The sequence below is a fragment of the Sander vitreus genome, chromosome 18 (assembly GCF_031162955.1).
Source record: "Sander vitreus isolate 19-12246 chromosome 18, sanVit1, whole genome shotgun sequence".
In the NCBI taxonomy this organism is placed as follows: domain Eukaryota; kingdom Metazoa; phylum Chordata; class Actinopteri; order Perciformes; family Percidae; genus Sander; species Sander vitreus.
In genome coordinates, this window is record NC_135872.1 from 23,106,145 (window position 1) to 23,167,092 (window position 60,948).

Consider the following 60,948-nt stretch of genomic DNA (forward strand, 5'->3'; position numbering starts at 1 on the left):
AACAAGAATGCAATGTTCCTCTGTTTGTTGAAAGCACCTATCAAAGGATGCACGGGCTACTTTTTGTTCACATGTTAACAAGACTATGATGTCTGATGAAATATTGAGGAAATATTACATGATATTTTGTTTTCGATGATGTCTTTTTATTCATTAGTTCTGGTTTGGTTTTCCCAGCATGTCGACGTATTACGACTGACAAACTATCCTTGTCATGAATTGCCCTCTGTTTTAGCCCACTTTTATTTTTGTGGCGCAGCACTGTTCTTTCATTGGTTGAATTGAACCTTAATGGGAGGTGCTTACACAAGTCAGCCTGCGGCTGTAAATTCTCTGCTTAGCCACTGCTTTACACATGCGTTTTATGAGCTTTGAATCTGCCTTATTCAGCCCCCCCCCCCCCCTGTCTCTGCATGTGTCTCTCAGACAGACTGAGAAGGATCTTCAGCATCCCCGGGGAGTAACATACGCAGTGAGAAGATGACTCTGGCAGGTAAATATACAGCCACAGCAGAAAGTCCTGCACACCTCAGCTCCCTATTCCTTTACTGTGTATACTGCTCATGATTCCATTGTGGGAATGATAACAAGATAAAAGTACTTTTGTTATCTGAGCCACATATGTTGTCATTATAATGACTGCATTAATAACAATGAAAATGTGACAATGTCACTGAAAAGGAGAATTACATCATCGTTCAGTTCAAGTCAACACTGTCAGCATGACAAAACGTGTGTGTGTGTGTGTGTGTGTGTGTGTGTGTGTGTGTGTGTGTGTGTGTGTGTGTGTGTGTGGGTGTGTGTGCGCGCGTGTGTCCTCAGCCTACAAAGAGAAGGTGAAAGAGCTCCCCCTGGTGTCTCTGTTCTGTGCCTGCCTGAACCCACAGACTGCAGACAAACCTACATATAAGGCAGAAGGTAAAAAACATATGACTTTCACACATTAACAACTGTGGGAGGGGGGGGGGTATGCAGTATTATAGCCAATATAGACACTAGTCATTTTGGGTAAATGTAGGAATTTGTTTTTCTAAAGCAGAGACATGTCGAAGGGCAGGCTGTTCTCATGAACCATTCGTACATATAGTTACGAAAAGTTATGCACTGTAATTCGTAATTTTGTAGGATATCCTACAAATTGGAAGTTTTCATACAATATCATACAAACCTGTTCATGAGAATACATTAAAGAAGGGATGTCGGTTAACCACAAACCACACGATACCTCACAAATCCCATATGGAGCCCCTGTGTTAAAGATTTATAGTGAATGAATAATCTAAACATGGCCACAATCCAACACCACAGATGCGGTGGACCTGGGCTGGTGCGTCATCAAAGACGTGGAGGTCATTGAGCTGAACAAGCGGACATCTGGCCAGGCCTTCGAGGTCATCCTCAAGCCCCCGTCCTTCGACGGAGTGCCAGAGCTCAACACCTCCATGCCGCAGCGCCGCGACCCGTCCCTGGAGGAGATCCAGAAGAAGCTGGAGGCTGCCGAGGAGAGGCGAAAGGTGAGGGGAGGGAAGGGGCGGGGTCGGGTTTCTGTAGCGTCGTAAAGTGGGATCTGGCAGAAAATTCCAGCCTCAAATGTTTCATTTTAAATTTCCTTACAACTTTAAAGTCTCTTGCCACACTGTAAATGTTTGATGTAAATTTACAGCAACAATCTCCCCGTGTCTTACTGTTTTAATGTTATACAGGATCCTACTGTAAATGGCAATGCATTCTGGGAGAAAATAATATTGCAGCACTATCTGCGAATGTTAAATATTACAGGTATTTACTGTTAATACCAATGCATCCTGGGAAAATAAAGGATAGAACACTGCAGCCAGTATATTACTGTAAATTATTTGTCTATTTACAGTAAAATGCCTTTAAAAACAGTATGCGTACTGTAAATAAACAGTAGTTTACAAAACAGTGGAGAACACACAACATTACTGGATAGGAGAAAAACGTGCTCTGGTTATTATTTCTTTAAACCAATCACAATCGTCTTTCGACAGAAAACACAAGAAATATACTAGAAATAATAAATAAGATTTAAAAAAAAATAAGATAGCAAAAGATAAAATGCCAGAACAACTGATGAAAAAAATATACTCAGAGGAATGAAAAGAATGTACATGTATATACAAGTGTAGAATAAAACGTACAACCTACATACATAGTATATATAACAAAATAAAATATGTGTGATATTAAATATGAAGGGACCAGTGTGCAAGTAGCATAACAGTGCAGTATTGTAATGTGTGAGGTAATGAGAGCGTTATCTCACACACAGCTGTAAATTGTTGTGCAGTTTTATGGGATGTGGCAGGAATGTTTTTTAGTAGCGTTACATCGAAGCTGTCGGAGCCTCTTAGAGAAGGTGCTCCGCTGGTGATGATGCAATAAAACTGTCAATACGATTCATTTGTTTATTGATTGAAGGCCCAGTATAACCCCTGATCGTACAAGAAATCCAACTGAACAGGCCCTAACCCTTGAAACCGTAACCCTAAACCTCACTGTTTAGTAGCTCGTTCAGGCGTTGTTATACATCTGACAACGCTCTTTGTGGCTAGCGTGATTTATCAACCCAGGAGAGGAAGAAAAAAAAGCGTGGAAACGGATGAAGGGAAAGAGGGAGGGAATGTTGGAGTTGATGGAAAGGAAAGGGAGGAAACACAAGCAGAGGGAGGGTGGGAAGATGAAACGAAGGACATGAAAGTACAAGGGCAATCATGAAAGGACACACTCACAATGGCTCATATTCATCAAGCAGAGGGGATGGCAGAGAGAGAGAGAGAGAGAGAGAGAGAGAGAGAGAGAGAGAGAGAGAGGCAGGAAGGGAGAGGGGGGAGGTGAGGTCAGAGGAATTATCGCTGGCACAGAGAAATGTGTCCTGCAGCAGAGCGGTCACACCACACCTGCGACATCAGATGTTTCAATTAATTTGTTCATTAAGGCCCTGAAAATATATTTTCCCCAACCAGCTTCTTACTATAAGTAATGGGATTGAAATGAGATGTCTGTCATGAGTGACAGAAATTTGTCTTTGACAGGGCAGGCTCAAAACATAAAATACATATAAGAACATAAAGATATGTATAGAAACAGTGTAAAAAACAGTAACCGTACAAACATGTGGAAATTGCAATAACAGTGCAAGAAGAAGCCTGAATGGAGCTGTTTGATGCTGTCTATGGATGGCTGTTCGTTCAGTGTGGTGATGGCAGAGGGGATGATGGATTTTTTGTAAATGTCTTTACCTGCAAATGGGACTCTGTATAGCGTCGACCTGATGGCAGTAACTAAAGGATGGGTGAAGAGGGTGGTGGGTGGGATCCTGTGGGATTATAGTGGCTTTCCTGAGTGCTACATAAAAACACTATATTCTGCAGAACAGGGTTGGTACTTTCACATTAGATATTTCCTTGATTTTTCTTCCTCTGTACCATTTTGACTGGTTTGTAGTGGGCAGGGCTTAATATAAAAAAAAAGGTGATGTCCCGTACTAAAATGCTGCACATTATCTGAGTTTTACACTCAGTAATTAATACCGAAAGACTTTTCATATTCTGTTCTTTGATTCTGCCTACTTTTACATTACATTTCATTTAGCTGACACTTTTATCCAAAGCGACTTCCAATAAGTGCATTCAACCATAAATACAAACTCAGAACAGCAGGACTCACATAGAAGTATATTAGCTTTAAAGAAGCCAAACTACAAAGTGCCACATGTAAGTGTAATTTTTACATTTTTTGTATTGTTTATAACAGGGATATTCAACAGGGGGTCCTCAGATTCAATGCAGGGGGGCCTCCAAATTATTAATTTAAGTCTTAACATCAATCCAACATATTATTAGCAAATATAAATCCCCACTGAGGAAAGGCTTACTGACCTATACTGCCGTGCAAAGGCAAAAGACCGTAACTTCATCTTTGGTCGAAAATGAGTTATTGTCATTTTTGGGATATTCAAGACCTCCTTTATCATGTGGAGAAATATCTTGAGTCAATCTAACTTTTTCAATTTTGACGGGGGGTTTTTCCGAAAAACCTGGTGAACATTGATTAATAAAATAGGCTACCATATTGGTCAAATAAAATGTTTTTGGACCTTATATTATTTCCTATGGATGTTGAATATCGATAAAATATCATTATCTTTATTATCATTATAATGATTTTCTCTATTCATTTCAGTTTCTACAGTAACTACAGTATATTGATTATTATGGAAGAGCCTTGGGCATGGCTCTTTATTTGTTGGCAGATAATACAGAGGGTATCCATAAGGCAGAGTACAGTCACTTCCAAATAAGGGTCAAAGGTCAAGTTCGACCGTAAGTTTTTTTTATGTACAGACTTATCTTCATTAAAAGAGGTAATAGCCAGATTTCCAGTGTCCTACCTATAATACATTTGCCTAGACAACAAAGACACTTTAAAGTAATTTTTCTCAGTTTCAAACTCTGGCGAGTTAAGGTCTTTTGCCTTTGCAGGGCAGTATAGGTAAGGTGGTAGCCATCCAAACCATGCCAACAATTATAAGGCTATTTTAATAGCTTAGTATTGCATAGGCAAAAAAAGGTATGTAAAGGCTTTAGGCTGCCCACTCGTTATTGCAGGCCCAGTTTAATATGAAACTTCATTTTATACAAAATATGTAGTAGGGGTCCCTGATCCATCTCTCTTTCAGTTTCCTAAAGGGGTCCTTGGATTAAAAAACGTTGAAGACACCTGGTTTTATAACCATAGTCGGAAGAGATGTGTGGTTGCTACTTAGTCATGAATATTTCATGAGTCATGTTTTCAGGGGCTTTGAAGCAGTGATCTACTCATGCAGCTGCCAGAGGAGTACATGGAAATATTGTATCCAACTATTTTAATTTGAAAATTTTGAAAATTATGACTTGATAAAATGGGTTAGGGTTAGGGTTAGGTTAACATATTAACATGAAGTCAACTGTAACACCTGAACACTACACAAAAAACTGGTCAGCGAGCAAGCGCAGAAGTTTAAACAGGGAGCAAAAAGTAATGACGGTAGAAATAAATAGCTAAAAGTAATGGCTAAACAGTTCAAATGATTAGGTATAAGTGCTGGATAAATGGTTGAAATAGTTAGCTAAAAGTAACGTTAATGAATAAATGGTCAAATATTCAGCTTAATTCGTTGTAATTAAAAAATGTGTGTGCAAACATTTCTGTGGCAGTCGTGTAAATGACTTATTTCCTGAGGCAGTGGTCACAGCTACTGCAAATCATACAAATGGCCCACATCCTAGTAAACAGTAACATGACTTACCTAACATAAAAACAAACACGAAGACAGAGAGGCACAGACCAACTATTTGTGCCTCTCAGAGAAGGAGCACTGGATTTCCTTTACATTTGGCCTGTATTTGAAATCTTTGCAACACACTTTCTGAGGTGACAGGTGTTTGTATATCTTGTATAGAGAGGGTTTTGTCTGCAGGTCATAGACTCAATCACAGACGATAAACTAAAGCCAGAGCTCTTCAACAGGGGTTCTAGGACCCCTAAGGGGTCCTCAGAGTTACTGCAGGGGGGCCATCAAATTGTTGTTTAAAAATGTGAAGGTTTATTTTTATATTTTTTTATTGAAATGTCTGAAAATGTACATGAATCCAACATAGTATTACCAAAGATAAGTCAGCCTTTTTGGGGAAAAAAAAAAAAGATTACCCAACATTCAGAATCAGAATCAGAAAGCAATTTATTTATAGTAGCACTTTTCAATTTGTCTGGTTGAAGGTGCATACATAAAACAATAATATTAAATAAACAAACAATAAATACAGAAACAAATAACACATACACACATGCATACTGTATATGCACACATACATATATGCACACATACATACATACAACTTTTATTTTTTTATTATTATTATTTTTTGGGCATTTTTAGGCCTTTATTGACAGGACAGCTGAAGAAATTAAAGGGGAGAGAGAGGGGGAATGACATGCAGCAAAAGGCCACAGATCGGAGTCGAATCCCGGCCCACTGCGTCGAGGAGTAAACCTCTATATATGGGCGCCCACTCTACCAACTGAGCTATCCGGGCCCCTACAACTATTTAGCATGAATTGGGATAGTGCAGGATGTACAAAAATGTTGCGGGAAGTGCAAAAGTTCAGGATATATAGAATGTACAGGGGACAGGATGTAGGACATAGGAATAATGATAGGCTTACTGGCCTATAGGTAAGCTAGCCTATGTGTAAAGGCCTTTGACTGCCCTACACATTATTGTAGGACCAGTTTAATATGCAACTCAATTTTATACAATATTAGTAGAGGGGCCCTGCTCCATCTTTCTTTCAGCTAATGGGTCCTTAGCCTTAAAAACGTTAAAGGCCTTTGCCCGACACAAAACTTTCTGTTAATTGTGCATGTGTTTGAGTGGGAGTGTTTTATGGGAACTCTTGTGCATCATTCAAGTTCAGTTGTCTTTCTCCCTAATGCCTATTCAGCCTCTTGTTATGCCTACGATCTCCACGATTGCAACTAATACTCTTTTTGTCATTTGCAGTTTACCAAAATTGTAGGCGGACATTGCCAGACCGTCCTCCACAGCGCTGCGGAGGAAGGTCTGGCTAGTCCACACAACATTCCAGGATGGGAGAGAAACGTGCTCTGGTTTATTGGCATTTCTTTAAACCAATCACAATCGTCTTGGGCACTTAGCGCCTGACGGAGCAACGGTGCCGCTGCAAAATAGCCTCGGGAAGGAACTTGTTTTGGTGGAACGTGTGTACGTTCAAAGGTCGTTTTAACAGAAAACTCAGATTGGACAGATAGTCTAGCTAGCTGTCTGGATTTACCCTGCAGAGATCTGAGGAGCAGTTAACCATAGTCCTCATTAATCCACCTGAGTTTAGAATGCCAACACAGAGAAAGTGTAAGGTGACGGACATCCACCTGAAAATTAGGGACATCCAGCTGAATTTCCGGGGGGCACCTGAACAATCCCGGAAATGAAACGTCATTGATATAGACTACAAAAATTGCCTGTTGATTTACCTTCATTGCTCTCTATCCCCCTGTAGTGCCAGGAGGCAGAGCTGCTGAAGCACCTGGCGGAGAAGAGAGAGCACGAGCGTGAGGTGATCCAGAAGGCCTTTGAGGAGAACAACAACTTCATCAAGAACGCCAAGGAGAAGCTTGAGCAAAAAATGGAGGCCAACAAGGAGAACAGGGAGGCCCTGCTGGCCGCCATGCTGGAGCGGCTCCAGGAGAAGGTACTGTCCAGTTGATAGGATTATTCTAACCTTTATAGAAAGCTTGTAAGGTTTTTTGTTCTCAAACTCAAGGTCTAGCACTTAACCCTTTCATGCATGAATTATGATAACCCCAGTCAGTTATTCTTCATCAGGCATAAAAAATATTTGAACTTCATTTTCTTTAAACATGCATTTTTCACATGTCCACTCAGGTGGACTGCAAGTGTTTCGAGTTATTGAAATAACAGTGTATGGAATGACAGAAGCTAGGCTTATTGCCTCACAGCTCCAGCTACATAGTTAGCACACAGACATGAGAATGATGTCAATCTTCTAATCTAACTCTTGGAAAGAATGTGCATGAGATAATTTTTACTATTATGGGGTAGCTACTCCATATCAATTTCTACGCATTTTATTTTGTTGTGTCATCATTTTTAAAGGAATAGTTTGACACTTTAGGAAATACATCTATTCGCTTCCTTACTAAGAGTTGGATGATAAGATTTGTACCACTTTCACAATATTTGCACATAAGCAGCCAGCTAACTTGGCTATGCATAGAGAATGGAAACGGTGAAACAGCTAGCCTGGCGCTGTCCAAAGCATAGACTGTCAAAATAGTGGACGAAGCAACAGTGACCTCCCCCTTGTTTTTTAAGGACTATTGCTTTGAAGCTCTGAGTTTGGCAATTTGGCCATTGCCATCTTGGTTTTTTGAAACCGGAAGTGATGATTTTTGGACAAAAGGGTGGAGCTGGGGAGGATGATGCGGCCAATACCATGTCGTCTATGGTTGAAATGGCACTTCGCTAAGCTAAGAGGGAAAGTTGCTAATTTTTAACCGGCTGAAGCGAGTCATTCCGGCTGAGTTGTACTGGCAGGTCACCGCAGACCTCCGGTTACTGGCGCCATTTATCTCCATATAAGATTAGATAAGAAATTTGGCAAACTTTCCCCTAAGTTACCATCTAACGCTAGCGCTAGCTAGCTAGCTTAGTTTACAGACTGCTACTGAACGCTGAACAAGACATATTTAGGCAACCAAAATGTTCCAGTTACTTTTGATGAAGTGGAAACACACAGTGAGAGGGTCACTGTGAAGTTTAAGATTAAAACATGGACAACACCCCAAAACAACCCAGGACCTACCACCTAAAACCTGGCAGCTCCGTCCATTCTTTTTTACAGTCTATGGTCCAAAGGTTAACGAAATCCGCCCACCAGCACCCCTGAAGCTCACATATTAGGAAATGATGTCTTGCGTAAATGATGTCTTGCGTATAAGCGTGTTTCCAAAATACCAAACTTTTCCATTAACCACCACTGTTTTCTTGAGAGCAAATGAGGCAAGCCTTCAGTATCATCAACTGGGCTTGCATTTCTATTTTCTATCACAAGCTGGATCAGTAAGCATGAATATTATATGAGGTGAAAAAGAGTTTTTAGTTCTCCCCGCTCTGTTTCATTCCCCCGTTAAAATTTTTATGAACAGTTGCTGAGCTGTTCTGTTGGCACCTCTCTTATTAATGCATGGATGCATACGACTCTGATGTTGTCATGTCTCTGTGTTTGTCTGGCAGGACAAACACGCTGAAGAAGTGAGGAAGAACAAGGAGATGAAGGAGGAAGCCTGCCGGTAGATGAGTGGAGAAGCAGAAGAAAGAGAATGAGCAGGACTGGGAGATTTTAGAGTCTGTAAAAAAAGGAAATCAAAACAGTGCAAAAAAGAAAAAGAAAGAAAAAGAACTCAAAAGCAACTCGAACAAAAGGAAAAGCCAAGTTTTCATATTTGATGTATACTGTAACGATTATGAACAAACTGTACAAAGTTTAGCCAACTCTTGATGTTGAAATTCAAAAAGAAATCTGTCTCTTTTTTCTAAAAGAAAGTGGGTGGGGGGATCGGGCGGCATCAAAACAAACATTTAAAATTTTTAATAGGGGGCGGCATTGGTTGTTTGGTGAGAATGAAAGCTGCATCAAAGCAGGAGGAGGTAACGATTTAAATCATAGCTCCCATTCCTGCAGTTTTTTAAGTCAGAAAGCAGGAAAAGAATAGGACCAAGGATTGAACCCTGGGGTACACCACATGTCAGCTGAGCAGATTAACTTCAGCATAATTAACTAAGCTGTGTTTTTCTTAATGATGCCTTATATTAGAAATTGTAACTGAATGCTGCCTATTTGGCACTACCAATTACGGGGTTTCTATCCAATTAGACTAACTATGAAGTAGGGAGTTGTAATCTAAATTGTTACCAAGTAAAAGATGAAAAAATGTGTTATGTGCTTAAACAAAACTGGACACACAGATGTAGTTCAGGAGCCCTAGTCAGTCACAACCAGTACAAGTCAGTCCCAGGCTTCTTCAGTCTTTGATTTACAGCATACTTACTAGTCAATATAAACAGGACATACTGTAACACAAACTTTTGCGGTTTCCAAATTAAAAATAAAAATTGATTTCCCAAGGTCCACCGCTCTCGTGCGTATTCTTAGCATGCACCATTTTTGGAATTGTTGGGTCTGTCTGGGGACATCTGCGTGAGCTGAACTCAGTGAATCCTACAATATTGTTTATGACTATAAAAAGGAAGAATCAGGCTCTTGTTTCTTTCTACAGTGCTCCAGGGAGTAAAAAAAAAAAAGAAGGAAAAAAGGCTTGAAAAAGGAAGAAACTCTGCTGTATTTTGCCATTTTCAGGCTCTTTGTCTTTAAATGTAGTGTACGTAGTTGTAGATTAGTGACATGCATTTGAGTCTTAGATTTAGAGCACTGATTGCACTCTTCTTTTATTAAGCACAACTCAAAAGCACATATGAACACATGAAGGACAGTGGATATATACAGTATACACAACAATAACATCACGTATTGAGTGACAGTAGATCTAAACTTGGACAAATTTGTTTTCGAAAAGGAAGAGTTTTGGGGTTTCTGGCTAACCTTGCTTTGGCATGTGTCACTGTTCTCTGATGTCAGTCTATGATTTTAAAGAGAATGTAAACCAAAAAGAGTAAACGGAAAGATGAAATTGGCTTGAGTTGTTGAGTCATACTGACTTGATTGAAATGTCTCAAATGTTTGCAGTGTAAGCAGGGAGTCGTTACATGGGGTTTGTACTTGCTGTAACTGTGTGTCGCTGTCTATCTTCAAGGCTGGAGTGATTGTATCTATTTGGCATGGTCAGTAAAAACGGCTTGACTGAACTCACGCTTTGCTCTTGTTTTCATTTGTAGATTGATAGTGCAATGTGTTGCGTGCACTTGTATACACACACATACACACAGGTATGGAAGAGAATTAGGGCCAATGTAAAAATGTATTTGAGTTCTGAGTTTAAAGTCAGAAACTCAGAATTCTGACTTTGAACTCAGAATTTTGAGAATAAAGTCAGAACTCTCACTCTAATCTCAGAATTTTGACTTTAATCTTACAATTCTGACTAAAATCAGTAGCTGTGTTTGAAACCGTTCCCTTAATCACTCACTCACTATTCCCTACACAGTGTTTGTTAAATAGTGAACTATACAGGTAATGACCAAACGAGATTTCGGACACTCACTGAAAATATCGTTGCGTCAGTAGATGCGCCAGTATGTGTGCCGGTTATTTGTGTGATGGAGGCGGGGGAGCCCAGCGTCATGTAAACAAACCAGAACAAAAATACTTCTAATACATCCCTGGAACAAACCGGAACTCAGGAGGATAGTACAAGGTTGTAAATATGTTGCATGTTACATTTCCACCGTTTAGAAACAAATGCCTGCTCCATCTTTCCTTTTCAGTTTCACGGGTCCTTCTGCTTCTTTTTCTCCTCCAGGTAAACACGACAGTGTTGCATTGTGGGATATGTGAGTAAAATGTAGGGTACTTCGTATGCACACTCAAATTAGCTGTGCATTGTGGGTATTTTATAGTGGACTTTAAAGGTCCAATGTGTAGGAATTTCTCCCATCTAGCATTGAGATCATATATCGCAATCAACTCTCTTGCGCCACGCAGTTCAAAGTACGTATTACAGCTACGGTAGCCTTCACGCTTCAAAAAGCCGGTCTCTTGCACCTTTCAATATCCTTTCTTTTTCTGGGCGAAGAAGAAGAAGACTCCTGTTCCTGAAATTTGAATTTTTAATATGTGTGGTCCTCCATGTTTCCTTCTTCCTATGCTTCAAACTTGCAGGGGCCGGGAAGCTACGATACCCATCAGCAGCATTAGCAGCACCTGTGAGTTTATCATGTGACAGCGAAAACGTGAAAGGCGGAGCAGTATATCGTGTATGTTCCCTAACGTATTTCAAGATGGCGCATGAATATGGAGCGTCTACCCCAGTTCATGCGAATGCAAATGTAAAATGTCAAACCAATAGGAATACTTGGAATTGATGGTGATGGTAAATATTTATGAAAAAGGACAAGTTTGTGAACGGGCAACACAGATTTTGATAATGAACAACTAAACACGTTACACACTCGACCTTTAAAGTGAAGGAAATTTCCGTGATAGGGAACAGTTTTGAACACACGTAGTGACTGTATTCTCAGAATTCTGACTTTAAACTGCGCATTAAAATAAATTTTTCACATGTGGCCCTAGTCCTCTTCCGTACTAAGGCCTTTTATTTTTTACCCTGGGTCTTGGCTCCCAGGCTGCCCTACTTTATTGCTTAAACTTGTTGGGGCAGTATATACCTTAAAAATAATACCTGCACCAACCAAAAGATCTGAAAACTATGTTTTTCAGATTAAAAAGATAATTGAATAGATATTTTATTTACATTTAATATTTTCCTAAAATATGCTAGAATTGAACATCAGTCAATAGCTATCAGAGAGTATCAGAGGTAAGAAAACTAAAAATGAAGAAGACTGTGCACACTGGTTCCTTATATGAGATTACTACTCTTTGCTAAATCAGTCACATCCATGGAGCATTATAATAGGAACATAATACATGCCATAAATATGTGTTAGCATGGTATAAAGTTGAACACGTGAATTCATAGTGTGAACCTTTACAGGAAGAAAATTATTTATTATAGGGTATATCATGTCATTGCATGTAAGTTGTCCAACATAAATAATCTTTTAAGAAATCATTTACATGTTACACGTGTCCTATACAACAAAATATACAATCATTTTTCACAGCCCAAAAGATATCAAAGTTGGGGAAAAAACTTTAATAAAGCATTTTGATATTGTTTACATTAAAATAAGAACATACTTATTATAAAATGTGACCATGCAACATAAGAGAAATACAAAAAATTACCCAACACAAATATACTGTATATAAACAAATATTTCCAACAACACCCCTTTCATGACTCCTAAGAAAATGACATACATTGAATGTGTTTGCCAGACAATGTACACTCAGGTTAAAGGTGCGTTGAGCCTTTTTTTCACCACTAGGGGGCAGAAAGAAGCACAGCTCTTTGCAGTTCTTTTTTATCATCATTGTATGAAGTTCGATTAGCTAACACAAAGGCCCGGTCACAGACATATATAGAAGGTGGCACAGAGATATACATTTATGCGTCTTCATGAAATACATTGCACAGTCACAAGATTCAGTGATAACTTAAAAAATATTGCTTAATACAAGTTTAAGTTAGAAAGTGATAAAAAAAATGTACAATACACTGAAGGAGCTGCCAACATGAGAAGTCTCTACTGCTGTGGTATGACGCTGGGCCTCACACAGGTACAGCCCACCGAGATCACCTCCGTCCCCAGTCTGAATTTGTACTGGTTCCTCCTCATCCTCCCTGCTTTCTTACTGTGCCTTTGCTGTGGGACTCTGGAGTGGGATGGGGGAATTAGGGAGGGCTGAATATACAGTACCAGTCGAAGACACACTTGCAAATGCAAAATCTGTTAAAGCTAGAGTGCTTAGTTTCTGCCGCCCCCATAAAGAATTCTAAGTAATGACAACAAAATTCACAAAATTCATGACCCCCCCTGAACTCCTGAAAACAATATCCATCTCGCAAATGTATCTGTCTCTGCAGTCATCTCAACCATCGAATACAGCAACAGGAAATAATACTCATGGCTTTTTTTTTCTGTGAAGAAATGTTTCGCGGTGTTGGGGAATTCTTAAAAAAACAAAACACCACTAAATGTTGCGTTAAAATGCGTTGTAACTTGCGTTACTGAGATTGTAACGGGTATATTATTACTGAAATTTAATTAGTAATGCGTTATATTACTGCGTTACAGCAAAAAGGAATACATTACTGTAATTGCGTTACTTTTGTAACGCGTTACTCCCAACACTGGTTGCTAGTAGCCCAGGAGGACAAGGAGGATTAAAAAAAGATGATGGACTCTTCAGAAGAGGTCATTATCTTCACTCGAGTTTCTGTGCGGGAAAGTCACCGGACGACACAATCTTCTGAACATAGTCATACTGAGAAATACTGAGAGAGTTGTGTGGAGCTGATAGGTTTAATTAGCTTTGTAGCAACTCATTTAGCAATGGCTTGAATGTAACGGACGTTCATTAATATCAAAAAGTTACACACTAAAGCTTTAAAAATGCCAAACCCTGTAACCCATGTATTCAGCGATGGGGTGTCAGTCAGGAAGAAAACTGCCAGCAATGTCTTTGAAATAAATATTTACACGAGTTTGATGTTTTTTGTTCATAATTTCAGTTTGACGTATGAGGCAGTGCAGAGGCTAACCTCTGTGTTTGGCATTGGATGATAAACACCAGATTACTTTTGGTTTTCAATTCCTACCACTTCAAGCCACAATGAAATGGACGTTTTAGAACTGATTTATCATTTATTTGCATCTCATTATGTACACTTACTCATTAATATATGCCAGAAAAATAATATTTTACATATTTTCTCTGTTCTTGTACTCTATGTGTTTTTAAAAATCCCACTTGGAGTGCCTTGGCGGTAACGCTTGCCATATAACCAAAAGTACATTCCCCATTTCCCCATTTATAAACTGTCCTGTCAACTAAAGGGCGGAAAAATGCCAAAAATAAAAAAAATCCCACTTAAATCCAGGAAAACAGTGAACAAATAACTACTTTTGGAGTGTAATACACATTAAAAACCCAGAAATAAAAACAGATTTTTTTTTATGTTGTGCCTCTAACTTCAATTTAGAATAGCTTCTGCCCAGCAGCTTGTTTCAACAGGAAATGCATCAGATTAAGAGAGAAAATGCTCTCCAAATTACATTTCACTTTAATTGCCCTCCCGTGAACTTACAAGAACGATTGTAGCACTGTATAACTTGCACTAGAAACAAAAGGCCAAAACTGCATCATTAGGTGTTTTTACAAAGACTGCCGTGTTTTACCTGTGGAGGACCAGGACCTGGTAGTAGATAGGTTTGGCTTCCAGGGCTGCATCCTCTCCCCCCCCCGGCAGGCTCAGACAGCCAGAGGTCAGGCACTGAGCATGAGAGATCCGCCGAGGCAACCGAGATTCCACACAGGAGTCTCTAGAGACAGACCAAAGACACATTTATAATTAGGATTCCAGGTTTTAAAAGTTCTAAAACTGATAACTGAATCACCAAACACGTCAAAATGCACCAACTGGTGTAAAGCGATGAAGGAAAACATTAAAGGGCCCTCAGACTTAGAACTCTTAGAGCCTCCGCTCAGGGTTTTATAACCCTCTGAGGTACGAAAACGAGGTTTGACAAAACTCCTACTCAAAAAGCGATATTACAACATTTCTTTGCAGACCTAAAGACTTTGGTAAACTCATTTCAAGCACCGAAACAATTCATACAACGCGTCATGAGTTAAAGGAGAATTCCGGTCAATTTCAACACGTAGCTCTGTTGTTTGTAAATTTGGAGTGCGGTCAATAGCGAGAAAAACGAAAACAATCGGTGCTGCCTACACCGTGTTATCCTCCTGCTAGCGTTAGCACCCAGGAGATTGAAACCGGGCAAGTTTTAAACGTGCTTTTAGCCTCTTAACATGTTCGAAATGTCATTACAAGTGCCTACCCATGTGAAGTGATTCCTTCCGAGAGAACACAGTGGATCTGACTACAGTAGATGTGAAAGAAATGCATAAATGTTGTGCTAATTCAGCTCTGTTTAGTTCCGGTGTTCAGAAGTGCTTAAAAGTGCTTAGGGACCATCTACAAAGTACAACACTAAAAAGAGATACAACATATTTATTAATTTAATGAGTAAGGTAGTGTCTCCAACATTACCTAAATTATAACTTGTCTCCTGCTAGTTGTACTACAGCACTTTTAAGAAATAAGCATATGCCTATTTTTGAAAATATTTTTGTATCTCTTTTTGGTGTTGTACTTTGTAGATGGTCCCGAAGCACTCTGAAGCACGTCTGAACACCGGAGCAAGACACTTAACCCCTAGTTGCTCCGGAGGTGTGCGGCCTCTGACATATATATAGCAATTGTAAGTCGCTTTGGATAAAAGCTAAATGACATGTAATGTATATTATGAGAGGCCGTATAGGCGATAATTCATACTTGGTCTCACATGCAACACCATAACCTCACATACACCATTATACTCTTGCACATAAACTGGCATACTCTCTTACATGCACAGACATTATCTTATGACCCAGACACATTATTGTCTGGGCAATAAATCATAATCACTTACACACACACAGCTGTACTTTCTTATGAACACTAACATTCTCACTTACAGACACTGAGACCAAGTATGAATTATCACCCATACGGCCTCTCATACTATATGAATACACTTTGCTCGATGCCTGACCTGTACGTCCACGGTGACAGAGACATGTTGGCGATGGTCGAGGCCGACATGCTGGCAATCTGAGGCTGCACCAGCGGATCCAGGACCAGCCTCACCGTCTGGCCCTTCAGTCTGCTTCCCTGACCCAACTTCAGGGACACCGTATTGCCTTTCCTGGTGGCGTGCAACAGCGGGACCAGACCCAGCACCAACAAAGCTCTCAAACCCTGAACAGGAGAACACCAGGAAGGGCATTTTTTTAACTGATCGGGGATCTGCAGTCACCCCGATCACCTCACTCCGATCATTTACATCAGTCGATTCTACACCATTCTAAGTAGAAGTTGATTTAGTTTTACAAAAAATGCTAGCTGCACTAAGTTAAATGTATTAAGCTGAAGACATCTTTTAGTCACTTTATTAACTTAGTTGTTTTTGTGAACCAAAAAAAGCTTAAAATCTAGGCAGTTGCAAGTATCGGATTGGGACTCGGATATTCAATATTTAAAAAAAATTGGATCGGGAGCCAAAAAAACTGATCTGGAAATTCCCTTATGTGAATGCTTGGGTTTATTGATAAGGGATGTAACGATACACATATATATATGTATATATATATATATATATATATATATATATATATATATATATATATATATATATTTTTATTGTGGTCAATATTGAAATCACACATTAAAAAAAACAACCTGTGAAACAGTTAAACAAATCAACAGTGAAAACACCTTGAACTGTGAAATTTCCCTTAATACTTTTTTTTCACTCAGAACTAAAGACAAATTAAGAGCTTACTCGCAAAAGACACTGTGCAAAAATGATTTCTCTCAGTTGTATTATTTCTGTGATCGATTCAAAATTCAATTAATTGCGCAGCCCTAACATACATTAACACATTCATGTTTCACATAATGTGCTTACATCCTTTTCAGTACATGTCCCATTATGTCATATAAAGCTTAAAGTGAGTAATGTCATGATCGTGGAGGAAATTAAAGAACTCACCAGCAGCATGATTGTCGCCTGCAGAGAACAACTCTGCCAGTGAAGCGCTCCTCTGCTGTCTGTCGTGTTATCTCCACATTCTCCCTGTGTTTATATGCGGGCAGGATGTGTTGGTGTGTGTTGGCAAGATCGGCGCCGCATTTCCACTCTGACTGTAACTGATTTTAAAGATGCAAACACATTGATCTGTTGATAAGAAAACGCTTTGTCTCTTTGTGGTCAACATTTTCTTTGGGCCCATTTACATCTCCATCACTTTCTTTTTTCTTTTTCTTTTTTACCTATATATGCATTTTGTTCTAGTAACAGTATATGCCAACTGGCTGTCTCTATGTTAGTCATATGTCACCTGCCTAGGGACTGCAGATGAAAAGTGAAAGTAAAAAGTTATGGTTAGAGTTAGAGTTAGAGTTAGGGTTCATGGGTCATGACTGTGTCATGACTGTGTCATGTGTTCATGACAGTGTCATGTCACTCTTACGTAGATACCTTCAAGTAAAGTGTTACCAAAAAGTGTTATTATCTCATATCTTATACATATCTCAGAATAAATAGAGATATGTATATGGAGCCAGTGTGTGACACTTGTTTTTCTCTTTTTCAAACATACATTTCAAACATACAGTGTTTTACAGTAAATGACAACAGCTTATGCTCATCCTTTTCAACTTTTTAGCATTGTATTTTTTTAACTTCACCCCAGTTTGAACTGTCACGATGAAGTCTCAGTGCATGCAGAAAGCAATAATTCCCAGTGTGAAATTTCAAAGTGTGATGAGCCAAGTGACACCTTCGTAGGGCTGACCTGTTGCATCCTGTCAAAAAGGTGTGAAAACGTTCCTTCGCCTGTGGACCTTTTTGATGTGGCTGTGAAAAACAAAAAGCATGCTACTTCTTACTTTTATGGCAAAAGAAAACAGACATATTTGTTTTTCAGCCAATAGACAAAAAAGAAAAAAGAAGAAAAAAAAAGCACTGATGTGAAAAATCTGCAAAACAAGCAGGAGCATTTTCTTTCAGGAACCAAACCAGAGGGGGTTTTGTCAAGCCAAACCAAAGTAGAACAAATAATCAGAGGCTTCTCGACTTCATAGTCATTGCAAATATGGAACACTGGGGTTGCCAACCAACCGATTGCCAACCGATGTTTGACAACACTCCTACTCAAAGAGCAATATTACAAAATTTCATTTCAGACATTAGCCGCTTTCTGACCGGAGGGATTTTTGCAGTTCCTAGAACATAAAATTCCTAGAACCCTTTTTTTGTCATGTTCCGACTGGACCAATTTGGGGATTTTTAAGTCCCTCTGGCCGCAGTTCCTGTAACTCTTTCAGCTCCTACTTCAGGGGAGGGTATTTTCGCTGTTCCCTTTTTCAGCATATGAACCTAGGTCAACGAGGATCGGGTTTCCGGTACAGACAGATCAACAACGGGACAATTTTAACATTTTTGCCATCTTATTCATCACTAAATTCACTTCTGACAATGTTTTAGGCGAGAAACCAACTGTTTAGATTTTGAATATAGGCAGTCTTGCGAAAATTGATGCCAAATTGACAATTTGCTTCAAAGTTTTTGAGAAGCTCCATGAAGTGAGGCGACAGCCAGCAGGCGCCTGCCCCGGCCGCTAGCTCGTCGCTCGGCCAGTTATGCTCAGAGACCCCGCTGTGAGCTGGAGGTCTCTCAGACCGCTCTCGTAAATAAGAGGCTTTTATTTCACCGTTGACGGTTCGTTTGTTTAAATACCACAACACATGTCCATCATAAGATTAACGGGAACCTGTGGTTAACTGTCTTTTCGGAGTTAAACTCCACAAGCGTGCCCTGCGGGCTTGACAAAACTCGCAGGCCAGCCGTCACTCACACACACAGTCACACACACACACACACACACACACACACACGGTCACAGCGTAGCAGGCAGAGGCGGGGGAGAGAGAGATACTCGTTTCTCTTCGGGAGACTTGTTTAAATTACGACAAATATGCTATATACATTAGATTTAGTATTTAGTTCATACTTTTTTTGGTGTATTTGTTTTCTGATTTTAACGCTATAAAGACCGTTGCCATGCTTTGCATCACTCCCTTACCCCTCCTACCAGTCCCTATGGCCACTTGGCCAGTGCGAATGCAAATGGAAAAAACGGTTTTGGGGGAGAGTAGTTAGTAGATCTGTTTAGAAGTGGACCTTTCCTATAACTAAGTTCCTGTAACTACTTGGTCGGAAAACGGCTATTTATTTACTATTTTAATCATATATAACCTAAGACTTTGGTAAATTCATTTTAAGCTCCGAAACAATTCAAACACACGACAAAACACGTAAGTTAAAGGTGCACTATGAGTTCCTGCATGACGTCACTTCTGTTGACGTTCAAAGTAAATACCAAACAAAACAGAGCAAGCTCGCCCCTCCAACCATGTTTCCGTTAAACGTTCAGTACACTGGCCGTTCCCAACCTGGCGCGCGCAAATGTGACGTCATGGGAGCGCCGTAACTGTTTATACTCGCGCGCGGTGGTGGCGACACTAGTTGCAGTCTTCTCCTGAACAGCGGTGGCGCTAATGAGCAAAGGCTACCGACTTTGCTATTTCTACGGACTAGAAGAAGAAGAAAAAGGTAAACAACGGCAGAACTGGCAGCAGCATTGTCGTCAATGCTTCGATTTGATTGGATGATCTACTTCGTCGGATCAAGCCTTTCATTCACCATAAAAGAACTCATCTTAACCCAGTAAGTTTACAAGAGAGACTTGCAGTCACTCTGAGGGTCCTGGCATCCGGTTGTCGGCGAACTCGTCCATTATTCCTGTTTCCGCTTTTTTCGCACGCCGATGAAATAAATAGAGTGGTGCACGACCTCCGGTCACACACTTAAAATCCTGGCGCAGCTCGGCTGCGGCTACTGTTAAACGGCCCTATCTGTCATGACTAACTGACTAACTGTCACTAACCCACACCCCCTCCCCCAACCATCTTGTCAGTGGTTGGCTGGAACGTAGTTTGTTGTATTTTAGTGCACAGCCTGTGCCCCTAGTGTTTGTTTGACATTTACGACCCCTGTGTTGTCTCCTGAGACCGGTCTTTTTCACGGTGTATTCAGGGGGCAGGCAGCTAGCGGATCAAGGAGAGATTTGAGACAAAAATGAAATCGCGCTGAAACCATGCAGGAACTCATAGTGCACCTTTAAGGTTTGTTTTCAAAAGAGATTTTGAGGAATTTCAAAAAGTGAACATCAACGTGTCAGCGTTAGCGCCAAATGATCTCTTTAGACAATGCTCTAGGACAGATTTGCGCGTCACTACACAGAAAGCTGAGTTTGTTCTGAACATTTTGATATGAAACACATGGGGATCAGTTATATGTAAATACCCCTAAAAAGGTCCATTTAAGAAGATATGTGAAAATGCCCTTAGACCTCAGAGGGTTCAAATTAAATCCTTAATACAATGGTTTTTTCATGTCCCCTAGGTCCAGGATAGGTGGGTGTGCGGCGACGGGAGGAGGGGTATGTTTTTTTTTTGTTGTTTTTAAATGTTACTTATCTATTTTATTGTTTTGTTTGTTCAAATGTATTCTAGTATGTGTTTTGTTTCATTGTTTTCTCATGTAGTTGATCACTAGTTTTATATGCATGCACATTTGTGAACATACTTTACTAGCAATCCATCAATGTGTAATCAAACCTTATATAAGTTATGTACATCAATAAAAAAAAAATTGATCACGCATTTTATTTTTTTGTGACATTTCAAAAAATGTGGCTCAGATGTCAGTTTGAAACAGGCCTGCAGGTGGGACCTCTGACCTATCATAAGTACACTGTCATTTTAAGAAACCAACAGAGACTCATCATTGTGGAAAGCCTGAACCTTTAGTCACTAGTAGCTACTCCTACACACTGCCAACCCAGTTTAAACAATGTAGGTCAAGAGACTGCTGATGACAGTTCTGGTAATGACTCAGCATAAAGTACTGATAACATCGGAGGAATGGTTTCAGAGCGAGATGCTCAAACACTTTGAGACCCTTAAGCCCTGCTAAAAATTGTACTAAAATATGTTTCTGCCTAAAAAGGAAGTTTTTCCTCGCAGCTGTTGCACTAAATGCTTGAACTCGGGGGAATTGTTGGGTCTTTGTAAATTATAGAGTGCGGTCTAGACCTACTCTATCTGTAAAGTGTCCTGAGCTGCCCTGTATAAATGCAGTCCATTTACATCATCAACCCTACAACAGCACCTTATGGGAACAACGCACTGGCACTTTATAACTCCTCAGACTGCACTGACTTGTGGGTTATCACAATAAGTTAAGTTAGTATTGTTACTCTACTTTTTACTTTTCTAACTCATGTATCTCTTTGATTATGGGTATAATGGTATGCCTGTGTGAATGTCTGGGGAGGCGGGGGGGGGGGGGGGGGTGGGGTGTTGTGTCTAGGTGTGTTTTAATGGTATTGACTGTCCTGTTATGAATGCTTTCTGGGTTTTTTTTGTAATGATCACACTGCACCAAATTCCTAGCAACTTACTTGCATGGCAATAATGTATTGCATCTTGAATCTTAAATGTGATTTGGCCTCCTGATGTCTCACAGCAGACAGGAAATGCATTGGAGATGGCACAAATAACGAAATAGTTTCATATTTGTGTTGGTTTCAGTGATCATTTTTGTTCCTTTATTCGGATCCCCATTAGCTGCTAACAATATAGCAGCTACTCTTCCTGGGGGTTCACGTATATTAAAATACCAAACATACAAATGATATACAAGGAGGAGGAGTTATACTCAGTAAACGTAATACAACTTTTTTTTTGCCACATGGCATCGTTTTGTCATTGATTACATGCCACTTTGCAACACAGTAATACAACAGAGACGAAGAGAGAGAAGATTTATTGATATTGATTGATTTCAATATTGATCGATCCAGCTTAAGGTTACTATAAAGGTGCTGGTTGACAAGTAGCTGATGCTAATGCTTGGTCTATAACGTTAGCTAATTCTTGGTGGGTAACATAAGATTACGACATCGTTCAACACGCTCAGTTATTTTTAGTATGATTGTTTTGACCACGGTTAACAACTCTGGGCTAATCCACGAATTCATCAGTAATGCTAACTGTATAGATAGACGACTAATCTAATGGTAATTTAGACAGCTAGCACACCTGTGTCTGTCTGCTTCACGGGATGAGAGCTGACAACAGCCCCGGGGGACACATCCACAGTCAGCCCCCAGTCAGCTAGCAGCCAGCTACTATCATTACACAGCAATCCAAACCCGGTCAGCACTTAACTCCGGTGCTAAGGACGCTAACGGCAGTTTACTGAACCGTCGGGAAACAGACCCAGGCACCCGAGTCAGAACAGCGGCCATTCGTAACATTACACCTCCGTTAGCGTTACCGATGTTCGTGCCGAAAATCTCCTCCCTGCCGAATCTCCCCCCTTGGATCTGGACGGGAAGGATAACTCTGGGAGTTGGAAGTGTTGTGTCGCGATTCTGCCTTCTCAGGTTCGTGGATCTGAGTGTCGCGATTTCGGTTTCATATTGCATATTGTTACAGCCCTACTCTGTATTTATACATGTTTTGTTCATTAGTGTCAAATAAAATAACATCACACTCAGACAATTACAGTCCATCATAGTTAGATTACATAATGTTTCGTTATTGTTGGAGTGTTTTCTAAGTAGTCTTTTAAAACTGCCCTTACTGTGAGCCTCCACTATGCTAGTTGGCAAGCTATTCCACAATGTGATGGCTCTGAACATTACTGGCCTGCACACTGCATCAGTCCGTTGCTTGACTAGATCGCCCCTAGCAGCCTGCCGTGTCTCATAACTGTGTATAATTGTATAGTTGTTTGCCCTGATTGCCAAGACTATACATGTAACAATGTATACATTCACGTGGCATCCCTGCAGCATAGATATGCTGATAGCCCGGGTTGATTGTGCATAACAGGGTTGAGGTTATACAAACAGTATTACACAAGAAGACCAGGCAAACTAAAGATTGGAAAAAAAATGGCTTGGACAAGATATCTTTAAAGTGACTATATGTAACGTTTTAATGTTTCTGAAGCTCTCTCATTTTTCATACAATGGTCTTAAATGACCTGTAACAGCAAACGAGACTAACAGTGAAAAGAACGCTATTTTTATATAGTTTTTATTAATGCCTCTGCCCGAGTCCGATTTTTCCAGCGCAGTCACAGAATGATTTGCGGCAGGTAGACGGGGCTACAGTAACACATTCTGAAGGGTCACAGATTTCTTTGTTACACCGCAAAGCCTGTGTTAGCGTATCCAGCCTGTGAAGGCAGGTAAAAGGAAGCAGGAGATTTCTTTATATAGGCCTAATTGTATTTTAATGTTATTTTTAAAAGTTATCTGCTGTGGTTATGGCTGATACTGGGGCAGGACCATCACAGAACAAAAGGAAATAAACGAAGAACAACTAAAAGCTAAAAGGGAAAGGGAAAGACGACAGGCGATAACGTGGGTCACACTCGGTCGGGCTATCAACAGATAGATAGATAGAATCCCCCACCCGAATTGGCCCTCAGGTATGTAATATGTCTATTTCATTCATAAAATAACTTTACAATGAGCGATGTGGTTGTATGTCATTAGCCAACATTAAAGGTGCTCTAAGCGATGTCACGCGTTTTTTAGGCTACAACATTTTCTGTCAGATACAGCAAACATCTCCTCACTATCCGCGAGCTGCCTGTCCCCTGAACACACTGTAAGAAAACGTGGTCTCTGTAGACAGCCCAGGGTCCACAAACACCAACAAATTGTACCAACCTGCACCACGAAACATAACAAACAGTCTTCCAGCGTTCCAGCCAATAACCAACAAGAAGGATTTGGGGGTGGGGGTTGGGGGGTTAGTGCGCGGAAGGGAGGGGGAGGGGACGGGAAGAGGAGCAGGGAGGGGCGAGCTAGCCTCGTTTTGTTTGAAACTACTTTGAATGCAACAAGAAGTGCCGTCACCCAACGTCGCTTAGAGCACCTTTTTATCCCCCTTCCATTTAGCGCGGACGTTTTATTCCTTTTATTCCTTACTTTTTGTGTTGCCTACTATTTTCTTTTCCCTTGTCCCCCTGTACCTGTGTAAAGCGTCCGTGGGTTTCATGAAATGCACTATATTAATCTAAGTTATTATTACGTTGGTTGCTACAACAATCTCTCTCACAGTGACAGTGATATCTGGTTTAGCTCACGATACGTCCAACGTAGGCTAAGTTACCGTATGCAACACCGGAAATGGAACGCTGCATCTGTAACGTACTCTCTTATTGTAAATCATTGATTTTCTGGTTGAGCAAAACATGCATCGCGACTATACAACCTCCCGGTAAAGATAACTCAGTAATATACGATGGGAAATACAGCACCATAAAGAAAAGACCTTTACGACAGGTGTGGTAAAAACACTACCACTTTTGTCCAAAGCCACTTTAACAGGGGGTCCACAGAGTTACTGCAGGGGGGTGTCAAATTATGTTATGTTCATTTTTTGTAAATTTGTTTTTCAAAAACGTAACTCCAACATATTATTAGCAAACATAACTCAGCCTATTTGTGAAAAAAAACATTGATTATAGTCTTACTGGCCTATAGGTAAGGTAGTCACTAAGATCATCCACAGATACAGTTATCCCTAAAGACTCACTGAGCCACATGTATGTTTAACATTAAAACATGATTATGATAAAGCTTTATTTATGAGTCATTTGGCACAGATGGATGAGAGTATTTCAAGTTTTATTTTGTTATGTCAGCCAAGCCGCTTTGCCAAAAGGTTATAGACTATAACCATTTAGCTGAGCCTTATTTGACTGCTACTATATAACTTAAATAAACTGACAGCGGGACAGAAAAGCACTTCCACCGCACCCTGTGTTCTTCCTTTCTTTCTTTCTAAGATGCATAGCTAAGTGAAACGACGATGAGTTGGCAAGGATTTGCTAACCAAACTTACAATGAAGTTCCTCTTTGAAGGAAATGCACGGGAGGATCAAACATCAACCACAATTTTTCAGTGCACATGGTCTGTAAACCTCAATGACAGTTTCTGTGGAAGTAGTAGTACGATACGTTGTGAGCTGTCTCTGACGGACAGTTCTCTCTTCACTAATGTACTGCTCTGATTTTGTAATTCGGGGTCCCAGGACAAATATTAGTTAGGTACTGTATGTACCTGTGGCCCATAAGGAGGATCATACAAGTATGACTAAATGCTCTGAGAAACTAATAAGGAGAGAAGTACGGACAAAGAAGAGAAAGGTACATGTAAACAGGTGCTTCTAGGAACTACTGTCATTTTCTCATTCAGAAGCCCAGCGGAATGTGTGTTTGGATTTTGCAACTCCATTTTCAGTTGGAGTTGGAGAGTTTAGAGAGACAATTTCAAAGCAGAAGATGCATGTACGGAATATAATTAGGGCCAATGTGAAAACATGTATTTGAGTTTAACGTAAAAAAAATCGGAGAAAAAAAGTACTTTTTTTTAGGCTATGTTTACATTGCTACGTTTTGGTATAAAAATGAATATATTTTGCTACATTTATGTCAGGATGTGACTGTAGGCAGCTTTTCATTTTGTTCCAAAAGTTGCATGTTTTGGTTAATTGCCCAGTTTGAGTTTTATTAGTGGGTATTTTTCATTGCATGTTTTAACAGTTGTTATTTGCATGGTTTTGGGATTTGCTGTGTTTTTCTAATTGTTTGTTGGACTGGGAATTAGGATTATGAGAAGCAGCTGTGATTGCCTGGAACACGCCCTCCACACACACACACACACACACACACACACACACACACACGAACAGACGTGTGTGTGCGTCTCACTATCTTTGTGGGAACCCATCCATCCATCCATCTTCATCCGCTTATCCGGGGTCGGGTCGCGGGGTAGCAGCTCCAGCAGGGGACCCCAAACTTCCCTTTCCCGGGCCACATTAACCAGCTCCGACTGGGGGATCCCGAGGCGTTCCCAGGCCAGGTTAGAGATATAATCCCTCCACCTAGTCCTGGGTCTCCCCGAGGCCTCCTCCCAGCTGGACGTGCCTGGAACACCTCCCTAGGGAGGCGCCCAGGGGGCATCCTTACCAGATGCCCGAACCACCTCAACTGGCTCCTTTCGACGCAAAGGAGCAGCGGCTCTACCCCGAGCTCCTCACGGATAACTGAGCTTCTCACCCTATCTCTAAGGGAGACGCCAGCTACCCTCCTGAGGAAACCCATTTCGCCGCTTGTACCCTGGATCTTGTTCTTTCGGTCATGACCCAGCCTTCATGACCATAGGTGAGGGTAGGAACAAAAACTGACCGGTAGATCGAGAGCTTTGCCTTCTGGCTCAGCTCTCTTTTCGTCACAACGGTGCGATAAATTGAATGTAATACCGCACCTGCTGTGCCGATTCTCCGACCAATCTCCCGCTCCATTGTCCCCTCACTCGCGAACAAGACCCCCAAGGTACTTGAACTCCTTCACTTGGGGTAAGGACTCATTCCCTACCTGGAGAAGGCACTCCATCGGTTTCCTGCTGAGAACCATGGCCTCCCGATTTAGAGGTGCTGATCCTCATCCCAGCCGCTTCACACTCGGCTGCGAACCGATCCAGTGAGTGCTGAAGGTCACAGGCCGATGATGCCATCAGGACCACATCATCTGCAAAAAGCAGCGATGAGATCCCCAGCCCACCGAACTGCAACCCCTCTCCACCCCCGACTACGCCTCGATATCCTGTCCATAAATACTACAAACAGGATTGGTGACAAAGCGCAGCCCTGGCGGAGGCCAACTCTCACCTGAAACGAGTCCGACTTACTGCCGAGAACCCGGACACAGCTCTCGCTTTGGTCGTACAGAGATTGGATGGCCCTGAGAAGGGACCCCCTCACCCCGTACTCCCGCAGCACCTCCCACAGTATCTCCCGGGGCACCCGGTCATACGCCTTCTCCAGATCCACAAAACACATGTAGACTGGTTGGGCATACTCCCAGGCTCCCTCCAGGATCCTTGCAAGAGTAAAGATCTGGTCCGTTGTTCCACGACCAGGACGGAATCCGCATTGTTCCTCTTCAACCTGAGATTCGACTATCGACCGAACCCTCCTTTCCAGCACCTTCGAGTAGACTTTACCGGGAGGCTGAGAAGTGTGATACCCCTGTAATTGGCACACACCCTCTGGTCCCCCTTTTTAAAAAGGGGAACCACCACCCCGGTCTGCCACTCCTTAGGCACCGTCCCCAGACTTCCACGTCAATGTTGAAGAGGCGTGTCAACCAAGACAACCCCTCCACACCCAGAGCTTTAAGCATTTCTGGACGGATCTCATCAATTCCTGGGGCTTTGCCACTGTGGAGTTGTTTAACTACCTCAGCAACCTCCACCAGGGAAATTGATGCCAATCCCCCTCATCCTCCAGCTCTGCCTCTACCATAGAGGGCGTATTAGTCGGATTTAGGAGTTCCTCAAAGTGCTCCTTCCACCGCCCTATTACCTCCTCAGTTGAGGTCAACAGCGTCCCCATCCTTACTGTACACAGCTTGGATGGTTCTCCGTTTCCCCTCCTGAGGTGGCGAACGGTTTTCCAGAAGCACCTTGGTGCCGACCGAAAGTCCTTCTCCATGTCTTCTCCGAACTTCTCCCATACACGCTGCTTTGCCTCTTTCACGGCAGAGGCTGCAGCCCTTCGGGCCCTTCGGGTACCTTGCAACTGCCTCCGGAGTCGCCTGGGATAACATATCCCGGAAAGACTCCTTCTTCAGTCGGACGGCTTCCCTGACCACCGGTGTCCACCACGGTGTTCGTGGGTTACCGCCCCTTGAGGCACCTAAGACCCTAAGACCACAGCTCCTCACCGCAGCTTCAGCAATGGAAACTTTGAACATTGTCCACTCGGGTTCAATGCCCCCAGCCTCCACAGGGATGCATGAACCCGTCATTGACATAATGCATTCCCTAGCCCCTTACCCTAACCTTAACCATCACAACTAAATGCCTAACCTTAACCCTTACCCTAACCATAACCTAACCACACACACACACACACACACACACACACACACACACACACACACAATCTAATGATGTTCTTGTTAAAAGTGGACGCGAAACAGGTGCAGGGGGAAAGGAAAAAGGAGGACGAAGAAAGAATCCCTGATGTGACCTGCCGGAGGAGAGTTGTGTTTTAAAGGTTTTTTTGTCATTTTCTTATTGCTGTGCAGAAGTAACGGGTTTGATTTTAAATAAAATATTGAAGAAACCATCCTGTGGAACTTAAGTTTTTTTTAACAGTGGAAATGCCTTGTTTTGCTGGTAACAAAGGACCTCACACAACCGTGTGACATTAACACCTTCCATTTACACTGCTCTGGCGTTTCAGAGGCCAGAGCCAGGCTATATTCCTGTTTCAGGCCTTGTGCTAAGCTAAGCTAACCAGCAGCCTTCCGTATCCTTACATATGCTAGAAAAATATGAACGTGCTATCTTTCTTCAAAATTGTATAGAATGTATGTTTCCAAAAATGTTGAACTCTTGCTTTAAGACAAAGACGAGACAAAATGACCTAAATGCTAGCTAATAGCTAGCAGCTAACAGTTAGTATCCTCCTGAAAACACAGGTTTGAAAGAAAAACTAAAAGTAAACTTGGCCTTAGCTGACGTGGTAGATGCAAGGAAGGTGCAGGCTGCAGCCTTTGATACCATATGTGATATGAGTCACCCGTGGGTGTCGAGAGCTTGTGGCCTGGATGATGGTGGCAGCGGTTGCTTGCTTTACATGAGCCATTCTGGGCCTTATCTTCTGACTGATCAGAGCAGCAGTTAGGTTATGAAGCCAAAGATGTGTGGGTGCAATGCTGCGTTACCGCTGCACCTGAAAGATAATCCGACTCGCTGTAAATCTGATGAAGTATTAATTCAGAGTAAAGAAGTGCGAGAGGGACAGTGGGAGCTGAACAGTGAGGATCGGTACGAACTTAGTGGTACCTGAATCCCACACAAAGCAATATCTAGGTTGCAAATAAAATGCTTCTTGTAAACACACTCAGCTCTTCTGGGAAATACCAAAGTTCCCCAGCATCACGGACCACTTTCCCACCAAAATTAACTCTCACACAAAAGAAAATACAGCCAGGGTCAGTCGCCTGCCAAACAAGCCCAAATGTACCACCATTAGGCAGTGGTGGGATCATTATTTAGATTGTTTACTTAAAAGTACTAATTCCATACTGTAAAAAATACTCTAAGTAAAAGTCCAGCATTGAAAATGTTACTTAAGTAAAAGTATGTAAGTATCAACAGGAAAATGTATTCGAAGTATTAAAAGTAAAAGTAGTCAATGCAGAAAAATCCTCACATTTTTGAACCCTTGTGTTGTCTTCCATACGACCATGAACGTGAAAATCTGAAAATCACTTTTTCTGATGTTTTTGTCTCTTTTTTTTTCTGACACTTTTGGCACTTTTTTTGACATTTAACGCTTCTTTTCACTAGCATGTATAAACACCACTAACAAACTTATTTCCACTAGTTTTACACTTATTTTTGGAATTCATGGTCAATAAACCTCATTTATAGGAAATGACCTAATTCTTGATTTTTAGAAAAAGCTGAAATGAATTATTTAGACTAATATAATTTATAAAGGAAGGATAATCACAGACTTGTATATGTCAACGTTCAGTGAGGATACTGTTTCGAAACATTGAATAAAACACCCAAAATTCAATTAGAGATCCGATCTTTTGTTGTACTTGCAAAGCCCATTGTATGGAATCATCCATGTTATTTTGGGGTAGTTAAAGAGAAACCAATATTTCTGATCGATTTTGAAAACGGGTCAAATTTGACCCGAAGACAACACAAGGGTTAATGGTCTAATCATTTGGATGGGTTATTATTCGGATTGATGTAGATAGAAGGAAAAGAAGTAGATAGATGGAAAAGAAAAATGTGTATACATGTGTATTGTATTTATAATAAATCACTGCATTTTATAAATGATACGTGTGTGGAAATCTTAATTTGTAAAGTAACTAAAGCTGTCTGATGAATGTAGCGGAGTAAAAAGTACAATATTTCTCTCTCGGAAATGTTGCGGAGTAGAAGTAGAAAGTGGCATGAAAAGAAAAGACTCAAGTACATGTACCTTAAATTTGTACTCGAGTACAGTACTTGAGTAAATGTACTTGTTACATTCCACCACTGGCATTAGGCATGCAGTAATTTACCCCGGATGTATAGTATGTGGATAGCACGGTCAATTCATTGAAGAGCCCAAGTGTCCCATTAGTTTATTTTTTAATACACAGCTACAATTTCAAAAACTTCTCTTCAACTATATACAAATCCAGACATCAGAAGTGTTGGTAAACTTAACATAATCATGTCCTTACAGTGGAGCAATGCGCCGTAGGTTTCATCAATCTGCACCACAGTGGATCCAAATCAACGAGCAGGAACAATTTAGATCATTATTGGTGCTTCATGTGTGGAGCTCAGGTGGCAACATTAGAGATCAAACAGAGGGTGTATGAATACAAACAGGAGGAAATGTGAATATTTATCAGGGGTGCACCGAAGCCAGGATTCGGCCGAACACTGGGCTTTTTGACGGTGTTCGGTTTCTGCCGAACCTTAGAATTTCTTTCCACCGAATCCTACGCTTGCGCTACGCTGGTCGACGTAATGACGCCGCCGTTGATTACGGGAAGGTGTTTACGTAGGTGGACCGTTACAATGCAGTAGGCTGTGAGAAAGTCAAAATGGAACTCCTGAGCAGAAAGTGTTACGTCAGTCGAAAGAAGGCGATTCAAGTCCAGCTACGTGTTCAATTTGCAATGCCGATTAGTCTGGTGGTGGCGAGGACCCTAAACACCACACAACATCGCCGCTGTTAAAACATTTGCGTATGAAACATCTGAAAGAATACGAGTTGTGCATGAAGGAATCTACAGACAGCAGCCAAAATGCAGCAACTTCAGGTACGGCAAAGGAAGGACAGTCACAGCTAAGAACTGGTGTTAACCAGACACTGCTGTGGATGTTTACTTCATTAATGTGTTTACTGTGTATGGACTGAGGATGGGAGTAGGATTCGGCAGTATCTTAACCAGTGGATTCGGTGCATCCCTAATATTTATCACTTTCTTTCAACGGTCCATGTAATCCATTTCAGCCAGCGTCATCGTCCCCCCTCCCTCCCTCAGATGAGGAAGATGATGTCATCGGCCACCATGACCTGGTTGTCGTCCTGCATGCGAGCCAGCGCGGCGCGGACCTCGGGCTCGGCGAAGCGCTTCTCGCGCTCCTTGTTGATGTCGTCCATCAGCGTCTTCATCTTGACCGACTGAGCGTGAGCGGACTGGAACACGGCGAACAGCGACGACTTGAACTCCTTCAGCCTGGCGGATGTGGAAAAAAAAAAACAACGCAGAGATCTCATTACGTTTCACAGCAACCTCTGTCAGGGATGTTAACAGATTTGACATCACATTCCACTGGAGGTATCTGGTCAAACTTTAGGCTACTTCCACACTACTACGTTTTTCAGGTTTAGGAGTTTCCAAACCTAAAAACGGGGTCAGCAGTGTTTTCAAATGTCTCCGTTTTTGGGCTCGAAAACGCCAGAGTAGTGTGAACGTGTGGCGTAAACGTAGCAAAAGATACTGGTTTCTTAACCAAAACTCAGTCGTGTGGATGTAGCTTTATGGCAACTAGTAGAATAGAGAAGCATACGCCTTGATCCTTTTTATAGCTCCCGTCCAGCCCCATGAATCCCTCTGTTCTAATGTTCAGCAGTACTGTTTATAGTACGCACACAAACCCGCTGAAGCCGTTTACTCCACCAGAAATCAGTTGTTCTTATAATATTTAATGTGTATGAGAGTGTGCTCTTAGGGTACTTTCATATCATGATGACCAGATCATGAAAATAAACTAAAGCAGTGAGAGAGAGAGAGAGAGCGAGAGCGAGAGCGAGAGAGAGAGCGAGAGCGAGAGCGAGAGAGAGAGAGCGCGCTCAGAGCAGACCGCTGTCGGCGAGCCTGTACGGAGATATGAATAATCTGATGTGCACGTGTACCATGTAAACATATGCCAACTGCACTATTCACGCTCACGTTAACACCCAGAAACCAACACCATGCTAGCTCCGCCCGTGGGCTTAGCGGTACTCCGCGTCCATAGCAACCACTTCATCTACGGATCGAGTCATAAAAACAGTGGACGTGCTGTTGGTGAAATAACGTACAGTATAATTAATGAGAAAAGTAGTACTGTGAACAGAGCGGAGAGCAGAACTGCTGTCAGCTGATGCTCCTCTCTGCGCATTTAGGCATTATTATCGTTCGGTGTGATGCAAGTCTCACAGAAAACAAATGTACGCACAGTGCGTACCAGGATTACGGCTGCCGGCGCTACTGTAGCAGGTAGTAGCAGTGATCACGGCAAAATCTCTTAATATGTCGAGCACTTTCACTTGTGACTATTTCAAGCAGTTTGAATCCATGGCCCACCTCTCTGCAGAGAGCTCCGAGTCTTTGGCCTGTGAAGTGGCGTCCATGGGCTCCTCCTCATCCCGCAGGGGCTTGGCAGGTTTCGGGGTGCCGGCCTGAACTACAGAGCAGAGAGACCAACGTGAGAACTCGGGGACAGAAACAAAACCTGCGTGCAATCAAAACTAGGGCTGCACAACACATTGTTTTTTTTTTTTTTGTTTGTTTGTTTTTTTAATTGTCATCGCAATATCAACTGGCGCAATATACACACGGTGAAAGACTGCAACATATCGCTAAAGACACTGAGATTATTTGTGTTTAGCTGAAAGAAAATAAGAGTAGAGAACACTAATGTCACTTCTTTTAGTAGTGCCTTTTATGTTCAATTCAATGTTCAATTTGTTCCATAAAATGTTAGAAGTGATTTCCTTTGTTTTAAATTAAAAGCAATTTGTTGTGTTTTAGCAGAACACAAACACACACACACACACACGCCTGCAATCAAAATATTACCCAAGGGTACAAACGTATCAGCTAATTTCACATAAAGCATTAAATATTATTATAGACTATCATCACTGATGTACAGACACTGAGGTCCAGCTCAAGTTAAGAACTTATTATACCGTTAGGCAGCTGTATCGGTCACAATGTTTTATGTTCTATAAACTGGTATGCTTTGTATTCAAAATCTTTATATGCAAACGTAACTAGTAGGTAAAGCTGTCAGAGTCATGTGGTGGAGTAAAAAGCACAATATTTCCCTCGGAGTAGAAGTAGAAAGTAACATAAATTGGGAATACTGTACTTTGTTTCTTTCCCCCGGAATAAGGTTTTCAGAATACGTTGGGCCATATATTTGCATACGACTTTTACTCCGTTCTAAGAGTTTTAATGAACATTCTATAAACAAAGTTTAGTTTTGTTTTTAAGTATGTGTACGAATGGATAGAGCAGAATGTCAGTGCTCCAGGGACAGAAGCCATGCTGATTGGACATACCGAGTCTTAGTAACCTCATTTTGAATGTGTGTTGGTAGTGCAAACGGATTTTGTCAGTCTCAGTCATGTTTATGCTACAACGTCACATACAACATACAAAAAAAAGGGACAAACAAGTGGCAGAAAAAGCAGATGTCCTAAAGTGAGAATGTTTGTTGACTTGTGTGTCAAAGAGTTGAGAAAGTGAAAGCAGACTGCAGCAGTGTGGGAAGGGAATTTAAAAGTGATGCTTACTCTCGGGGACGTTCCGCTCCTCGCTGAAGTCATACGGGCTGTAGGGATCGCTGCCCTGAGAGCCCCGCCGCCCCCTGCAGGACACACAGGTTAGTGCCGGTCGTCATGACAGCAAGACCTTTCCTTTTTAAATGACTATAGCAGCAGCGGTGGAAGAAGTATGCAGATCCTTGACTTGCGTAAAAGTGCTAATACCACACTGTAAAAACACTTTTGCAAGTAAAAGTCCTGCATTGAAAGTGTTACTTAAGCAAAAGTTTGCAAGTATGGTCAGAAAATGTACTGAAAGTATTAAGTAAAAGTACTCGATGCAGAAGAGTCCCTCACATTTAAGAAACTGGAAACGATCCAAACTGTTCTGTGTTCAGTCGGCTAATCATTTCAGCTGGACTTGTAGGTCTATATATTGCTGGATAGTTTAATTTATAATAAAACATCGTATTTCATAATCTACATCCGTTTTGTACGGAAGAGGATTACGGCCAAATAGGAAAAAAATGTATTTGAGTTCTGAGTTTAAAGTCACAATTCTGAGAGAAAAAAAAGTCCCAATTCGGACATGTTTAAGTCTACATTTTTTTCTGAGAAGCCCAGAACTCTGCCTCTTTTTTCCTTCTTCATAAGTCTGACTTTAATCTCACAACTCAATACATTTTTTCACGGAAGAGGATTTTCACATCCTGTTCTGTAGTTTTGTGTTAAAAAAAAATCTTAAATAGTAAAGTAACTAAAGCTGTCAGATTAATGTAGTGGAGTAAAAAGCTAAATATTTCTCTCTGAAATGTAGCGGAGTAGATGTAGAGAGTGGCAAGAAAAGAAAAGTACCTCAAATTTGTACTTAAGTACAGTAATTGAGTGAATGTACTTTGTTACATTCCACCACTGTATCAGAAGTGTGTACGTGTGTGCCACCAGGCGCTTACCTCTTCTTGGTGGTTTTCTGGGAACGCTGAGTGGCCGACTCCTCCTCTTCCTCCTCTGAAGCAGAGTCGTGCTGCTGTCGCGACCGTTTCTTCTCTTTCTCCAGAACCTGCAGAGGAAACCAGACAAGCCACGTATGAGCTTCATCCACATCGTTACTGCAGAGATATGTGGGGGTTGCTTTACCCCAAAAACATCCTTCCATTCTTCAGCAGCCCAGACCTTTTTAAAGTAGGCGAACTGGACGAGCTCCACGGCCACCTCCGAGTCTTCCAGCTCCACGGCTTTGCTCATGCGGGCCTTGGCGTGCGCGGTGGACAGGCGGATCAGCGTCTCCAGCGTACGGGCCGTCACCGGAGAGGTCTGGGGGGGGGGGGGAGAAGACGACAGGTTCAGAGCACGCTGGTATGGTCCTAACTGTAGACCGTATCTCAAGACTGACAACGCATCTCCACTTCCTCCCACTGTACAAAAGTGAAGCCAAAAATCTCACAGATACGGGCGCTGCCGTCTTGTAATTTAGGAGTCACAGGCGGCGCCCATACACCCATGATTTTGCGCGTGCGTGCGTATGTATGTGTGCGCGCGCTCCTGCTCACCCGGGCGATGTCAGCACCCATCTGCTCCTGGCTCCTGAGCCGCGAGTACTCTTCTGCGATGTGACTGGCTGCCTCCTCGGTCAGCACGGGGGTCACAGCCTTGGCGATGTGGATGTACTTCCTCATGAACTCCTTACTCACAATCTTATCCCTGAAACAAACAAAAAAAAAAAAAAGTTGCACCCGTCAGTTCTTCCCTTAAACCGGTCGCCCAGATGTGTGTTTTTAGTCCGTGCCGAAGCAGACGCTGCGCGCGTACTTCTTCCTCCGACTTCCGTGTAGCATGTTGTTGTGTTTCTCGTAGATGTGCAGCTCCTCGTGCTCCTCGGCTATCACGTCTGGGTCTTCTGTAGCCAGGACGTCTACGGTGCCGCCCATAGCCATGGCTAGAAACAAACCGAGGAAATATACAAGTTTAGTTTAGACAAATTAGGGCGGTGACTAATACTACGGGGCTTCGTCTGGTTTTAATGTGCTAAATGTGCCTCTGGGTACCATGTAAAGCACTCATTCAATAAAATGTATTATTATTATCAACAATTATTTTCACTGTCCATTAATCTGTCGATTGTTTTTCTCAATTCATTGATTAGTTGTGTGGTCTATGAGATGTCAGAAAATGGGGAAACGTGGAACAAATGTCTTGTTTTGAAAATTGTATGCATCGTGATGTTTTCCGGGACAATTTTTAAAATAGATTATTTTCCCTAGAACCGATATTTAGGTTTTTTTAACCAATGATTCACCTAAATATTTTCTGTTTAAACGGTATAGCTGACTACATCATATCCGTTTTCTGACCGGAGGAAGAAAAATCCATGTTATGTACTTCTTTACAAATGAAATAAATGCCAGACTGACTTAGATTTTATTAATGTCTCATGATATATTGTCTCTGGAAGTGTATTATTCAACTTTTGTTTTTGCTAAAGGAGGAAAAAAATACTCAATACTTTCAGAATCCCAATACAAATGTGATCGAGCGAAGAATCCATATGAAAGATATTCAGTTTGCTGTCACAGAGGAGTGAGGAAACTAGAAACTATTCACATTTAAGATGCTGCAATTACAATTAATAGCAATTTTATCGAAATCTCAATATGAACTAGTGCAATATCCAAATCGCGGGGGGGGGGCGCAATATTTGTCGAGGCAAAATATGTGTCAAACCGTTCTAAAATAAAGTATTGTGGTGATGCAGAGACTCGCAAAAACACACTTCAAATCACTTTTTTTTGGTATTTTTCAGTGAAAATGAGAATGATACAAAAATGATCATTCCCTCCAATATCATGAATCACATCGCAATGTCACTCAAAATAATATTTTCCTCATATCGTGCAGCCCTAAGCCACAATCAGAAGACTGACTACTTTTCATATAAAAAAAACAGATTGATCGATTATCAAAGTAGTTGGCGGTTTAATTTTGTGGTGGACAACTAATCGATGGACATTTGCAGCGCTAAAAAACAAATACTGACTTATCACACAGAACCCAGTGAGCCGGTACCTGATCCCTCCTGCTCGCGGGGGTCGCGGTAGCGGTGCATCCGCAGCACGTGATCGGCGATCTCGCGGTCGTGCTCGGCGTCCATCTGATCCAGCACGATGAACAGGAGGTCGAAACGGGACAGCAGGGAGTCCTGGAGGCCGATGTTCTCCATGGGGGTTTTATACTGGTCGTACTGCAGAGAGAGAGAGAGAAAGAGAGAGCGAGAGAGAGTAGGGTTAACACTAAGGGGGCATTTAGACATAAGGAGAAAAAAAAATAAAAAATAAAATAAAAAAATGACCCATCGATTGTTCTGGATCAGGTCCTCACCCTGCCGTAGACGGGGTTGGCAGCTGCCAGCACAGAGCAGCGGGCGTTGAGGCGGGCGTGGATGCCAGCCTTGGCGATGGTGACGCGGCCCTGCTCCATCACCTCGTGGATGGCCGTGCGGTCCATGTCGGACATTTTGTCGAACTCGTCGATGCACACCACGCCGCGGTCGGCCAGCACCATGGCCCCCGCCTCCAGACGCCGCTCGCCTTCGGGGGAGAAAAAAAAATTTGCCGAGTGAGCTGCAGTAAATGGCAGAAATGTTTGTGCGTGCGTGGGTGGGTGTTTCTGTGCACGGCGGATGTGTTGGTATGTCGTACCCGTCTCCTGGTCGGTGGTGACGGCGGCGGTCAGACCCACGCCGGAGGAGCCGCGGCCGGTGGTGGCGATGGCCCGGGGCGCTGTGTGGAGTACGTAGCGCAGCAGCTGGGACTTTGCCACCGATGGATCACCTGGGAAACAAATTAGCTGACATTAACCACTATTAGAGCCTGATAGATTAATGAATTAATTGACTTAAATCATTTGCCAACCATTTTAAATCATTGCTTAAATGTTTTGGGTCATTTGTTATGGAAAAAAAATTAAATAACTACCATTTTTTAACCTGGACCCTGTTTTCCTATGTTTTTGTGTCTAAGTGACTGATGGGAACAACAATCTTTGACATTGGTCCAGTATGTTAATAGGACAATTGTCCAGCTTGTATTTACCGTCACAAAAGTGCTCGTTTTGCCACTGACAGGCTCAGATTAATATTCTAAGTGTCTGACAACATTATGGAAAGGATCCCTTCAGAGATAGACCTTTAAAAGCTCTTTGAGACCTTTCTGTTCAACCAGAAACAGCTCTGAAGTCGTTAGCACTAAACCCACCAGACTCCATTTAAATACTTTTAACGTGTATACAGCCAACATATTTTCACGTTATTCTGTAAACTATGTGTTTATTTCCACCGAAACTAGAGTTGTGATCTTGTGGAAAGACGACCCAAAATGACTTTTCATAGATTTACTTTGTTTCTGTCGACTTTGAATGAAGTGTATTTTACGATGCTAAAATTACTGTTTATTTACATGGAGTCTGGTGGGTTTAGCGAACGCAATTTCGTGGATGTTTTTATGTTTTAAAAAAAGAATCTTACCCTTTACAGAAAGGTTGATCGGCTTAGAAATCCTTTCCATAATGTTGTCAGACACTTAGAATATTAATCTGAGCCTGTCAGCGGCAAAATGAGCACTTTTGTGACGGTAAATACAAGCTGGACAATTGTCCTATTAACTTACATTGTAGCTTGTTTCGCTGGACCAATGTCAGATTGTTGTTCCCATCAGTCACTTAAACAAAAACATAGGAAAATAGGGTCCAGGTTGAAAAAACGGTAGTTGCCCTTTAAAAATCTCCGATTCCAGCTTCTTAAATGTGAATATTTTCTAGTTTCTTCACTCCTCTGACAGTAGACAGTAGTATCTTTGTGTCGTGGACAGACCAAACAACTAATCGATGAATCGAGAAAATAATCGTCAATTTAAAACAAAGAATCAGTTGCAGCCTTAACCTAGCCTGGAAATCCAGACCCAAATCCCAAAGATTAAAGGCCTGGCAACGAGTAATGAAAATGGCCCAACTCGAGGGGCGGCACCAAGCATGCATTTGAAAATCTCACTGCACGCAACCCAAACAAATCTTAGATATTACGGCAGACAGCTCATTAGTACTGGAATGAAAGAAAAAAAAAAGTCAGGCAGGATAAAAAGGCTGCGTACGTACCGATGAGCAGGATGTTGATGTCTCCTCTGATGCGCGAGCCGTTGTCCAGCACCTTCTCGGCGCCGCCCAGCAACATGCACAGGATGGCCTTCTTTATGTACTCGTGGCCGTGGATGCTGGGAGCCAGGGAGCGGGACAGCTGATCAAACACATCCTGGCGTGTCTGGCTGAAGTTTCTGATTTTGGCTATATCGTCCGCTGAGAAGTTGGGGGACACTTCCTTGCTCATCTGCTTGATGTGGCAGGCTATCATGATGGTCCTGCAAAGAAGAAGAAGGGTGGACATTTATTAAGAAAAAGGACGAGGGTGAAGTCAGCCGCTCGAGTACACTATTGGTGCTTCTCATGACGCTTAAATTGCCTCCTCCACTTGCCTCCCTTCCTCGCGTCTTAGTCCCTCCCACCGAGGAGGCACGGGAGGGACGCGAGGAAATCATCGGAGGAGCGAGGAAACAAGCAAATGTGTTTTAGAGGGATGAGATGTCCTTTCCTCTGAAGTTCAGATAGCAACTCCTTCAGCTGCACGGCTTCCGGGAAGGCTGCTCTCGTGTATCCTCGCATATAGCTCCTCGATGCTCCCTCCTCGGTCCTCTGGGCAGAAATAAGAGCTTTGAGACGGCCTTCACCGAGGTGGGACAGAACAACTTCCAGGTTCGACCGAGGAGTTGAGGAGCTATCAAATAAGGGCCATGAGATGCAGCTCACGTACCCCGGTGTTTTCCAAATGGAGGTACCTTTGAGTACTGCAGGGGGTACGGGAGAATAACTTAAATGTTAAAGATATAGCGAGTAGTTTTTGTCGCCCCCATAAAGGAATTTGAAGTAATGACAACACTGTCACATCCACATGATACAAGCCTTCCGTGATCGCGCACCACCCCCACGCCCCCTTCACGCAGTTGCTAGTAGCCAAGGAGGACACGGAGGATTAAATAAACATGGACTCTTCAGAAGAGGTAGTTATCTTCACTTGAGTTTCTGCACGGGGAAAGTCACCGGACGCCACAATCTTCTACATACAAACATAACCCTAGTGAGAAATGCTTATAATTAGCTTTGTAGCAACTCATTTGGCAACAGTTTGAATGTAACAGACGTTAATATCAAAAAGTTACACTATAATAATTACACTATAATAATGAATACATTCCCTGAATATTCTTCTATTCTAAACATTTCAAATGTAGTATTTAAGTTCGGGATGTCCTGATCGGCAAGTATCGGGTTGAAGACATAATGGGCATTTTTTTAACTGATCGGGGATCTGCAGTGATCCCCGTCAATTCTACACCAGTCTAAAAGGAGACGTTGATTTAATAAGAGTTTTACAAAACAAAATGCTAGCTTTACTACGTTAAACGTATTAAGCTGAAGACATCTTTTAGTTACTTTGTTTAGTTATTTTTGTAACAAGAAAACAGTGTGCTGCTCTATTATCTAGGCAAACGAAAGTATCGTTTAGGGACTCGGTATTGGCAGATATTCACTTTTAAAAATGGGATTGGGGGCCAATAAAGCTGTTTGGGACATCCCTAGTTGTTATTTTAGTTAATGTCTTTACTTCTTATCCTTAGTTACACAAGTCTGCCTGTCTGTTTGTTTTACTTTTTTTATATGTACTTATAGGACTATTTGCTTTAAATCATCAGCTTTTAAGCATCTAGGTTGCTGCCTCAGTCTGCTCCATCGTGCGTCTTTATGCATGTACCGCATGTGGCTGCTAAGCCATGTTTGCTTTACTGTTAGTTTTTAAATCATCTGTGACTGCCTGTTTGTCTGCTTCAATTGTTCAGTTTGTATGTCTATTTTATAGTGTCATTTCTAAAAGCCTAACCAGGGACAAGGACCGCAAATTAGCCTGCAGCTAGAAGTCCCACATACATCGCATAGGTCGCACTCTAGATGGAACAATGCCTATATGTTTTGTCCCTGACGAATAAACTGATAAAATAATTCAAATGTTTTCCAGTTACAACTTTGTTGTTTAGTAAATCAGACACTGATGGTGCGGCACTGTATTGTGCTTATTTGCTGGCCAGAAGGTACTTATTTCAAAAGGGGGTACATTCTTGGAGAAAAACAAGAGTTTGAGAGTTTATCCCGACGGACCTGAATGTGCCAGAGGTGAAGCCTCCCTTCTTGCCGGGCAGGCAGCGGTACGTGCCGATGACCTGCACCCGGTCCCCCGGTTTGACCACGTCCACCAGGTCGTTGTCCAGGATGATGTCCACCGAGCGGGGCAGCTGGCCGGCGGGCGCCTTCTCCGGCATCTCCTGCACCGTGATGGTCTGGTGGTCCTTGTAGACGGAGAGACCAAACTCCGTCTCCAGAGGGTTGTTCTCCTCGTCCTGGAGAGAGAGGCACAAACAGAAGGCGTAAAGGGACATGTTGGGGCTTTTCTTAGGCCGATTTGTCAAATCAAAGAATCCTCAGGGAGACCGGATGGTGCAATGAGGAGATCTTTATTCAATTGAAAGACCCCCAAGTATTTGCTGCAGAAAATGACTGTCCTTCCTTCAGCATGCGGTCCTTTTATCCATAGCCACAAAACAGATAGACACTGTTGCTAGACACAAGCAACATCCCCATTACAGTAGTAATGTAGCCTTTAAAGTGATGTAATTCTCTAAACTTCCCAGACTGTTCTAGCCCTTGTATTGTTTGCCTTTACCAACTTAGTCATTGTATCCACATTACTGATGATTATTCATCAAAACTGTCGTTGGGTTAATATTTTCTGAAAGCACCAATAGTCAACCTACAATATCGCCGCAATATTGATAGAGGTATTTGGTCAGAAATATTGAGATATCTGATTTTCTCCATATCACCCAGCTCTAGGGAAAAGAAAAAAAACGAACAAGGGCTGCTAATTTAGATTTTGTTTTCCTAGCCGATAGCCGACCCCCGGATTAAATGGAGTCTGGTGGGTTCTGCGATGGCGATTTCGGGGTCAAGCTTTCGTGTTAAAAAGGATTTTACTCTTTTACAAAAAAAGGTCTACATCTGTAGGGATCCTTTCCATAATGTTGTCAGACACTTAAAATAATAATGAGCCCATCAGTGGCTATACGAGCACTTTTCTGTGGGAGTAAATTGAAGGTGCGCAATTGCCCGTTAACATCACATTGCAGTTTCTTGCTTAAGTGTTGTTCCCATCAGCCACGTAGACACAAACACATGGGAACATAGGGGCCAGGTTGAAAGACACCATACTTACCCTTTAAAACACAACTTGGCAGTGCAAAGTTAGAACTAGCAAGTTAAGAAATAGACTGTATAGCCTATTTTTCTTTTACCATGCAGCAAATGGCTTTTACTTTTTAAAAGGTGCCCTGCCACACGTATTTCATTACTTTGTGGTAATGTCTGAAGTTCTACCATGCCTTGGTTACCTTTATTCAAGCCATTCTAGCGTGGTATAGAAAGCCTGCAGGACGACTCGGCTCGATTTCTGCCAGTTCTCATTAATACTCAACGAGCTAAGCTGCTTGACTCTGACTGGCTAACAGCTAGCCAATGAGAGCCTGGCTATCAGCATCCTTCACCCAGCGCAACTGGGCGAGCTCATGAATAGTAATGAGCTCAGGCAACACCACGTCAGACTGACCAGCTTTTGTAATTGGCCTGATTTCTCCACTTATTTCTTTTCAGTGGCTAGAGCTGACAGTAGGTAGCAGTTCATTTTCACATTCACGACATAACACAAACATATGGACCTAACATATTTCAAAAAATGCAAGTAAAAACGGTTTTGTGTGGCAGGGCACCTTTAACAGTTTAACAGATTATTAAAAACGGTCAAAATACTTATCGTCCGTTAAACAGTAAGTGACCAACAACCCTAACATGAACCAAAGACTGCTCAAGATAAATGGGTAAGCACACACATTGTTTGTGAGCTGTAAAGCATCTCTTGAGAAGGAACATCACTGTTAGTCTACGTTATTGAGCTATTTAAGAACCTGAAATGTTGGTTCTAACTGCTCTAAGCGTAGTTACCTTGGTGGGGTAGATGGCACTGGAGGGGAAGGCATCCAGCGAGGTCATGTCAGTGTACTTCCTTTCCATGGTTTTCTTGGTGGCCGGGCAGTAGTGGACGCTGCGCACTACTTTAGGACGCACGAGAGAACCTGAAGAAGAATGGGAAGCGGGTAATCAGGGGGTTTTCCTGCATAGAGAGAGAGTTTGGCGCCACCCCCCAAAGGAGGTTTTTAGCACCGGTCAAAACGAAAACACGCCACAATGTCACATTTGCAGCAGCGAGCCTCCCGTTGTAAAACTCTAACTGAACTGTATGATGAACACTATGACGTGAGACTTTGCAATTAATCCGCCGTTCACATGCCTGCCGAACCATAGGGGTGGTTGGTTACACTACAAAAGCTCCCTTACTGCATTATATTCCATTACATTTTTAGATTTTGAATTCCAACTTGCCACCAGAATTTCCTTGTCATACATAAATAAGTTTTCACCATAAATTGGTGCCTAAAAAAGTATCAAAAACGCAGGAAATGATAGTTCCTGGGGTAGCCCAAGGGTAGACCAAAAGGCCCGTTCTGAGCCAGAAAATAAAACTGGTAATTATAAACATGTTCTTATTACCTGGAAAGGAAAACATTTTTGAAACAAAGATTACATCAACTGCAAAAGCAGTCAAAGTAGAGCCCCAAGACGGGGAAGGTAAACAACGACTCACACTTGGTGATGATGCCCTCCACGCACACCATGCTGCCCAGCAGGCGGGCGGTCAGAGTGCGGGGGGTGACGTGCTTGGTGCCGAAGCTGCCCTCCAGGGCGATGAAGAACTCCTCGTACTGCTTGGCGTAGGTGGCGTCCACTGAGGACACCAGGTCCTTCAGAGCCCGCTGGAACGCCAGCAGCTCCTCAAACGCATTGCTCATCAGTCTGCCAGAGGCAATCAAAAACATCCGAGTCATGGTAGGCAGGGTACAGCGTTAGCACAATTTACCAAGCCAAACGCTGGTAAATTATACATGCAAGTGGCTGGTGGATTTACCCCGCTCAGCAGCGGTAACACTTTTGAGTGGCTTGGTAAAATGTAAACATGCAAAAGCCATTTGGCTGGCTGATGAAAAAGTTCATTTTGAACCCTGATGGTATGGCTGTGCAATTACCATTTTCTAATTCTTATCGCTTATTGGCTCCCAACAATCACGAAAAACTATTATTTTGCACATTCAGTTTTGTCCGTAATCGCTTATTTCGTCTTGTGTTCTAAATGACAGGCACACCTTCGCCCCTCAACTAAGCGAAGGCTAAACTCACTTAGCCAACGTTTGAATGTATTTTTAGGCATCGTTTTGCAGCAATGGCCACTGGAGTTAGTACTAGGGGTGTGAATCTTCACTGGTCTAGCGATTCAGTTTGAGTCCGAACATCCTGTCAACGATTTAAATCGATATCACGATGCATCACCTCCTCCGTATGATTATATATTGCTATGCATGGTTTTCATCAACAAATCCAAGCAGTCAGATATAAGGTATATGAACTCCCCTTTTTATTGTATCTGCTGTTAAAGAAGACTCTTCCTGAATGTAGCTGAGTCTGAACACCGCAGACCAAAAAACAAGTAACATCAGTAGGCAATAACTGATTATGGTCCGTCAGCGCATCGATGCATAATCATCCATGTCCGCATCGATTCAATGATCAATTTCAACACCCCTAGTTAGTGCTGAGCCTAATGGTACACACCCTACCCAGTGAGCTACCTGGGCACCCCATTTGAATACATTGTCCTTAAATATGTGGCCAAACGTTCCTAGTTCAGGGGATATGCACCTTTATAGGGGGGATACAAGCAATCCAATAATCAAAACTGGGTTTCAGTTTTTGTTCCTTTTAAAAAGTTTTTTTTGTCACGTTATCAATGTTTTTGTCGCTTTTCCGACATTTTTGCCGCGTCTACCGTTTTTGTTGCATTTCAAATTGTTGACAATGTTGTCGCCTGGGTTTTTTTCCCGAAGTTTTTGCCTATTTTTCCGACATATGTCGCCTTTTTACAATTTTTATTTTGAAGTTTGACGTTTTTTTGAGTTTCTATTAGCCACAATTTACACAATACACCATCTCAACCCCCCCCAATGTTGAACCCAAAGTTACGCCCTTGGTCCCCCTCCAATGTTGAAAGAAAACCTACACTCTTGGTTTAGCTCACTGTGCCTACCCAAACGTTTTGAGCAAGTTATACAACTTATAAGCCATGGAAATGACAATGCACACACAGAGCTCCCTTCCTTACTTTGCAGCCCGGGCCTCGTTGCGTCTCCTCAGGTCGTTGATGTTGACGGTGAGTCGAGCTTTATTCTCACTGATCATGTCCCGGACTTTGCTTTGGTAAACCCCCTGGTCTTGCTGCAGGAAACGGAGAGAAGGGTTGTTGTTTTTTTCATTGTAAGCCCAAAACCATTTGAGAAGGATTTCACTGGGCTTTAGAGGAATGACGCACTAGTTTAGTTAAGGCTAACTAACACATTGACATTAGCTACGTTAGCTAGACTTGAAACAGACTCAAATGTTGCACCAAGCTTCGTAGTAATGCGTAGCACTTGCAAAACTGATGTCAGTGAGCTGTCAGCAGCAATAGTTCTTGCTAACTAATCAAATGAAGGGTAACGTTAACGTTAGTTCTTTTGTTGTGGCCGCATGGTTTCTCATTTCATCACACAAAAAAAAAGTGTTTAACCGGATAAAAGTCAGACTTACGTCGTCGTCCAGAAAGTCCAGGTAGTCCCTCTGAGCCTCTCTCATCGCCAGGTCATCTACGACGTCGGTTGCCATTATAAGCGCTTATTCTTTCTACTTTAAAATCTTAAAATGTTGTGCACCGAGTTTCGTACGGTGTGTGCTCTACTGCCGTCAAACTACACACTGAAAGGTTTTCGCGCCACTGCGTGCCGGGTACAAGTACAGCGTAAGACGCGATTGGTCAAATCGGTGAGTACGTTTTGCATTGTCGGCGGGTAAACGTACAACTGTCCAATAGAATCCGCCGAGAAACCACATGACCCCCGCCCCCTCGGAGAACTCGCGCGAAAATGGAGCAGGAAGGGGCGGGCTGTTAAAAAGGAGGAAAAGCTCACCAAGCATTTTGTCTATTTGTCCAGTAGATGGTGACAACCAACCTAAATGAAATATAGAAATACATTTAATGTAGGTTAATAACACAGTTTGTCAAGGTATAACAGTTAAACATGTTTTAAACATATACAACTAAAAAAGCAAAGCTAACAACAAATAAGAGACATCTTCACATGTAATGTAAAAGCTAGAGTTGTCTGATAATGTTAGTTGTGCATTTGTCACAGACATTTTGTATATATTTAGTGATGATGATACAGTTCACAGTGTAGTATCTAGTAGTATCTATGACTACACTTAAATATAAACTCCTATTTAAGACTGTAGGTTTAATCCAAATAGATTTATAGCATGCAGTAGTGTCATTAATATATCTGAATTGTTTACCAAGTAAAAACAGACCATGCAGCAAGACATTCTTTGTGTGATTTATTTTACATATGAAATTAAACTAAACAATAAAAGCCAAATGCAGAACTGACGGGCTTTGCTGTAAATAAATATATTGGACTGCCAGAGCTGTATTTCTTCAGGTATATATATATATATATATTACTGTGCAAAAGTTTTAGGCATGTATGAAATAATGCTGTAAACTAAGAATGCTTTCACTGAATATAGTTCTTAATGACCTTGGCTGTATGTTTGGGGTCGTTGTCCTGCTGCAGAATAAATTTGGGGCCAATCATACGCCTCCCTGATGGTATTACATGATGGATAAGTATCTGCCTGTATTTCTCAGCGTTGAGGACACCATTAATCCTGACCAAATCTCCAACTCTATTTGCAGAAATGCAGCCCCAAACTTGCAAGGAACCTCCACCATGCTTCACTGTTGCCTGCAGACAGGCTCATTATTGTACCGCTCTACAGCCCTTCGGCGAACAACCTGCCTTCTGCTACAGCCAAATATTTCAAATTTTGACTCATCAGTCCAGAGCACCTGCTGCCATTTTTCTGCACCCCAGTTCCTATGTTTTCGTGCATAGTTGAGTCGCTTGGCCTTGTTTCCATGTCGGAGGTATGGCTTTTTGGCTGCAACTCTTCCATGAAGACCACTTCTGGCCAGACTTCTCCGGACAGTAGATGGGTGTACCTGGGTCCCACTGGTTTCTGCCAGTTCTGAGCTGATGGCATTGCTGGACATCTTCCGATTTCGAATGGAAATAAGCTTGATGTGTTTTTCATCTGCTGCACTAAGTTTCCTTGGCCGACCACTGCGTCTACGATCCTCAACGTTGCCCGTTTCTTTGTGCTTTTTCAAAAGAGCTTGAACGGCACATCTTGAAACACGAGTCTGCTTTGAAATATTTGCCTGGGAGAGACCTTGCTGATGCAGTATAACTACCTATATACTATAATTGGTTGATCATACACCTGACTACAATCCTACAAAATCCCTGACTTTTTGCGAGTACCTATAAGAATTGATGCTGGTTTGAAGGCAAAGGGTAGTAACACCAAATATTGATGTGATTTAGATTTTTCTTTTGTTCGCTCATTTTGTAAATTGATAAAAATAAACAATCATTATTTTTATTTTTGAAAGCATTCTTAGTTTACAGCATTTTTTCCACACCTGCCTAAGACTTAAATACAGTACTGTATATATATTTATATATATTTATATCATATCAAGACTAAAAATCACTTCCATAATCGCTTCCAATGTGCAAGCATTGTCATGCATCTATTGTAAAGGCCATTTGGTTTCAGAGGCATTTGTGCGTGTTTACATTTGGACACAAAAACTGCTCATTTTCACTTACAGTAACTTGCAATATAGTTTCATTGCAATGTATATAACTGCTGACTGCCATTACTTGTTTTTTTTTGCCCTGTAGTCCAAAACACAAGTATGTTCAATCGTTTACTTACAAGATGAAGCAGTGTGGCCCATGCTGTAGATGTGGTTTCACTTTGAATATTTTGTCCTTGTTTGATCTGATACCCATTTGTCATGGGCAATGATATTTTAATATAGGCTCCTGTTTAGACAGAAAATTCAAAAATCAGGCAGCAGAGTGCTGTTGTGTTCCTAATCTTGTAAGTCACTATTCAAAGGAAGGCCATCAATAGACAGCTGCAAATTTGAGTTGATCTGCTTTATTTTCCGCTGATTTAATTAGTGGCCAAAGGACTATTTCCTAATGCTATATCACACTCCTCATGATATGTTCAACCCTCCTATTGTCTTCCCGTCGACCATGCACTTGTTGTCCTCCGGTTTGGTTTGCCTGTTTTTCAAGCATAAAGTAGCCTGTAAATGATCACCTTATTTGGTGATACATCTTCTTAGCCAACTTCATAACTTATCAGCACTAGTTTTACACTTCTTTATGGAACTGATGGTGAATAAACATCACTTAAATTAAAATTATGCCTAATGTTTGAGTCAAATGAGCAGCAATTAGGAATTATCTTACTGATACTTAAGGTCAGAGAAAAATATGTTTATGGATGATCACAGATTTTCACCCAGGTAGACCATTAAAGTAGTGATCATCAGTTAACGTATGGAACCATCCATGTTATTTTTGGGAATTTTGGCTGAAAAGAAAGCCATATTTCTGGCATAGAAACTTTGAAAACGGGTCAAATTTGAACCGAGGACAACAGGACAGTTAACACTTTAAAATAAACGTTTTTTTCATTTTATAGCCCAGTGGTTCCCAAAGTGGGGTCCTTGAGGGGATCCAGGGGGTCCCCAGAACAAAGTGGAATACTTATTTCACTATAATTCCATCCGTTAGTAACACAATGACAGAATGCATGACTATGTTGGTCATGGGTTTCATACACTTTCTGTAATAAAACATCTAAAAGCAAAAAATCCTAGGGGGACCCTAGTCTAGTTTTGGGGTCCTTGACGTGAAAACATTTTGGAAACACTGTGATAGGCTACAGTAGGCATCAACCAAGATGCCACACGGTAGCCAATTTTAAAGGTCCTATGACATGCTGCTTTTTGGATGCTTTTATATAGGCCTTAGTTGTCCCCTAATACTGTATCTGAAGTCTCTTTTATATAGGCCTTAGTTGTCCCCTAATACTGTATCTGAAGTCTCTTTTATATAGGCCTTAGTGGTCCCCTAATACTGTATCTGAAGTCTCTTTTATATAGGCCTTAGTGGTCCCCTAATACTGTATCTGAAGTCTCTTTTATATAGGCCTTAGTGGTCCCCTAATACTGTATCTGAAGTCTCTTTTATATAGGCCTTAGTGGTCCCCTAATACTGTATCTGAAGTCTCTTTTATATAGGCCTTAGTGGTCCCCCTAATACTGTATCTGAAGTCTCTTTTATATAGGCCTTAGTGGTCCCCTAATACTGTATCTGAAGTCTCTTTTATATAGACCTTAGTGGTCCCTCTAATACTGTATCTGAAGTCTCTTTTATATAGGCCTTAGTGGTCCCCTAATACTGTATCTGAAGTCTCTTTTATATAGACCTTAGTGGTCCCCTAATACTGTATCTGAAGTCTCTTTTATATAGGCCTTAGTGGTCCCCTAATACTGTATCTGAAGTCTCTTTTATATAGGCCTTAGTGGTCCCCTAATACTGTATCTGAAGTCTCTTTTATATAGGCCTTAGTGGTCCCCTAATACTGTATCTGAAGTCTCTTTTATATAGGCCTTAGTGGTCCCCTAATACTGTATCTGAAGTCTCTTTTATATAGGCCTTAGTGGTCCCATAATACTGTATCTGAAGTCTCTTTTATATAGGCCTTAGTGGTCCCCTAATACTGTATCTGAAGTCTCTTTTATATAGGCCTTAGTGGTCCCCTAATACTGTATCTGAAGTCTCTTTTATATAGGCCTTAGTGGTCCCCTAATACTGTATCTGAAGTCTCTTTCCCTAAATTCAGCCTTGGTGCAGAATTACAGCCACTAGAGCCAGTCCCATAATGAGCTTTCCTTAGGACGTGCCATTTCTGTGTCTGTAGCTTTAAATGCTAGAGGAGGAGAGAGGGGGGGCAAGGTGGAGGGTGGGGGTGTGGCCTTGACCAACTGCCATGCTTCGCTTGTTTGCAAGCCATGATGTCTCTCTCTTTCTCACTGGTGGGCCAAATTCTCTGGGCGGGCAAAGCAGAGAAAGGGGAGGTAACCTTTCCCCTTATGACGTCATAAGGAGCAAGATTCCAGATCGGTCCATCTGAGCTTTCATTTTCTCAAAGGCAGAGCAGGATACCCAGGGCTCGGTTTACACCTATCGCCATTTCTAGCCACTGGGGGACCATAGGTAGGCTGGGGGAACTCATATTAATGTTAAAAAAATGTTCATGCCATGGGACCTTTAACATCAGGCCATTTACTTCTGGCAAATTCAAATTACAGGCTGATCACAATTGTACCATAATATTTACAGGAAGAAATACTTCCCATAAATCTTTGCACTGTTACACTTACAGTACAAGTGCACTGCGCAAGAAAGTAAGACATGCATACACCAGCTCAGTGTTGAACATGAATGCAACGTACAGTACCGGACAGTAGATGGAGACATGCTAAGAACTACCAAGAGATAGCATCCACACTTACATCTGCAATGGCTCACATTGATGACTGGCTCACTAAGTCATGTCTCTACCTAAATACAAAAAAATAAAACAGTCTGTATGGCGTTTACCAAACAAAACATGAAGGTGTCACATTCTAATGTGTTCCTTAGAGAACAGGAGCTTGACATTGTTAATGAATTCAAGTATCTAGGAGTCATATATGACTCCACCCTAACATTCAAAAGTCATGTAAAAAAGGTGGCAAATAAAGTTGAATTCAATTTGCAGAATTTTAAACAAGTTAGGCCATTTCTTGACACCAAAGCTGCCAAGTTGTTCTTATATAGTATGATCTTTTCACATATTGAGTATTGTTTTACAAACTGGTCATTAACTAGCATAACTACTCTTAAAAGCATTGAATCTCTATTTAAGAAAGCCATAAAAACTTTTTCATAAAAAGGCATTGTCATTTCACCATTGCGATATCTTAGAGAGACATACATTTTTAAGCTTTGACAATTTCAAACATTTCAAGTATGCTTGTTTGGTGTATAAAGTGTTACATAATCGCATTCTTTGGCTTTTTCCAAAGACTCGAAAGCGGAGGTAGTACACGGGCCTCTGTAAAAGGGGACTGTGTGATACCATTTAGACGCACCACTTCTGCACAAAACGTATTGTCAATAATAGGAGGTAAACTCTGGAATAGCTTGCCCCTCCCAATAAGAGAGTGTCCTACATTCAACACCTTTAAAACTCACTTAAAACAGTGGCTTCTAGAAAACCAGACATGCACTCACTTTTCATCACCCATACACTTTCACTGTTAAATTGAATGCAATACAAAGGTGGATGAATAATGTCTTTGTCATCATGCCTTTTTGTTTTGTTTTGTTTGTTTTGTTAATGTACTGTATATGTCACCATTATGTGTACCTTTTAACTTATAGTGAATGAGTGCTGTATGACTGCTGGCTGTCTCTATGTTAGTCCTATGTCACCTGCCTAGGGACTGCAGATGAAAAGTAGTTATTTTTTTAAAATTCTGGCATATTTACATGGTGTTTTTCATACAGCAATGTTCATAAATATGCATGGTCCCTATCAAATAAACAAAAAATAAAATAAATTATAATAATAATAATAAAGAATTCTGGTCAATGCAAACAGTGACACAATTAACTTCTCCAAGTTTCCAATAAAAAAATATAGATGATATAAAGATGAACACAAACATCATATTGAATGTTACTGACAAAGTTTTAAGCACCAATATATGTCTATTATGAGAATATATACTTATATACTTCAGGAGGAGCCCCCCCCCCCCCCCCCCCCCCCCCCATCACCATCCCCCACAGCCCTGTGTCTGCTGTGGAATCCTTCAGGTTTCTGGGATCCACTATATCCCAGGACCTAAAGTGGGAGCCCAACACTGAGACCATCATCAAGAAGGCCCAGCAGAGGAGGTACTTCCTGCGCCAGCTCAGGAAGCTCAACCTGCCTAAGGAGCTGCTGATCCACTTCTACACAGCCATCATCCAGTCTGTCCTCTGCACGTCCATCACTGTCTGGTTTGGATCTGCCACCAAAAAGGACAGGAGCAGACTACAACGGACAGTTAGGACTGCAGAAAAGATCAACGGTGCTAACCTGCCCTCCATTCATGACTTATGCACTTCCAGAGTCAGGAAACGGGCAGAAAACATCACTGCAGACCTATCTCACCCCGGACACAACCTGTTCCAGCTTCTCCCTCTGGTAGGCGCTACAGATCACTGTACGCCAAAACCAACAGACTCAGGAACAGTTTCTTTCCACAAGCCATCACTCTGATGAACAGCTGACTTCTGACTCACAGTGTCAGGTTCAATTCCTGTGCAATAACCCAGCAACACTGTCTCTAATCAGCACCTGTTTACTGGTTCCACTTATTATTTATTCATCATTCTCTATTTCAGAGCTGTTCATACTGTTCATATTGTAACATAATACTTATATATTAACATACTACTTATTTATTCCAGCATCCTTTGCACTATGTTCCATAATTAAAATAATACTAATTTATCATAAAAATAATTTACTCCTGCACACTTTGCACTCTTCATTACACTACTGCCTCAACCTGTCTATATTGTTTCTGTTTATAGTGTGTATATATTGTTTGTTTTTGTTGTTAGTTTTGTATGAGTAAGCACATTGTGAGCAATGTATAATCCAAAGCAAAATTCCTTGTATGTGTCCTCATACCTGGCAAATAAAGCTGATTCTGATTGTGAATATAGCATAGACAGTTATCAACACTGCACTTTTCTGATCAGTTTAACCCCACCCATGCAGGCTCCCAACTCTGCCGGCAGGCTGTCATGTCAGCTGTGTTTTTACCCTTTCCTCACTTTATAGGTACACTGTAGGTGTGTGAATGTTCTTCAGAAGGAATGCCTGCCGTAATATAGTTAGGCTTGTTTTTCTTCTTGCAGAGACTACAGAGGGGAAACAGGTGTTGTGTCGATAAAAGCAGGTGAGAGTATGTTTCTTCTTATTAGATCCTACCACCAGAATAACCACAGAACATTAGATTAGATTACATTAGATTCAACATAATTGTCATTGTGCAGAGTACAAGTACAAAGACTACGAAATGCAGTTTGCGTCTAAACAGAAGTGCAAAAAAGCAGAAGAGTGCAATGTGATATTCAAGTATAGACAGGTGGTGCATAGACAGGACAAGAAATATATAGCAGTGTTATAAGAGCAGAATAAATATGGCTATGTAATATGAACAGTGTATGAACAGATATGTGCAATGTAGTAGCAGTGACATTATAATAGTAGTAAGAATAATATAGATATATGCAGTGTATTATGCCTTGCAGTGTTACTTTAGACACATATCATTGCAAATCGTTTGTGTTGACATAAGGTGTGTGCAACGTGTTTTTGTGCATAGGGCTGTCTCTGCTGTAGCATATACATACAGTTTCTTTGCCACAAAATCAAGGGAGATGAAAGGAAAATAGCATTTCATTTCTCTTTATTATTTCTTTATGGTTTCAAATGTTCTGCTTTTCCAGGACTAACTTGCACAAGGTCTGTTTTCATAAATCGTAAGGGCTTGAAAGACTTCAACGTGTTTGGCCAAGATCAACTCAATTCAAAACTCCCATTATAACTTTTAAGATGTAAATAGATGCAGGCAGTGACAACGACAATAAAAAGGGTAATGGTCAGGGATACAGTAGCTGTTTTCAGCAGTAGACTATCCTCAGACAGGTGGCTTTTTGTCTTCAGGTGCTTGGTGACAGGAGTGGTTCACATTCCTCTCTCTGTCTCTGGGTATGTGTTACATGAGGACGGTCAACCCGGTCGGACGGTATAAGCAGGTATTTAGTCAAACCTGTGACTAAATACCTGCTTTTCCAGTTATGGAGTTATGAGTTATGGAGAAGAATGTCTGCTTTTTCTAATGCTCTCGTGTTGTGTGTATTTATTTTATTAATATAGGGACGGTAAGCTTGTGAGTGCCAAGAGACTGCAGATGAAAATGAGCTATAAAAGTGACTGCTGTTATGTTTTACAGGAGAATTGTGCCAACAAGTCCTTCAAACCATATGACGATATCGGTCGTTTATTCCTACCCTCTAATACGACCTGGGTCCAAAATTAGCACTATCTACTACCCAATTGCTGGTAAAATATGGAAGTGGCTGGTAGATTTGCTTCACTCACTAGCCAACAAACAATACTAATCTATTGAGTGGCTGGTAAAATTTGAATATTCTTTATCCCTGGCTGGTGGATAAAAAAGTTAATTTAGCGTCCCTAGAGGTGGCAGGAAATACCACCTTATATCTAAACCAGAGAACGTATTGTTCACGGTTTTAAACACGCCGTTAATGTTGGGAAACGGCCACAGTTTGGTTAGGTTTAGGCACAAAAACTACTGGGTTATGTTTAGGCACCAACACCAAATAGTTAGGTTTTGAAAATGATTGTGGTTTACGCCTGTGATGCAGAACGTGACATAGTTCCATTTGTTCCGTAAAGATAAAAGAAACCTCGCCATTTACTTTAATTTTCAAACGGGACTCAAACCCCAGTCTCCTTAGCGAAAGTCCTGTTCGTTTGCTCTCGTCATTACTACTATGGCCACTAGAGGGCGTCATCACAATAAACGTAAATATAGGTCGTAATTGCTGCTTGAACGACTTATGTGGGCTAAACAGCAAACAAACAAAAGCTGTCTGTATGAAGTCTAACTGTTTATCTTAGTTTGCCACATATCTTAAAAGTTGGCAAATTCTTGCAAACTTAGCTGCTGGCTGAGTCGAATCAGCCCCTCCTCCCTCTTTCAGTGGAAAATCCACATGGCTAATTATTATGCATGTCGATGACATCCTCAGAAGAGGAATGAGGGCGGAGGACAGGATGAATGACTAATACTGACTGATGTCTGTGACAAATACATCTCTTGAATCTTCATTCTTTCTAAACTTCACTCAGTATGAGTTTATATGGTGACTTCACTGTTGTAAACACTGCTGTTGCTGCTCTACAAACAACATTCAGTTTCTGCTGGAAACTGTAAAGGGAAACTTAAGGCCTACTGGCATTGTTTCCCTGCATTATTTTCACACTCATTCCAACCAATGGCCAGCGAAAAATGACTTTAAAATCTCACCCTAGATCAGTGGTTCTCAACCTTTTTAAGTCGCGACCCTCCAAAATAATATGGTTGGTGTTCGAGACCCCCCCACCCCCTTCAAAAATGAAAGAAAGAGAGCTGCAAACCGGTGTAAACAGCTGTTTCTTCACACCTACACCTGCTGATTTTGAGTGATTTTTGTGAATGGGGCGTAGCACAACATTCTGGGCCCTGTAGAAAGGCATTTTCTATGGGCCCCTCCCCGCATCCATAGCTATTCATTCTAGCATCTTTTTGGGCCCCCCTCACATGAGGGCCCTGGGTGCTCAATCCCCTTTTTCCCCCGAGTCTGACGCCCCTGCTCTGCTACTTGTAAACAAATATTGCTTTGCTTTAATGTTTAGTTTTAGTTTTAGCAGCTAGCACCTAGCCTTGTCCAGTGTGCTCCAGGCTCTGTGGATTTTTGGTAAGCTTTGTGACTTTTTCTCTCTTCCTGACCTGCCTTCAGACCCCTTTCTGTGAATAAAGCTCTGAAATAACAGGAAATGTGCCAAACTCACATGGTAATGTAAAAAACATTCCTCAGTCTAGTCTAGTCATGTTACTCAATTTTTTTCTTGCGACCCCCAGGTTGAGAACCATTGCCCTAGATAGTGCTTGTCATAGCATATTGTTTCCTATTAGGCTATGAGCCATTATGATGTCTTTCTTGACAAATAACCTTGCAGTTTTCAAATATTCATTAAATTCCCAGTGGCACCCTCTTACATAAAGTAAACTCTCCTTTGTATCTTTTTTAGTTTTGTCTCCCACAGGGTGCTCTGTCCGGCAAGTCTCTGTCTGTATTTCATCTCCTCTTCCTCTCCTTTACCCATCACCCAGCCATGTCAGGCGATATTCTGCAGCGACTCAACACCTTGACCCTGAGCATCAAGCACTTCAGCCGGCTGCCCCACTTCTCGGACCTCATCCCATCTTCCTTTCCATCGCCCAGCCCCACCATTTCCGCTTCTCAGGTCCCCATTCTGTTCCAAGAGCCCTACATCCTGTCGGGCTACCGTCCCGTCCAACAGCACTGGCAATGCTACCTGTTGAGCCTCTTCCAGAGACACAATGAATCCCTGAACGTGTGGACTCACTTGTTGGCAGGTCCTGTGCTGCTGCTGCGCTGGTGGGCCAACGTAGGCGCCCTGGGGTACACCTTGGACTTAGCCTCCCTACCTCTGAGCCTCTTCCTGGTGTCTTCCCTCACCTATCTGTTCTTCAGTGTGGTAGCTCACCTCTTGCAGTCTCACTCTGAACATGCACACTACTTCTTCTTCTTCATGGACTATGTGGGTGTAGCTGTGTATCAGTATGGTTGCGCACTTGGCCATTACTTCTATACATCCGAGCCAGTGTGGAGAGAAAGTTACATTGGGCTGCTGTATCTACCTGGAGCCGCCTTCTTCGGGTGCCTCTCCTGTGCAGGCTGCTGTTTTGCTAAATCCAGGTATCAGCGCCCATATCCAATGCAGCGTAAAATCTGCCAGCTGATCCCAACCACCCTAGCATACATGCTGGTCATCTGCCCCGTAGTCCATCGCCTGTTAACTGTCTCCTGGACACAGGAGCCCTCCCTGCCCTTTCACACCCTCCAGATTGCCTCTTTCCTTCTGTCCGCTCTCTTCTTCTCCTGTCCCATCCCTGAGCGCTTCTTCCCGGGACACTGTGACTTTGTGGGTCAGGGTCACCAGATCTTCCACATACTTCTGTCCCTATGCACCATGTTCCAGCTGGAGGCTCTGTTCCAGGAATACGCCAGGCGGAGAGATACAGCACTGGAGGTATTTGGAGAGAGGCAGCTGTGGTGGGCTTGTGTATCCTTCCCCGCCCTGTTCCTTGGTGGCATCCTAATAGCACTCATCACAATGAGGCACATGACTAAGCAACTGCAGGGCAAACAAGAGAAAGACAAGTGACAAGTGTTGGTAAAGAGAAGGGACAACAGCTCATATGGCAGCTAAATATGTATCTGCCTGCCATAGCCTGTGGGACTCACAACCACTATAGGATCCCAAAATTACAGATTTGAATAGTATTGTATAGTAATTATATTAAATTGTACAAAATTGAAGTGTATCGTATGTGTAATATAATGTATTGTAGTGCAGTGTATTTTATTAGCAATCAAGTTTTTTTTTGTTTGTTCAATTACATTTTTTATTTAGTTTGCTCTATTGTCATGCCAATAAAGCTAATTGAATTGAAATTGAGATTGGGTTTAAATGATTATCTAATTACCTAATTAATATAATAATACAATTATATATCTTAAAATAAAAATGTATTTTTGCTCCTAATTTTAGGAAATATGTTAGAATAATAAACACATATATTGTAAATATCTGTAGCGAACATGCATTTTCATGCTTCTTTTTCCTAATCTGATACAGAAAACCAGAAACTGTGTGTTCAAAATGAATTGCCCGTCCAGTTTTGGACATACAGCTCCTACTTGACATTCCTGTTTGCAACAAAGGCTCTCATGGTCAACCTTGAATGATGGAGTGAAAGAGCAAATCTGGATTATGGTGTTCACCAAAGTGGACTTGCCAGTGGGATTTAGGTGAACAAAGAGGCTAGTTTAATACTAAGGCAGGGGGATAGACAAATTGGCGGAAAATCCCTCAGCAGATCCAGTTATTGTGTGTGTGTGTGTGTGTGTGTGTGTGTGTGTGTGTGTGTGTGTGTGTGTGTGTGTGTGTGTGTGTACAACACAGAACCACAGGTGCAAAAGGGCACACCTGCATGGTTTTTGTTTTATTTACTTGCCAAATGAAAATACCCTCAGGATGTGGTGAAGGGTTGACTTACTAATGGTTTTTCTATGTCTTCTTCCTCTGTCCTATTAGTATCTGTTTTTTATTAAAAAAATGAAAATAAATAATCTTCTTTTTTAAATTGAAAGATTTTGATTGGCAGAAGTGGGAGAAGAACAAAGACTGGTTTATCTCAACATAATGATATTTAGCTGATTTACACTAGATACCCAGCAAGGCCAAGCACTACAGAACACTATGTAACATGTCGACATCAAAAGCATAAGATAACATAAAACATAGAGTATAATATAGAGTAAAATGGAAACATTTGCCAATCCCCGGCAAATACTGAATATTTAGAACAAGCTATGAATAAATCAGGGGTGTTTAAACCATAGACTGTAAATATTAACAAGTCTATGGTTTAGACACTATAATGTTAAACACAAATATATTTTGTTGACCCTGTTTGTCCATATGGGGGAACCAGGCTATTCTCAGTTTCTGGTTTAGCCTGTTCTTTGTTATTTGGTAAATATTGTATTTCAGTCATGTTCAGCTGGTACCCACACCTTTTGTTTGGAATATGTAAAGTAAATTCCCTCGGGAGGAGTGATACTGATGGTTCCAGTATAATTGTCTGAGTCAGAGCTCAGGACTCATTTTAAAGGAATAGTTTTCCCAAAAACAATGAGATAAAATTAGATTGTAATTTCACCACTGGGGATCTCTTGCCAATTAAGAGTTAAAGGAGAAGCTCATATCTGTCCGTAAGATCAGTTTAGCACAAAGACAGGAAGCTGAGAGAAACAGCTAGCTTGTTTAAAGGTAACACAATCTGCCAAAATATCTTGGCTGCCAGGCAACCAGTGTTATTAGTGAGCTTTTATTTGATTTTTTATTGCAAGACAAAACACTAACCCTGTATGTGTGTGTGTGTGTGTGTGTGTGTGTGTGTGTGTGTGTGTGTGTGTGTGTGTGTGTGTGTGTGTGTGTGTGTGTGTGTGTGTGCAGTCTTGGACTAGTCTATAGGGTGCATGGGTGAAACGAACTAAGGGAAAGCATAAGAAAAAAAGAAGAAAGCTAGCAGCTGGTGGTGGCTGCAGCTTCTTATTTAATGTAGGCTACAGACAATAGACTGTTAAAATAATGGACAGAGCTTCCAGGCCTGAGAAGTGAAGCCAATGTGGGGGCACCTTAAACCTGCATTCTATCTAATTCCAGCAGGGGGCGACTCCACTGGTTGCAAAAAGAAGTCTGTTTCTATAGAAGTCTATTAGAAAACAACCCTACGCCTCACTTGATTTATTACCTCAATAAACATTTTCATAATGAGTTTATGGCCTCAATCGCTAGTTTTAAGTCTTCTTCAATGCAGCATGATGTTCATTTAGTCAATTATTGTCCCATTTATTATAAAATTGACGATAAAGCAGAGGATGCTTTAGGGCGTGGCTACACGCTGACATAGCATAGGTTTAGCAATGCTAACCATGGCACTGTGTACATTGAAATAGCTGTGAACTGGTTTTGGGTGTTGTCCATGATTTCATCTTAAATGTCGACCTTCTCACTGTTTTCACTTCAAAGTTATTTGGAACATTTGGCCTAAATATGTCTTGTTCAGCGCTACTAAGAGCGTTAGCTGGTAACTTAAGGGAAAGTTTGACGATTTTCTGTGTACTACCGTACGTGCAGATGAACGGCGGCAGTTTGGAGGTACGTATTTACCAGCCAGTCCACTGGATGACTTGCTTCAGAAGGGTTGAAAATCTGCAATTTTCCCTCTTTATGGTTTTGCAACTATAAACATCACTGGCTGGGTGCGTCATCCTCCCCAGCTCCCCCCCTCGTCAAAAATCGTTAAAAAACCAAGATGTCAACGGCCAAATTGCCAAATTTGAGGCTTCAAAACAGCAGTCCACAAACCAATGGGTGACATCACCAATGCTACGTCCAGTACTTTTTTAAATATGGACGTAGTCTCAGAGCCAAAATGGTCACTATCTTGGCAGTGTCTGATGTTAGCTAATCCAAAAATGGACAAAGAGGTGGAAATTAGCTATAGAGACTAAAACCATTTTTTTGTACCAGGCTGTAAACATGTTTAATTCTGCTGTAAAGTTGGGCATTTTAAAGCAACACTAGAGAACTTTTCCCACGTTGGTCCCCCTACAGGTTGGAAGCGGAATTGTCCATTACATTACAAGTTTGCCAGATCGGGTAGCGTGAACTGTAGTTCCAATGAGTCAACCTGTAGGGGGACCATGCGGGAAAAGTTCTCTTGTGTTGCTTTAACATGGGTGTCTATGGGGATTGATTCACTTTTGGAGCCAGACTCAAATGGCCACTCAATGAACTGCAGTGTTTGGCACTTATGCATTGGCTCATTTTTCAGCAACGAAGGTAGCTGCTTGGTACAGACATGAGTGCTGTTAATGTTATCACCTAACACTCGGCAAGGAAGCAAATTAGCATATTACTTGAAATGTCAAACTATTTCTGAAATTTGAATTGAAGAGGAATGTTTCTCAATATTTAACTGAATAATGAAATGTATTTGTATTTGAGATAGTCTGAATAAAAACATGTAGGCCCAGCAGTGTGTGTTAGTGAACCCTGTGGTAGCATTGTTAGATTCATAAATGCACGGTGGCCCACTTTCCTCTGCACGCCTAGCGTCAGGAAGGTTATTATTTTTTCAATTTGCCCACAAATATAGATCTTTTGTTTTTGGTTCATTCATAAATTGTGCTATCAGGGTTATGTTACAAATATTTGAAATTGGCCATGTTTCCTGTAGGCTTCCTTTACCCCTGCTGTGAAAATGTGGCTATTGATTTGGCTTTGTGCCACTGAGCAAATCTCATACAGTTCTCAGAAAGGGAACAAATGAAAATTGTTGAGAGCTATAGATTGTCTGATCTGAAGAGGCGCAAGAAGATTATTATGACAGAACGGGGCTGTTAAACAAGTAATAGGCGTGTGT

At 41.6% G+C, this 60,948-nt stretch overlaps 4 protein-coding genes across 5 annotated transcripts; 2 read left to right on the forward strand and 2 right to left on the reverse strand.

Annotated features, from left to right (window-relative positions):
* The first annotated feature begins 421 nt into the window (after nucleotides 1–421).
* stmn4 (stathmin-like 4) lies at nucleotides 422–9,444 on the forward strand. The gene is made up of 5 exons (XM_078275202.1): nucleotides 422–493; nucleotides 823–918; nucleotides 1,309–1,514; nucleotides 7,084–7,275; nucleotides 8,841–9,444. The coding sequence occupies exons 1-5, from the start codon at nucleotides 481–483 to the stop codon at nucleotides 8,898–8,900; spliced, it is 567 nt and encodes a 188-aa protein (XP_078131328.1). The 5' UTR covers nucleotides 422–480; the 3' UTR covers nucleotides 8,901–9,444.
* Nucleotides 9,445–12,421: 2,977 nt separating this feature from the next.
* On the reverse strand, nucleotides 12,422–17,122 carry il17a/f3 (interleukin 17a/f3). The gene is made up of 4 exons (XM_078275203.1): nucleotides 17,013–17,122; nucleotides 16,014–16,219; nucleotides 14,592–14,735; nucleotides 12,422–13,065 (listed from the first exon to the last, which is right to left on the reverse strand). Exons 1-4 carry the CDS (start codon nucleotides 17,019–17,021, stop codon nucleotides 12,936–12,938), a joined length of 489 nt encoding a protein of 162 aa, XP_078131329.1. The 5' UTR covers nucleotides 17,022–17,122; the 3' UTR covers nucleotides 12,422–12,935.
* A 13,237-nt stretch (nucleotides 17,123–30,359) lies between these two features.
* Nucleotides 30,360–45,817, reverse strand: mcm3 (minichromosome maintenance complex component 3). The gene is made up of 16 exons (XM_078274779.1): nucleotides 45,630–45,817; nucleotides 45,166–45,278; nucleotides 43,597–43,805; nucleotides 42,897–43,027; nucleotides 41,004–41,242; nucleotides 38,895–39,154; nucleotides 37,445–37,576; nucleotides 37,125–37,333; nucleotides 36,813–36,987; nucleotides 35,559–35,685; nucleotides 35,300–35,450; nucleotides 34,923–35,063; nucleotides 34,703–34,809; nucleotides 33,780–33,853; nucleotides 32,563–32,662; nucleotides 30,360–31,449 (listed from the first exon to the last, which is right to left on the reverse strand). Exons 1-16 carry the CDS (start codon nucleotides 45,702–45,704, stop codon nucleotides 31,251–31,253), a joined length of 2,442 nt encoding a protein of 813 aa, XP_078130905.1. The 5' UTR covers nucleotides 45,705–45,817; the 3' UTR covers nucleotides 30,360–31,250.
* Nucleotides 45,818–52,872: 7,055 nt separating this feature from the next.
* paqr8 (progestin and adipoQ receptor family member VIII) lies at nucleotides 52,873–57,898 on the forward strand. 2 transcript variants are annotated; one of them, XM_078273963.1, is made up of 2 exons: nucleotides 52,873–53,031; nucleotides 55,956–57,898. In XM_078273963.1, exon 2 carries the CDS (start codon nucleotides 56,040–56,042, stop codon nucleotides 57,114–57,116), a length of 1,077 nt encoding a protein of 358 aa, XP_078130089.1. In that variant the 5' UTR covers nucleotides 52,873–53,031; nucleotides 55,956–56,039; the 3' UTR covers nucleotides 57,117–57,898. The 2 variants fall into 2 exon arrangements, with proteins under 2 accessions (XP_078130089.1, XP_078130090.1); XM_078273964.1 differs by having other exon boundaries at nucleotides 56,038–57,898.
* The last annotated feature ends 3,050 nt before the right edge of the window (nucleotides 57,899–60,948 follow it).

What these genes read in the sequence shown, in the direction of transcription:
- paqr8 (XM_078273963.1), top strand. Translation starts at nt 56,040, where the DNA reads ATGTCAGGCGATATTCTGCAGCGACTCAACACCTTGACCCTGAGCATC.
- mcm3 (XM_078274779.1), bottom strand. Translation starts at nt 45,704, where the DNA reads ATGGCAACCGACGTCGTAGATGACCTGGCGATGAGAGAGGCTCAGAGG. An exon ending in TGGGTGCTGACATCGCCCGG is followed by an intron (nt 35,064 to 35,299) that starts GTGAGCAGGAGC and finishes CCCCCCCCCCAG; the next exon opens with ACCTCTCCGGTGACGGCCCG. An exon ending in TCGGAGCTCTCTGCAGAGAG is followed by an intron (nt 31,450 to 32,562) that starts GTGGGCCATGGA and finishes CACATCCGCCAG; the next exon opens with GCTGAAGGAGTTCAAGTCGT.
- il17a/f3 (XM_078275203.1), bottom strand. An exon ending in CTGTCACCGTGGACGTACAG is followed by an intron (nt 14,736 to 16,013) that starts GTCAGGCATCGA and finishes GTCTGTCTCTAG; the next exon opens with AGACTCCTGTGTGGAATCTC. An exon ending in CAGGTCCTGGTCCTCCACAG is followed by an intron (nt 13,066 to 14,591) that starts GTAAAACACGGC and finishes ATCCCACTCCAG; the next exon opens with AGTCCCACAGCAAAGGCACA.
- stmn4 (XM_078275202.1), top strand. An exon ending in ACCTACATATAAGGCAGAAG is followed by an intron (nt 919 to 1,308) that starts GTAAAAAACATA and finishes CCAACACCACAG; the next exon opens with ATGCGGTGGACCTGGGCTGG. An exon ending in TGGAGCGGCTCCAGGAGAAG is followed by an intron (nt 7,276 to 8,840) that starts GTACTGTCCAGT and finishes TTTGTCTGGCAG; the next exon opens with GACAAACACGCTGAAGAAGT.